This window comes from Solenopsis invicta, chromosome 5, assembly GCF_016802725.1.
Source record: "Solenopsis invicta isolate M01_SB chromosome 5, UNIL_Sinv_3.0, whole genome shotgun sequence".
In the NCBI taxonomy this organism is placed as follows: domain Eukaryota; kingdom Metazoa; phylum Arthropoda; class Insecta; order Hymenoptera; family Formicidae; genus Solenopsis; species Solenopsis invicta.
Genome location: NC_052668.1, coordinates 28,099,238 through 28,171,326, shown reverse-complemented (window position 1 = coordinate 28,171,326; position 72,089 = coordinate 28,099,238). Strand labels below are relative to the sequence as shown.

At 32.8% G+C, this 72,089-nt stretch overlaps 2 protein-coding genes and 1 pseudogene across 4 annotated transcripts; 2 read left to right on the top strand and 1 right to left on the bottom strand.

Annotated features, from left to right (window-relative positions):
* The first annotated feature begins 35,327 nt into the window (after nt 1-35,327).
* Nucleotides 35,328-42,427, top strand: LOC120357894. Of its 2 annotated transcripts, none has more exons than XM_039449759.1 (3): nt 35,328-35,900; nt 38,737-38,934; nt 39,052-42,427. In XM_039449759.1, exons 1-2 carry the CDS (start codon nt 35,371-35,373, stop codon nt 38,882-38,884), a joined length of 678 nt encoding a protein of 225 aa, XP_039305693.1. In that variant the 5' UTR covers nt 35,328-35,370; the 3' UTR covers nt 38,885-38,934; nt 39,052-42,427. The 2 variants fall into 2 exon arrangements, with proteins under 2 accessions (XP_039305693.1, XP_039305692.1); XM_039449758.1 differs by lacking the exon at nt 35,328-35,900 and adding an exon at nt 37,236-38,278 and having other exon boundaries at nt 38,408-38,934.
* Nucleotides 42,428-56,390: 13,963 nt separating this feature from the next.
* Nucleotides 56,391-56,953, top strand: LOC113005697 (annotated as a pseudogene).
* A 5,180-nt stretch (nt 56,954-62,133) lies between these two features.
* On the bottom strand, nt 62,134-65,412 carry LOC113004867. 2 transcript variants are annotated; one of them, XR_005574914.1, is made up of 7 exons: nt 65,003-65,412; nt 64,780-64,926; nt 64,370-64,405; nt 64,150-64,272; nt 63,332-63,532; nt 62,749-62,908; nt 62,134-62,556 (listed from the first exon to the last, which is right to left on the bottom strand). XR_005574914.1 is itself a non-coding variant. In XM_039449807.1 (6 exons), the coding sequence occupies exons 1-6, from the start codon at nt 65,349-65,351 to the stop codon at nt 62,513-62,515; spliced, it is 900 nt and encodes a 299-aa protein (XP_039305741.1). In that variant the 5' UTR covers nt 65,352-65,412; the 3' UTR covers nt 62,136-62,512. The 2 variants fall into 2 exon arrangements, 1 of the variants encoding a protein (XP_039305741.1); XM_039449807.1 differs by lacking the exon at nt 62,749-62,908 and having other exon boundaries at nt 62,136-62,556.
* Nucleotides 65,413-72,089: the final 6,677 nt, after the last annotated feature.

Here is a 72,089-nt window from a genome sequence, read left to right as displayed (position 1 = left end):
TATTTCCTGCAAATAGTACAAAAAGTTTTCTCAATGAGTTTCCAGTGAGTTCTTTAAAAGCTCAGTATAGCACTGTAAAAAGAATTCTTTAAGAAGAACGAGTACCGTATTATATATGATTCTCAATTTAATTTATTATGGATATAAAATGATTTCTTTTGGAAAACATTGCTGAATTTTTTATGTATTGTTATGTGAACTCTTTTTTACTGACATATCCTGTTGTACTTGGAAACACAAAATGAATAATATTTTAGTATGTTGTAAAATTAATTTACTCTTTTGTAACGTAACAGATTTCAAAGTGTTTTTACTTAAAATAATATGTTACGTGCAAGAACACATAAATTGCAAGATGTTTATAAAAACAAATACTTGTAAATAAATTTGCTTTTACCTTCCTGCCTTTCTTAAGTTTAAGATATCACATTTTAGGTAAGAGCAAATTTTGCTTTTGCAAATGTGAGTCTTTACCACTCTTGTCGTGGCTATAACTTATAGTTTTCTGATTGTCTGTGTGTAAGATTTTATAGATAACCAAGTTTATAATCATAAAACAATGAGTCAAGTACCTTTCTTTTGTTGAATACGCTTTTTATTAAAATTTTGACTCACATAGGCTAAAGTGTAAAGCGTTACAAAAATGTGCAGTTTAAATAAAGCTGTTAATGCTATAATTAACCCTTAAACACACCGATCCTGTAAAATACAAAAATACATTTTTGGGTCTGGGAGACTTTTTCAACTTTGAGAAACTATAACTTTGATTACAATCAATATTTTTCTACGATTTTTTTTTTAAACAAAAGTTCAAAATCTCTGGAGTGTGACTGCACAATCGGAATTGCCAAAAAACAATTTATTGTGAAGTTATAAAAGAAAAACCATTAAGCAAAAATGAGAAATCGGTCAAAAATCCACTTTTCCTTCAAAAAATCATATCTTTGCAATAAAAAACGTTTAAGGACTTTCAAATACGTTGTTTTAAAGCTAAAGAGTCACACTTTCAAAATAAAATTTAGCAAAGTCATTTCTTTTAAAAAGTATAATTATGTAACATAGAAAATACGAGGTATTTTTGGGCATCTAAAAATTCACTTAAAAAAAAAAATCATATCTTTGCAACAAAAAACTTTGAGAAATTTTCCAATACGGCATTTTAAAGCTAAAAATTCATACTTTCAAAAAAAAATTATATCATTGTCATTTTTATTAAAAAATGTACTTGTGTAACAAGGCAAGATATTTTTTATTAAATCATATCTAAAATTGAAAATTGATGTGTTTCATGATATATTTCGGAAAAACTCCCTTTTCTACAGCATTTTACAGTATTCCAACTTTAGACAGAGTATATGCGAGTTACATCTGCAAACCGACCTGTTTGAACGTACTTTGTCTAGTTTTTTTATGTAAAATACTCACAAAAAAGGTTTCACTTACACACTATATGGGTCGCATTGACCCTAACAAATCTTTGCTGCGTGTGAATTCGAATCCTAGTTGATTAAGTGATCAACCATATCAATCGAAAGAGGAGATTTCAAACTTTTTTTACGTCTTGGTTTGAACCGCCTATCTCATTCCGTCTTCACATAGCAAGCGTTCGAAAGTTCATATGGGGTCTCTCAGACTTTACGTGTTTAAGGGTTAAGAAAGCTAAATAAATTCAGAAATTTGTAATATGCATAAAGGTTTGTTTAACACTAGAATTACTAAAAAAACTCATGTATATTTGGTATATAGAGGAGAAGAGGGTATTATGGCTACTGTCGACAATGGTTACCCCTATTATCTCCGTTATTAGATGACGTATTCTAGCAATTACTTATGGAGTTATTCATTTAGTAGCCCGCCGTTTTTTAGTGATGTTAATATGACAATACATAATAAATGACAATTGTTATAAAGCATTTTTACTTTTGAGAACTTCTAAACTTTTTCACTTTTAACCTTTAATTACTCATATTTTCTCATTATTCTTAAACTTGAGTGTATCATCACACGAATGTACATACACTTGAGTATTTTTTTTATTATTTACCTTTTTATTCAGCTATACACATTTTGAGTTATACAAAGTTAAAACAATAACACGGAATTTCATTAATATGGCTTTTTAAGCGAAATTTTTATATTGAAATATTTCTTCGATAAATCGATCGTCATTCTAGAGAGCGGTGTTTAGAAACATTAAAAACATTATTTTATGTTTGTTGTTTAACAGTTGTTAAACAGGGATAAAATGATATTTCTAACTAAATTTTTAATGGTATTTTTAAAGTTACTGAATGCAAGAAAATTTTATATTAAGGAAATTCTAAACAATGGAAAATTAAAAATACATAATTTTGTAACAAGATACTGCATGTGTTTCTTCTAAACTAAACTAACTTTTCTAAATTATTCTTATAGATAGCCATATTACAACCACTTTTTTTCTGCCACCGATTATGCAAAGCATTAGATTTTTATAAATCACATCCTAAATAATAAATATCTCATTATTTTGAGCCTAGAATCTGTCAAACAACACTTTGACGAATGTAATCGTTCAAGTTTCAATAGAAAATATTAATTATAAACAAAATAATTTAATAAAATGAAAATGGGTGCCATATTACCCTCTTCTCCTCTACTGTTTAAAATATATACTTATGAAAATACCATAATCTTTATGGCTTTCGATCTCCTCATTAGAGATTCTTAATGAAAATCATCATAAAACTAGTCTCTCTATCTAGAAACAACTCACTTTTGTAGTCATATTTATTATTATGTGCTTTCATGGAGAATTAATGAAGCAATAAATTATAAAAAATTTATATTTTTTTCCTTGTTAAAACATAATTTCTTAGAAATATGTAATGCATATTCTTATCCCAGATAAGATCTTTAGATTAATTTTCTGTAAAAGCAAAGGAATTGTTTGGTTTGCTTTTGCATATAATTAATTCGAAAACTTTTCTGGAATTAAGATGTGCAAGATTAAGATGTGCAAGAAGCAAATTAGGTTAAGTGAGATTGATAAAATAGCATCATTGCAGCAATATAACAACACTAAAGCTTTATATAATAGCTACATTGCATCAATGTAACAAAGTGACGAACTAGGTTATTGGTATATAATTGCAATTTTGCTATTACATAACAACAATGTTTTCCCTTAGTTACATGTTACGTTGATATAATGTAACCATGATGTTCTATGAGTGGGAAATTATAACTAACATGGACATTACATCCCGTAAGCACAAAAATATCGCAGCAACATTGCAGAAATATTTCATCGCAAGATTGTAATATTTCAGAAATGTTGCAAAATATTCTGCAATGTTTCAGCAATATTGCAGCAACGGTAAAATGTCCGCTTTAACAATATTGCTGAAACATTACACGTAATGTTGCAGCAACATTGTAATATAACGTTTATGCAATATTATGCTCTGCGTATAATGGAGGAGTACTTGCAACAATATTGCAGCAAAACATTACAGTATACAGCAATGGAGAAATACTTGCAAGAATATTGCTGTAACGATGGAATGTTAATTGTTGCAAACTTATGTATTGTATGGATTAAATATCAGACATACAAAAAATTAGCAATAAATATTTAACGAAACACACAATAGATACAAATAAGGCATAAAATATTATATTCACTGTGCGTTTTACATTTAAGAAGGGAAGGTCATGTAACTGGCGGAAAAAAGCTGATTTTCATAAATTTTTTTGCGGCACAAGACTTTTAATGAACTGTCCATAACTTTTCTCACATATTTCTTACAATTCTACATCTACGAATTATAAGAAATATGTAAGAAAAGTTATGGACAGTTTATTGAAAGTCTTATGCCGCAAAAGATTTATAAAAATCAACTTTTTTCTACTTTTTCCTGATTTCCCTCGTTAATCTGTATTTCTAATATTTTTGTTTCTACCCAGGTAGCAAGATGTCGTCACGACAATTTACGGTCAGTTTTCGTCATTTGACGTCAATGGACTAAATAATGACGTCAAATAAACGTAACACTTATCACGAAACATTGTCGTCATAAATATATCGTCATTTTCAAATCATTTTTATAACAAATAACAATAAATATTATTAGTTAATATATTTCTTAATTAAATAGTACTTTTAAGTAAACAAGTCTTTTATATTAATATATTAGACTTTTTTATTGTTTTTTCAATATTGCATGACTACATTCAATAAAAAAGCACCTTTCCTACCAATTAATTTTAAGATATGTCGTCAAATAACGTTTCAATGGCGTCTTATTAATAATAGAGACGTCATTAAAATATGTTATTAAGACGTTATTTGACGTCGGCTTGTTTGTTGAGTTTGTATAACTGTTGTTAAATTTTTAATAGAGGAAAAGAAGGCATCCATTTTCATTTTATTGAATAACTTTGTTTATAATTAGTATTTTTTATTGAAACTTGAACGATTACATTCGTCAGAGTGTTGTTTGACAGATTCTAGATTTAAAGTAATGAAATATTTATTATTTAGGACATAATTTATAAAAGTCTAATGCATTACATAATCGGTAGAAGAAAAAAAGTGGTTGTAATATGGCTACCCATAAAAATAATTTTAAAAAATTGGTTTAGTTTAAAAAAAACACAGTACCTTGTTACAAAATTTTATATTTTTAATTTTCTACTGTTTAGAATTTTTCTGATTTTAAATTTTTCTATGTTCAGAAACTTCAGAAGTATCATTAGAAAATTCAATAAAAATAACATTTTATTTCTGTTTAACATTAAATAACAAGTATAAAATAATGTCTCTAACGTTTCTGAACACCGCTCTTTAGAATGACAATCGATTTATCGAAAAAATACTTCAATATAAGAATTTCGCTTAAAACACCATATTAAATTCCATATTATTGTTTTAACTTTGTATAACTCGAAATATATACAGCCAAATAAAATGATAAATAACAAAAAAACACTCGAGTGTATGTACCGTCGTATGATAATACACTCAAGTTTAAGAATAATGAGGAAAAAGTTTAAAAGTGCTCAAAAGTAAAAATGCCTTATAACAATTGTTAGTCATTATGTATTGGCATGTTAGCATCACTGAAAAACGGCGAGCTACTAAACGAATAACACCATAAGCAATTGTTAGAATACGTCACCTAATAACGGAAATAATAGGGATAGCCATATTGTCGACAGTAGCCATAATATCCTCTTCTCCTCTATTATTATTCTTGCTCTTATATAATTTCTACTAAATCCAAACGTATAAATCAATCGAATTAAATAATCTTACAAGAATTGCAAAGCTCTTTTTACTGCAAATCGCAGTCATGAATTTGCATGAGTAACAAAATAATGTTAGATGCCAGGCGCATACGCGGCGCGTGAAAATTCTAGATCCAGATCTAACCTATACCTACCTACCCTACATAACGGCAGTGTACGCGATTCTATGCTCGACCTATGTTGTGGCAACGGTCTGTATTCTGTATAAGTTCTTTGTAAATAGTGTACTGTAACGAAAATATCTATAACAGAATGTATAAAATAATAGAATTTAATGAACAAGAAGGAGGTGGCTTGGCAATTGTGCATACGTGGTTAACACCACGAAGAAAAGAAGTTTTTTGGCCACCTTATAAAGGCAACACAAATTTTATGCGTGCCTTAAAAAAAGGGGAAAGAGTAAACGAAGAAACTTGGCAAATTTATAGAATCGCTCATAATTTCTATGAAACTGGTAAGGACGTAACATAATGATTTATTTTACTGTTTCAAACGTTTGATTTAATGATTCTCTTCGTTAAATAAGATACACACAAGACAGTTCTTTTTAAAACCGGATATTGATTAAATAAAATTGAAGATAAAAGATATTGAATTACATCTTTAAATATAAAATGGATTTAATTAAAAACGTATCTCTCTAACCTAAAAATTGATTCTGCTCTTCCATCATTACAGATGATTTAGATAAAGCCAAACGTAAGCTTTCTTTGACAGAACATAAAAGTGATCTCAACACTGAAGCAGAATCAAATGTTCAATTTACTGTTAGAAAAAAAAGTAGACCTGCAAAACGAATACACGATAGTAGTAATGGTGAAGAAGAACAACTAAATAGCATATTCGAACGGCTTGCAAAAAATTCTCATTGTTATGGTTTATACTTAACATTCTTTTGAAACATTTTTGTGATGTATAAAAGTAACAATACATGTATATACGTACACACGCGCATATACACACAAAAAATATATATACATATCAATTTATATTATTTTTCTATTATTAACATCTATAGATGTTGACAATAATTCTAAAAATATCAGTGATGAGAAGAGAAATGATAGTTTATCACTAGATTAAATCAATATTGCGAGCAAAACAAAAGATACTTGGTCAGTTGCAACTAGCACATCTTTAATTTCTGATCAGTTTGGTAAGTTATTTTATAAAGTATTCTGTTTGTTAAACTTTGTAACAACAACATTTAAAAGTTATTTATAAAATAATTTCTTTTTTAATATCATTTGTAGACGGTAATAATAATAATGGTATTAAGAACATAAGAAGCATGCAAAGAGATAATATTTCAAATGTAACAAATATTGCTGCTGATATATTTTTGACTGATGCTTCTGGCCAATCTGGTACATTTTTTCTAACTTATATTAAATATTATATTTTATTAAAGTATTTTAGATTATTTAAGAAATTAAATAAATTAAAGAAATATAATTTTTCATTGTATATTTATTTAATATTTAAATTGTTAAATGCTTTATAGTTTAGTAAGAAAAACGGTTTGAATTATTAGATTGTTTTCTTATTATTCATTTTTATACTTATATGTCATTTTAAACATTAAATTTTTTGTGTTTGTAGTGATTTTACAAAAAATATTGCAGTTACCATTAAACAACAAAATGATTAAACAACAAAATGATGATTTAATAAAAGCAGTCCATAATAAAAATCATATTCAACCAATTATATTTACACCGAAAAATTTACCAATAAAGATTCCTTTAACATCCAGTAATGATATTTTAACATCATTAGAAGAATATTTACAAAATAATGACAATTTGTCAGCTTTGGTAAGTTATATAAAAAGTAATATACTGTATATTTTTATATTTTTTTATTTTATTCTATAATAACATGTGCCACTATTGATTTTATTACGGTAGTAATTAATAGATATATTTCATTCTTAAATGATTTAAGTATAAAATTTTCAAATTTTAAAATATTTTAAATAAATAAATAGACATATAAATAAATTAAATATAAATAACATTTATTTAGATATAAATTAGATGTAAATAATATGGATATTGAGAATAATATAGATATTACAAATGTAGATTAAATAGAATCTAATGTTATTTTATTTTAAACTATATACTTTGTTTATGCTTTACTGAACTTAATATTTTTAATTTTTTTAGAGTTCCTATTTATCATCTATGGGAGGTACTGATGTCATTTTTCGAACAAATCGAATAGTGAGAACTATCTTTACTGATAACTTTGCATCTCAATATAATTTTATGGGCATTAAACAAAAATCTGCGTTTAGCAAATTACAGTTATGTAAATATATTAAACGTAAGTACTTGTAATATTTGAATACATTTTTTATGTAATATAGGTAAATTAAATGAGTTAATAAACATTATATTTATGCCTGTATGTTTTAAACTTGTTTTATTAAATAAAAATTCTTTTAAAGATTTTGATTGTTTATATTTTTGATATAGTATATTATTGATTACTGATATATACAATATTATTGATTTTCTTCTTATTATAATGTTTTTAGGAGCTATAAAACTGTGTGAATCACAATCTACTGAAAAACACGTTGAAGATGCTATAAAAATATGGTTAAAACATGCTCCACAACAGATGGAAAAAAAATAACAGGAATATCGCTTAAGTCATCTCAACAGAAGTTACTATTTATTTTTAATATACGTAATATTTAAATATTTTTAACATGATAAAAAGGAAGGAGCAGGCAAACGTCAATTCTATCGACGTGTCAGTCATGAAGTTCAAAGTATACTCAACGAAATAAATTTGACTTGTACTAATGCACGATGATTATATAAATAATAATATACTTAATATATCCAAAGAATGTTCTGATTTTCAATGTGCAATAAATAATTTTGATTTAGAAAGCACACATAATTTTGATTTAAAAGTATCTTTAGCAGAATGGTGTATAAAATTTAAAATTCCTCACATTGTTGTCAATAGTCTTTTATCTATCCTGGTTCAATTGCATCCCGAATTGCCTCTAAATGCTAGAACCTTATTAAAAACACCTCAATCAACAGTTATCCAACAGTTAGAAAATGGTGAATGTTGTCATCTTGGTATAAACTCTGGATTAAAAAACATTTTTCCAGTAAGCAATTATTTTTTAAATAACACAATTGAATTGAGTTTCAGTTTTGATGGAGTGCCTTTGTTTTCTAGTAATAATAATATTCAAATATGGCCAATCTCGTGTTTAGTAAAAAATGTAAAGTGTACACCATTCATTGCAGGTATATTTTATGGAATTGCTAAACCTAAACCTCTTGATAAATATTTAAATAATTTTATAAATGAACTATCTGATCTATTACAAAATGAGTATCATTTTAAAAACAGAAAATATTTTATTAAAATTCATAGTATATTATGTGACGCACCTGCAAAAGCATGTATAAAATGTATTAAATCTCATGGAGAATATATAATGCATGTGATAAATGAACAGAAATTGGCGAATTTCATGGTCGTGTTATATATCCTAATACAAATGCGTCGAACTGATGCTTCATTTTTATTTCAAGAAGATGAAGAACATCATGTCGGTAAATCAACATTATTAAAATTAAATATTGGAATGGTTTCTATTTTTCCAATAGATTATATGCATAACATATGTTTAGAAGTAGTAAGAAAACAATTATGCATATGGATGGGTATCACACGAAATACTAATAAAAAAGTAAGATTGCGCAGTCGTTTTATTGATATGATATCGGATCACTTAGTATTGTTAAATCCATTCGTAACAGTTGAATTTAATAAAAACCTCAGAGTTTACACGAATTATTACAATGGAAAGCTACTTGTGAATTAAGAACTTTCTTAATATATTTGGGACCACTTATTTTAAAAGATGTACTTGACTTAGCTGTATACGAACATTTTTTGTTACTTAATTGTGCAATAACGATACTTTTATCTAAAAAACATATTTAACATTTTGGTCTTGATTTTACTCGAAACTTATTAAATCTTTTCATAAGTCGTAGCAAAAAAATTTATGGAGTTGAATTTCTAGTATACAATGTACATGCACTCTGTGACTTGCCTGATGAGGTTGAGAAATATGGTCCTTTAGACATATTTTCAGCATTTCCGTTTGAAAATTATTTTGCTGAAATTAAAGCCTTGGTCAGATCATCACATAAACCATTTCAACAAATTTGTCGCAGGTTACATGAAACTTCACTTTTAGGTGTGGAAATAACTGAAAAAAAGTTATTGATACATTTCATGCAACATACAGGAGGTCCTTTGCTTCATAGAGTAGAAGTTTATAAACATTATAAAAAAATTGATTTTAAAGACTGTATATTTTGTATAAGTAGCTGTTCTTTACCGGATTCCTATTTTATTACAAAAGAAAATAAAATAATTTGAATTGACAACATTATTCTAAATTCAGAAAACAAAACATTTTTATTAGGAAAACAATTCTATTCTTATGAAACTTTTAATAATTATCTAATCAACTCTAAATTGTTAGATATTTATATCCTACATTAATTATCACCAAGTTTAGATATGTGGTCTATTGACAGCATTGTGGCTAAAGTTATGCTATCACCTTTTAAAAACAAATGAGTGTGTTTTCCTATAATTCATAGCAATGTATAATTTTTAATTTTGCTTTTGATATGAGTGTTACATAATAAAGCTTAATAGCACTGTCCATTAATTTTTTTATGAATTCAGACAATTTTTTTTTTTTTTCATATACGTTTCTTATATTCCTATTTACTAATACAAATATATATATAAAATATATATTAAATAGACACATAGTTAATAAATATATAGTATTTAATAAATATATAGCATTACAAACAATGGAAAATCATAAATTATTTTTGTTGGTTATAGTGTGTTAAAATTTATACTCATTAAAAAATACACATGTTATATTTGTTATTATACTATAATAAATAAAGAATTTATCTTTTAAAATAGCTATGGTTATGTATATTATTTCATATGCTAGTAAAATAAGATCTTTGTATTTTTATCCTAAGAATTCTTATCTTATAGAATTTTTATATTATATTAAATTCACCAAACTACGTATATTTTTCGTCATAATTACGCTGTCATTTTGTCGTCATAAATATCACGTCATACCTCTGTGACTTAGGGCCGTCATTATGACGTCATTTTTGAAAAATATCTTTGCAATGTTTCTGCAACATTGTATTGCAACGTGCAACATTGCAACATTGCAGCAATGTTGCTGCAAGTTTTTGTGCTGTACGGGATGTAATAAACACGTTATATTGCGTGTTACCTTTAAGTTTATTGCATTAACATTGCTATTATATAGCTGTGTTTATATAGCTGGGTTCTTTCATGATATTTTATGAAGATTAAAAGGAATTCATTGCTCTTTTAGCTGAGCTCAATGTGAACCTCTTAGGACTTCTTGATGCCATCTGGGAATACTAGCAATGTAAGTTATTATAAATTAAATAACAATATACAAAAATATAATTAATTTATAAAATTGTTAACTTATTTTATTTTAGTATTGATAAAATACAAATATATAATGTTAAAATTTAAAAGAAACGGGATCTAGTGCGTAAATGTGCAATTCTGGAATATAATAAAACGAATATATAATAGACTAATATTATATGTATAATAGACTGATATAATAAACAAATATACGGGTGATTATTAATGACTGTTACAGCGTTTTACCCTAAGAGCATTCATACCAACAGAACTTGTAATATACCTACTACTACTAATAGCTCGTTAGATGTCTACTGCTTTGGCTAGCACGCATCCCGAACAGTGCCGAGTGATACGTATAGGCCCCTGCTGAAAAATTTTTCTCACATTACTTTTACATAATTTTTCAGAACATCTGTATAATTTTACAGTTTTTTCAGATTTTTTTATAAGAATTAGATTACTTTTTATAAATACTTTGAATGTCTACATCTTTTTTCAAAATTTTTTAATGTGCTAACTATGAAGTATCCTAAGATTTCTATTATTTTTTCTTCTATAATTTCAGGTAAAATGTTATAAAATATAAAATAGTTAAAAAGTATTTTATAAAAATTGTAAGAAATTATAGAAAAATAATAGAAATCTTAGGGTACTTCATAATTAACATATTTAAAAATTTAGAAAAAAGATGTAATAGACATTCAAAGTATTTATGAAAAGTAATCCAATTCTTATAAAAAAATCTGAAAAACTATACAAATCTATAAAATTATACAGATATTCTAAAAAATTATATAAAAGTAATCTGAGAAAAATTTTTTATCAGGGGCCTATACGTATCACTCGGCACTGCTCGCGACGCGCACGTGCGTGCCGGCCGAAGCAGCTGTCATCTAACAAGCGCTTAGTATATTACAAGTTCTGTCGGTATAAAATGCTCTCAGGGTACCGCTGTAACATTCATTAATAATTACCCTGTATAGAATGATATACAGGGTATATGATAATGATTGTCCTCACGTTTTACCATAGGAATTGACTTACCGACTTGCACTTGTAGTTTACTAAACGCTTCTTAGATGGCAGATGCTTCGGCACAGAACCGAGTTACACGTACAATACAGGCCCCTGGTAAAACTTTTTCTCAGATTTTTTTTGTATCATTTTTTAGAACATGTGTATAATTTTTTATAAAACGTTCTAAAATCTAAAAAGTTAAAAAAGTATTTTCTTTTTTTAATTGTGAAATGAGAAATCTCAGAATATTTCAGAATTTACATGTATGAAAAGTTCTAAGAAAAGATGTAGACTTTTTAAGTATTTCTAATTGTATTTTCGAAAAATGTTTCAATTTGTCTATAAATTACGAGAAAAACTTTAATCAGGGATGTTTTCGGGAAAAATATGATAAAATATAAAAAATTTTTTATAATTATGGAATTGTTTTGAGAAGTTATAAATTTTTTATTTCTTGTTGAAAAAAAAATGTAAGAAAATATTAGACAATCTAAAGAATTTCACATGATTTCACATGCAATTATTCTGAGGAACTATGAAATTTATTATTTCATATTATTTGGGAAAAGTGTTAAGAAATATTAGATAATCTAAACAATTTTTCAAAATTTATAACAGGATCGTTCTGATCGAGATATTATATTTTAGTTTCAGTGAAAAAAATGTGAAAAAATTTGAATAAAATTTTTCATAAGTTCACATAATTACTTATAAATTGTTAACATAAAAAATTATAAGAATTTTATAAAAAATTATGAGAAAAGTTTTTACTGAGTGAAAGCGTGGAGGGACCGGGATTGCTATAGCACTCTCCAACATCCCTCCACTGGGGATCGGAGCATGAAGCTCCCCGACGCGCCAGTTCGTCGGGTTGGGAGTCGGGCTTTGCTGGCCCAGCCGAGATACGTCAGCCAGTAGGGCCTAGCCCGACCCCGGGGATGCGGAGCGAGGCATCACGCACCCCCGCGCCCATTTAGGGCCATGGGGTCGCTCCCGACATATCGCCGGTGCGAGCCCCACGCCCAGGGACGCACAGTCGCCGCCGCCGCCCACGCGATCACGGCGCTCGCGTGGCGGTAGGGCTCGAAGGACTATCACCACAGCGCAGTTTAACGGCCTGGGCCCCGTCCCGTCGCATCCCCAGCTGGGGGCGCTGAGGGCGGGCACCCAGCCAACTATCGCCGCTGAGGACGGGCGGCCCCGGGGAGAGCGCACTGGGCGCGCATCGGCTCGACTCCTCTTACTCCCCCTCCGCTCCTCTGCGGGGAGTTGAGGGAGGTGAAAGAACCACCGGGCCACGGGGGATTCCCAAACGTGACTCACCACGCTGGCGGCGTCACACGCGTCGGTCTCTTCGACCGCGCGCGCCTTAGGCGGCGGGGGCTCCTCCCCGGACTCCGAAGTGTCCGAGGTGGACCCCGGCAGCCGAGCATCCACCGCAGCCGGGGGCCCATCTACTGGGACCCCGCCCGCGGAGACGCAGCCCCTTTGGCGGCCTCGGCCGCTGCGGACCGTCGCCCCAACGGCCTGAGCCCGTGGGCAGCGTCAGCGTCCGGCGGCGACGGAGGCCGCTCCATTCCCATATCATCCTCTCTCCCCGGATACGGGGAGGAGGGAGGAGGCCCCCCAGCTCTCCGAGGCATGGGGGGTGTGTATATCTCCCCTTAAATTACTTGGTTTTATATTTTAAAATTTATCATTATTTTACAATTTTTTCAAAGTTTTTGTTTATGGTTTGCATAAAACATTTTTATAAGTTGCAAAAAAAATATTTTCTGCGTTGTGGGAACATTTCTGCGTAAAATGCCGTAAAGCTGACCTCGCTATCATTTTTTCTTTAGCTAGAAAAAATTCATAAAAAAGTCAAGTTTTTTTTGGAAAGTTTTCTGCAATTATTTAAAAAATACAGGATAATGGAAAAAAAAACGAACAACATAGTCGTATTCAGCGCATCAAAATCCTATAGAAACGTCATTCAAAGTTTAAAGCACAAGATACCCCCCTCCCCCGCCCCTAATTTTGTAGACCTGTGTAATTCTAATTTTTCAAAAGATTTATGATCAATATTTGACTTAGTATTCCCCATTTTCTCTGTTATAGGTAATTCGTATATATTTATCTACAGTCCTCTTTTTTTTATCAAATTTGTAAATACCGTTTTTGCGCTATAATTAAATACGCACATACAAGTCGCTTAGGTACGTATCTAGCATAGGAAACAGGTGTAGAAAGATATTAACATTAAATACAATTATTTTTTGAATATCGCTCTTCCTACAAATTATACGTACCTATAAAGAATATTATTATTTTTTAACATAGCAAAAGTTTCAAACAAACTTCAAGAAAGTCGTTTTGCAATAAAACTACCTTTTATTTGACGATCCATATTAAAATTGATTATTCAGAACAAGCTAACGTTTAAAATTTTTACACTCTAATTTTATATACACATATAATACTCTTCGAAATTATTTTTTAATTTAACTTAAATTACCCTTAACGCAAATTTTAAATGCTTTTGCGTTCATACTTATTTTTATTTTATTTAATATTAAGACATTTTTAACACTATTAAAATAAATATTTTTTTAATGTAAAAAGAAAGATGGTCTATCCTATTAATTTCAATATTTTTAACCACCTTCGCATTGCGAAAAATATTCTTTTAAATGTTAAGAAGATGTTACTTTGTTCAGTGAATATTTGTGTTCAAAATTAAAAATAGCACTACACTACAAAACAATGGAGATCTTTTTCAAAAAAATAATCGAGTAGACAAAATTGAATCATTTATAAACATAGTTTTATAATTGTGTGTGTGACAGAAAAAAAATCTGACAAGACATTTTGTTCCGCGCTTTATCATCGTCAGATCGTCAAAGAATTTAGTGCTCGCAAAGATCTTATACTAAAATATTCCTTAAACATCGTAGTATCAAAATATAAAATTTCCGAATTTATTATTTATTTTAGATGATTACGCAGATATATTTTCTGTTTGTTTACTGCGATAATGTTCCTTATTCATATTCTTATTTTTAATGTTTAAATTTGACTTTTGCATGACATTTTTTGTTACTTACAAAACTTGTTTCTATTTTTATTTTAATGCTATTGTCAAAAAATTAATGTTAGCATGACAAATGTACGATGTAATTTATTTGTTTTGATATAATTTTACGTTTCCTTTGATTTTTCTTCTTCATGTGTCAATGCGTTGTGTGTATGTCGCGTGTATTTGAACGTGACAATTGCGATGTAGTAGTGACACAGGAAACCGTATTACATACATATATTCGTCTACGAATATAATGGCTAAATGTGCTATACAATGTGTGAAAAGAATTCCTCCCGGCTTTACCTGCCGGCTCTATCCTTTTCGTAGAGTCTACGTTTTAAAACCGGTTTAGGTGTAGATTTAGTGAAAACATAAGCTAACATTTAGCTAGTGAAAACATCGACATTTGAAACTTCGAAACTTCAAAAAGTCAAATTCATACAATTATTAATGTAATGTAATAGTAACAATAAATACAATAGTAATAGTATAAAAATAGTGATGCTAGGTATGCATTTATATAATTATATGCAAAATTAAAAATAAAATATTTTAAATAACTGTGTTATTTAAAATAATTGATTTTGACCTCTTCGATTTTGACGAACCTTTAATACAATATGTTGTAGTACAGATAAAAAAATGGGACACGTATTTAATTTTCCATCGAATGTAAATCTTTGTAGGAAATGGATAATCGCTTCAAGTAAAAGTTTCAAATTAACAATCCACAGCTACGCAACAAATTTGTGAAGTAAATTGAAATTAATCTTTGTTAATACACTTTGTATCGCCAGCGTTGGCTCAGGAGCGTATTTCGCTCTGAGCCCGTATTTTAGATAGAGACGCTGTCTTTTTGCGTATAGGCGAACTTACGTTTTCACGGCTCGCGGAGGCACGGCAGAAAGAGAGAATGCTCTGACACTGTCAACGCCAATTAATATTGAGAACGGAATAACAAGTGGTTGAAAGCCCTTCAGAACCTTTATTCATAAATTTCTGAATTGCCGCGTCTTTGCCCCGCTTGGTCCCGATTTCCGAAACTCTTGCCTTGATTGGGCAATCCGGATCTTCAGATTAGAAATTAGAGACTCTCTAATCAAAGTCGCGACACGAAACAGCCAGTTTTGATTGGTCCGCCAGTTTTGATTTCTTGTCAATTCCTGCTTCTATTCGAATACCTATATTTATACGGAAATTGTAGAAAACAATACCGAGCAAAATATTTGTTTATGTACCTATATTTATGTTATTTTTTAATTCAGGTATTTAAAAAAAGAAAAAATATATTAATATTTTTAAATGTTTTTAAAATTTATTTAAAAAACATATGTAAATATAAAATATATTAAATCTATGACTCAAATGCTATGCATAGCCATGGATTTTGAGTCACAGATTTTACATTTTTTGGCAATATATCTTTTATGACAAATTTTTAACCTAAATACGGCAAATCTTGTAACCATTTTTGCATATAATTTATGACAATCTAATATGTGATTCGCTTCAATTTCACAAAACATTTTAATTAAAAATAATTTATGGTTAGGTTCTTTTTGCTTTTTTTGCTATTAAAATAATTACTATAATGACGAAACATTTGTTCAAGTTTATAAAAAATTGGAACGTTTTAATATTAACAATAAATAAGGTATTGTTTGAATAACATTTTAATTGAACAAATTTAGTAAATGTATATAACAATGCAGTTTTCGATCCTATTGATTGCAAACAATCATCACATGTTCTGCATGTTTTCTTTATTGATTGAATAATATATCCTGCAATATTATACAAACTATTTAATTCCAAACTTGATAAATACTTTACTACTGATTTTTTATTGAATGGTGGTTTTTTGTCATTATAGCTCACATTATTTAAAGTAACATCGACGTCCAATTCACATTTCTTTTTCTGCTTTGTTTCGGACAAATATTCAATAAATCCTGAAAAAAATGTCTTATCACTGTTATCATAACTGGTATTTTTTGTATATCCATATATAATGCAACAGAAATTAATTTCAAATCATTTGAAAACTGGTAGCGGTTCGGGTATTACATCTTTTTGCCTGATTTGAGAAAATAGATTTTCCATACAGTCTTGTGTGAAACGAGAGGTTAAAACAAACTTAAAATTTCTTTTCGTTATAAGAAATTCACTTAAATCAATAACTGACTTTGTGCTAATTATTATACTCCTTTGTACTGGCTTGAATTGGCTTTTACCTATTTCTAATGTAGTGAAAATGGTAATAATTTAATTTAAAAAATCGAAACTTGCATTGTATGCATTTTCATTTTTTGTACCCAGTGTTACACTGCAACATCTTGATGTGACAAGGGTAAACCACTTATGAATAATTTTTACAAACCACGCAGTTGTAATGTATTCCAATTGTTTATTTTCATCCGCTAACAATTGTAAAGAACTGCTTACTTCATTAGAAAACATATTTTTAACCTTATTTTTACCTTCATTTTATTAAAATTATTGCAACGTATATCATCTGCACTTGATCTAGATGATAACAAAAGTTCTGATTCATGGAATATTTATTGAATCATTGAAATGTTTTAATTGTACTTGATTCGAATGTAAATTATATTTAATTACTATATTATTAGGAATTGTAATAATTTCATTATTAATTAAGACCTGTTTGAGGTTTTTGTAAACGTGTGGTGGGTCAGCAATAATAAATAAATATCGACTTTCACCAAATGGATGTACAATATAATTTACAATTTCACTATATCTACCGTTACTTATACCCAATAATTTCCATAATCCTATATTTCCAGGGCCCATGGCTGATGTGATAAAATTCACGTGGTACCCTATTCCCTCACCTTTGTTAATGATCTGAAATATTATTTCTTTTAATACGTTACTGTTAAATTTATTATCTGTAAAATGATGCCCCACCACATGTTTTCATCGATCAGAAATCCCAACAAGCATAAAAACTATTGCATGCGTAGTAATATCATTATCATTAGAAAACGTTATGTTACCTATTTCTGATCCAGTTGAAGAATTGTAAGATTTTTGGGATGATGGACATTTCATCGAATACTAATCCACTTTCTGTCATTCTCATTTTTAAGATAAAATTTCTTTTTTTTTTTAAATTCAAACAGAACTTCTGAAATTCCAGGTTCAAACTGAAAATCTTCTAATTTTCTTTGTAATGTTCGTATACTTGGAAGTGGCAGTCCACGACGAAGAAGCCATATATCCATTTGCGCCACAAATAAATTTTAATTGCAAAGCATATTTAATTGTTTCATGTGACCAAACCTAATTGTTTCGGTTTTTTTTTTAACAAGGCTTTAATTTGACAATCTGTAAATACTGACTTTAAAGTATTTTTATATTTATCATTCTTTTTATCGCTTTTTTTATTTTTATAGGCATGTAGAGAAAATGTCAAAGCTTTCATTTTTCTTCGCATTTGAACAATATTTATTTGTTGCCTTTGGATAAAATCCTTTAATTTCTTATTTCGTTTTTCTTGTTTCTCTTTACATTCAGTTGAACACAAAAGTGAACTTATTGTTGATAATTTACGTGCATTATTAATCACCTAAAAGTTATTATTTCACATTGTAAATATTTTGCAATGTAAATACGTTATCTTCTTATATTGAATTATTCTAATTTTAAGGGGAGTTTCTGTTTTTGCACATCGCCAACATGTTCATCCAATTGAATGTCGTCGACAGGCTAATATGTTTTAGCAGATCCAGATATATTATTAATTGCCTAAAAGTTATATTATAGTTGTACGTACATGATAATGTTATCTTGTTATAAGCTTTATCATTTTAATACTAACCTGGAATTCCTGTTTTTGCACGTCGCCAACATGTTCAACTAGAATGTCGTCGACAGGTATGATACAATTCAGCAAATTCGGTATTTATGTTTATTTTGTTTTCAGTTAATACTTGTGTGACATTATTTTTAACATTTATTTGTTTTTCTTTTTTTAAAAAATAACCAAATATTTTGGGAATTGCGTATGGTTTTAATTTTCGCATATCAGTTCGTTTTTCCTACATCTCTGCAGCAAAATGTACCTGCATATAATAAAAGAGAAATAATTTATTAAATAATTACGATTGTCTTTTTTTAAATATAGATACGATCTTCCAGAAACTAGTGTAATTAAAATAATATTAATATTTTTGGACATTTTCCAGCACAAGATATTGGATGATACAATGTAATACTGTTAATCGTTCATTCTTATTATTTGTCAATGACAAATAAAGGTGAAATAATTTACTATGTTATCCTGTATCTCTTGCTGACAAGTGTTCTTTGCCATTGCTGATTTTATATTTAAAATATGCACCTAGTTTATGAAATGATAATATAAGAGTGAAAGAATGAATGATTATAATTTTAATTAAATTATATATTATCTTTTTATAATTTTTTTGTAATAAAATTAACTTAATATTATTTTACTTTGCAGAATAATGAATTGTTTGTTGGCGTCCAATTTAATATTCGGTAAACCTTTTCAAAAGGGGAGCAGCCTCTGACAACCTTGACCTTGACATATGTTATCAATGGGAAGGTACTGAGTGACATACAAAAAGTTTTGAGTAATGTTCACTTTTTATTAAAATATATTATCAGAGAAAGAAAAAATAGTTTTTCTTAATTATTTCACTAAATATTCATTTTACGAAAAAATGTGTCAAACAAAAAATGAAGCTAGTAGTATGTATAAAAAAGATTATATACATTTTTTTATCTAACTTCAATACTTTAGTCATTATAGTAGAAAAACTGTTTTAAAATAATTTTTTTTATTTGTAGTAGTTTTGTATGAAAAATAGATGCTTGGGCGGGGGAGGGGCTCCGCTCCACCACCGCACCCCACCATATTTTTTTAACCCAACCTAACCCTATTTTAATTGTAATTTGACCAAGGATATCTAATTGACGTTGCGATATTAGATTTGAAATTATGGCCCACCCCCTCCCGCATCCACCCCGTCATTAGTGGACCTGAAACAAAGTGGGTTAGGTTAGAAAAAATACGGGATGGGGACGCAGCGGGAGGGGCTGAGCCCACGCGTTCTATGTGTATTGTAGAAAAACTGTTTTGTGTCAAAAACTCTTTTGACGCAAAACAGTTTTTCTATAATAACGACGAAAGTATTGAAATTAGGTAAAATATGTATATGAGCTTTTTTTATAAAGCTTATTACGAGCACCATGCCGTTTAACGGTACCCGTCAAAGCTTGGCTCTGGCCGGCCGCTTGGTTGCGCCGCCCTTAACGGCCTGTAGTAGGATACTTTCAAAGGCTCACCGTTTAAAAACTATTGACCCCTCAACATTTTGCTATTAACATTTTCGACTCAATTTTTCATGAGGAATACGTACAACCATGGAATTTGATTCTGTCCATGGAAAAATTTTCTAAACTGAGAAGTCACCACTTTCTACATACTTGCAGTTTATGATTAATGTAACGACTAGAGCTTATTGGTCGTTGCGTTAATCATAAACTGTAAGTATGTAGAAAAATAGCGACTTCTTAGTTTAGGAAATTTTCCCATGGACAGAATCAAATTCGTGCAAAATCTCCCGAACGACCTGAATCACCCTCTGTGTGTGCGTGTGCGTGTGCGTGTGCGTGTGCGTGTGCGTGTGCGTGTGCGTGTGCGTGTGCGTGTGCGTGTGCGTGTGCGTGTGCGTGTGCGTGTGCGTGTGCGTGCGTGTGCGTGTGTGTGTGTGTGTGTGTGTGTGTGTGTGTGTGTGTGTGTGTGTGACGTATTTAACGTATACATAACCAGAGAGGAACCTGAGAGGTGCCACGGCGGCCGTTTATCTATAACGCTTTGAATTGAAACTTCCGTACACTAGCGACGCACACCCGTTAGGCCGGAATATGAACTACAAGTCACATCCATTTGCGACTCGCCATTAAGAGGATGCTATAGTGACCGAAGAACTTCCTCGACGTCGGCATTGCAGATTATTTTTCGAGGGAGACCAGGCTATCGCTCTTTGTCCAACGCATAGATCTGTCTTTGTTTTTCGATTATTTCGCCATCTGCGAAAAGACCTATCAACTACAGCCACTGCTCTTCTTGCCATCGTTTACGTGCGCTAAGCGAAATTTGGACACGTACAGCTGTTCACCTATTAAACTTTTTTGTTAGGTTGTTGATTGAAACGATACACAGTCAGTGTTGTGTGTTAGAGTTTTCTGAAGTTCGCCCTGGTCTCATTTTATACATACGAGCTACAGAACGTCAGTAAATAACAAAAATTAACCTTGGTTGACAGATCCACGAAACGAAAATACCTAAATGAATTTTTAACTTTTTGATCGATTTTCTCATAAAATTTACCAGAGCAGACTTTGTTTTGGTGTGTACTTTTATTTTGCAAAAGGATTTTGTGATCTGTAAAGCCAATTCAAAAATTAATGAACACTGTAATGGTCGGTAATTTCCGTCAGTATAGCATCCTCTTAAAAACAGTGTGGATGTTAGCATGGACAACAACCCACATCCATTTCACGAGAAATGGATGTGGGTTGTTGTCCATGCTAACATCCATTTTGCTGTTAACAAAAGCTGATGCGTGTCTACATGCTGCATCAACAACAGGGCTCGAGAATGTGCACAAATGATTAATTACGTGTGCGTTCGCATAATTTTTTATTTATTATAGTCTGAATTATTTTTATTAACATTGATATTAATACACATTAATGTTATACGATTATGCCCATATTTTGCATATTTATATTTTTACTTAAAAAAAGTATTTAATAATAACAGAGAATTTGGTTCTTTAATAAAGAAACATTTTATTTTACGCAATACTTTAAAAATAATTGTGTTACGTCCAGAATTCTCGAAATAAGTCTCTCGGGTCGGTTGGCAGGTAGAGACTTAGGGAAATAATTCGAACGAGGTAGGAAGGACGGAACAGGCCTAATCTCTCGTACACATGTCTCCGGGCGAGTGCGACGAGTAGAATGCGTCAGGTGAGTCAGAATGTAGGTCAGGTGTCGAGAATGACGACCTATGACTCTCATTCAGACTCTTGCATTCGTGTAGTCCTTATTTTGCGTAAACGAATTGAATCGCTTTTACGCGGGATCGGACTAAGTGCAATTTTATCGGAGCGGGAATTAGAGGTGATTGAAATAAAGAAAAATGACTGAAATTAAGAATTACAATTTATTTTAACATAATAAAAGAAATAACCAATTACAATGATAGGTGATGACTAAAATAATAATTATTAATTTACAAATAACATTTTTGTTAGTAGAAAACATGTATAATAAAAAGAAGAAAAATCTTATGATCTTAATAAAAAATGTAATTATAACTTAAATTTTAATTGGTTACATTTGTGCTTAACGAGATATAAATGTGCATGTGTGGGTGTATATTGTGATCAGGTGATTCTTAACTATCCAGGCAGGCTTTGAAGCGAGTCGAAGATTTCTTCCAATTCATTGACTACTCTTCGATTCGTTTCGAAATTTTCGTTTACTATATTCTCTATTTGTTCGGGAGTAAATAATGAGTAGGAATGCGGGTTTTCTTGAGGAAACTCTAACGCGGGGGAGTATGGATCTTCCGGGGGTCTTCGAACAGGTGAATCGAGATTACGATGAAAAAAATCGGGGGAAGGTGTAGGAGGAAGGTCGGTAGGAGAAAAGGTTGAATCCCGAGGAGATGCTAAGGGCTCTGCAAAGGGATCGAAGGTAGAAGAAGGTGACCCTGGTGATTGTTTAGAATCTGTTTCTACAGAAGATCCAGGGTTGAAAGAGGGGGAGGGATAACGACAGGGGGAAAGAGACAATGATTCGGGGGACGGATTTAAGACTGGTGGAGATGAATCGGTCGGTTCGCCGGAAGTTCTTAAATTAATTAAAGCGTTAGGCAAATCAGCAATTTTTCCTCGCTGATTGTGAAATTTTCCGTAGAGCGATAACGATGCGCCAAGCTTACGGAGCTTCTTATTTCGACGATTCCGACAGTTTTTAATGGCTCTTCGAGATTTATGTTCAGGGACTGGCTTACGCACTAAAATGAATTTGAGAATTAAGGCTACGTTCTCTCTTTCTAATAAAGGGAAATAAAATTTATATTGTAACTTCTTGAAAGGAGAAAGGAAAAAGTTTAAATTAATAAAAGGAACGGAATTCTTCGTTTCCACTGGAAGCAAAGAAAGTTGCGAATTCAATCGAACGAGAGTTCGATTTGTTCAGCAGGGAATAAGAAGAGTCGCGGACCCAATCGAAAGAGCTCGATTGTATCCTACGGGAAATAAAGAGAGTCGCGGACTCAATCGAAGGAACTCGATTGTATCCTGCGGGAAATAAAGAGAGTCGCGGACTGAATCGAAAGAGCTCGATTATATCCTGCGGGAAATAAAGAGAGTCGCGAACTCAATCGAAAGAACTCGATTGTATCCTGCTGGAAATAAAGAGAGTCGCGGACCCAATCGAAAGAGAGAGAGAGTTCGATTGTATCCTGCGGGAAATAAAGAGAGTCGCGGACTCAATCGAAAGAACTCGATTGTATCCTGCGGGAAATAAAGAGAGTCGCGGACTCAATCGAAAGAGCTCAATTGTATCCTGCGGGAAATAAAGAGAGTCGCGGACTCAATCGAAAGAACTCAATTGTATCCTGCGGGAAATAAAGAGAGTCGCGGACTCAATCGAAAGAACTCGATTGTATCCTGCGGGAAATAAAAAGAGTCGCGGACTCAATCGAAAGAACTCGATGTCTCTTATTATTGCCCGCGCGCTACCTATTAATTGCGCGACAAGTGTTTCGTGTCGATGGGGTCAATCATCCGCCAAAATCGACACGTGTCAAGGGTGGACCAGCCGTTTTGACTCGACTTTAGCATATCTGCGCGGTTAAGATAGATCATCTTTTCGAAATTTTCGGTTGCTTGGCTGCATCTATTTCGAAAGAAAAGAATTGTTACTCCGCAGGACGTAACACCCCCCGCCTTAGACAAATGTTGGGGATACACAACATTTGCAGAGTAAAGGATAATTCTTTTCTTTCGTGGGTAATTTTCTCAATGGAGGACCCACATGTAAGATTTCTCATAGATGTGCATCCTGTTGTTCTAAGGAAAGAGCAGGAAAGGAAAAATATACAGCCTTTTCTTAATCCCTTCGTGCTCTTTTTACAATATAAATTTCTTTCTCATTTTTTTTTTATTATAATATATATATATATCTATATAAATATACGAGGTGTGTTCAAAAAGTATCGCGAATTTTGTGTTTTTTCAAAAATTATTTATTTATTCATGAATATCTATTTTGTCCCCTTCAAAGTAATCCCCATGAGATATTATACACTTGTGCCAATGGTTTTTCCAATCTTCGAAGCACTTCAAAAAATCATTTTTTTTATCTTGTTCAGCTCCTCCTTCGATGCCGTCTTTATCTCGTCAAGCGTAGCGTAACGTCGTTTCATGGGCCTCTTCAGTTTAGGGAACAAGAAAAAGTCACAAGGGGCCAGATCTGGGGAATACGGTGGCTGCGGCATCATTAGTGTGTTGTTTTTGGCCAAAAAGTCGCGCACAAGCAACGATGTGTGAGCAGGGGCGTTATCGTGGTGCAAAAGCCAATTTTTGTTCTTCCACAAATCCGGGCGTTTCTGGCGGATTGCTTCGTGCAAATTGCGCATAACTTGCAGGTAATATTCCTTATTGACCGTTCTACCCTGTGGCAAGAACTCATGATGCACCACGCCCCTGCAATCGAAGAAAACTGTCAGCAAAACTTTCACATTCGACCGAACTTGGCGCGCTTTTTTCGGTCTTGGTTCGTGCGGCAGCTTCCATTGAGATGATTGAGCTTTGGTTTCCACGTCATAACCATAAACCCACGATTCGTCACCAGTTATGACCCTCTGGAGCAAATTTGGGTCGTCGCGGACAGAGTCCAACATCTCATTAGCAATGTTCATGCGATGCTGTTTTTGGTCGCAATTGAGCAATTTTGGTACGAATTTCGCGGCGACCCGTCTCATGCCCAAATCATTGATAAAAATCGAATGGCACGAGCAAATCGATACGTTTAGGTCCTCAGCAACTTCTCTAACGGTGATTCGACGATTGGCCAATACCATTTTCTCCACTTCATTAATTTTTTCGTCTGTTGTTGAAGTGCTCGGGCGTCCGGAACGCTCTTCGTCGTTCACATCTTCTCGGCCTTCTGAGAACATTTTGTACCACCGATAAACGTTGCTTCGGTCCAAGGTAGCTTCTCCGTATGCCACAGTCAACATTCGGAATGCATCCGCGCACTTAATTTCGTTTTTCACACAAAATTTGATACAGGTTCTTTGATCCATTTTTTTGAATAGGTAAAAATCGAAGACGATCCAAAACACGTGCAAGCAAAGCAGCTGTCAACAATTAAGTGAACATTCAAAATGGCCGAGCTTGTCGGCATAAGTGAGAGACATGAGTACCAACATAACGCCACAAAAAGATCGAAATTCGAATATACGTAACCCGCGAAAATTCAAAATTCGCGATACTTTTTGAACACACCTCGTATTATGATTTGCGTTTTCCGCTCAGGGGCACGATTACGCACTAGAATGAATTTAAAAATTAAGGTTACGTTCTCTCTTTCTAATAAAGGGAAATAAAATTTATATTGTAACTTCTTGAAAGGAGAAAGGAAAAAGTTTAAATTAATAAAAGGGACGGAATTCTTCGTTTCCACTGGAAGCAAAGTAAATTGCGAATTCAATCGAACGAAAGTTCGATTGTATCCAGCAAGGAATAAGGAGAGTCGCGGACCCAATCGCAAGAGCTCGATTGTATCCTGCGGGAAATAAAGAGAGTCGCGGACCCAATCGAAAGAGCTCGATTGTATCCTACGGGAAATAAAGAGAGTCGTGGACCCAATCGAAAGAGCTCGATTGTATCCTACGGGAAATAAAGAGTCGCGGACCCAATCGAAAGAGCTCGACTGTATCCTGCGGGAAATAAAGAGAGTCGTGGACCCAATCGAAAGAGCTCGATTGTATCATACGGGAAATAAAAAAAGTCGCGGAACCAATAGCGAGAGCTCGACTGTATCCTGCGGGAAATAAAAAGAGTCGCGGACCCAATCGAAAGAGCTCGACTGTATCCTGCGGGAAATAAAGAGAGTCGTGGACCCAATCGAAAGAGCTCGATTGTATCCTACGGGAAATAAAAAGAGTCGCGGACCCAATCGAAAGAGCTCGATTGTATCCTGCGGAAAATAAAGAGTCGCGGACCCAATCGAAAGAGAGAGAGAGTTCGATTGTATCCTGCGGGATATAAAGAAAGTCGCGGACCCAATCGAAAGAGCTCGATTGTATCATGCGGGAAATAAAAAGAGTCGCGGACCCAATCGAAAGAGCTCGATTGTATCCTACGGGAAATAAAAAAAGTCGTAGACCCAATCGAAAGAGCTCGACTGTATCCTGCGGGAAATAAAGAGAGTCGTGGACCCAATTGAAAGAGCTCGATTGTATCCTACGGGAAATAAAAAGAGTCGCGGACCCAATCGAAAGAGCTCGACTGTATCCTGCGGGAAATAAAGAGAATCGCGGACCCAATCGAAAGAGCACGATTGTATCCTGCGGAAAATAAAGAGTCGCGGACCCAATCGAAAGAAAGAGAGAGTTCGATTGTATCCTGCGGGAAATAAAGAGAGTCGCGGACCCAATCGAAAGAGAGAGAGAGTTCGATTGTATCCTGCGTGAAAATAAAGAAAGTGAGAGTAATAGAGGGAGGAAAGGAAGGGTGGTGGAATAATACTGAGTATATGAGTGTTTTGAAAAATATAATAAATATCTTATTAGAGAGAGAAGGTAGTCTTATGAAGAGTAAAAATAAAATAATAATAATAATGGACGGCTGAGACTTACTGTTGGGTGAAGTTTTGAAGGTGCGAACGATTTAGTGGTTGGCGGAGCGGATTCAGCTTACAACGGCGGACGGTTGGTCGACGGTTGGCACTCAGAGTGTTCGGATCTCACAATGCCGCGTCAAATTTAAGTACGATAAATACGAATCCGAACGTCACAAACTCGGACATATAATGTCACGGAATGTGCGCCGGATCGAACTAGAGTGAATCGCGAACGAAAAATGAGTGATTGATGAAAAAGGTGCGGTATGTGCTCGTAAGTGACTGTAAATGACTGTAAGACAGTAAGTGCTCGCGAGCTCCGAAGCTCCTTCCTTTTATACCTGATTCTGCCTATGGTTCCTATGGGATTTTAATCCGCAGGTGTACCGTCTCTTATTATTGCCCACTCCCTACCTATTAATTGCGCGACAATTGTTTCGAGTCGGTGGGGTCAATCATCCGCGTTTCAACGCTTGCTTCCGCCCAAAATCGGCACGTGTCAAGGGTAGACCAACCGTATTGACTCGACCGGACAATTTTAGCGTATCCGCGCGATTAAGATAGGCCATCTTTTTGCAATTTTTTGGTTGCTTGGCTGCATCGATTTCGAAAGAAAAGAATTGTTACTCCGCAGGACGTAACATTATGCAGTAATTAAATCTTTATTTCTATTAATTTTCTTGACAACTAAACATTGCAATACTGCAAGAAGGCTAGTATGTAAGTTCCATGGCAACGACTATCGTACGCTGCGGCGCGTCAGGGCCATGGCCGCCCGGTCGGCGCGGCACGCGTAGCGCAACGTTACGTGAATGATTGTTATTTTTAACCATGTTGCCCAACTACAATCAATTTGAAAAAAAAATATGTTAAAGTAGAGAGTCTAGAAAAGATATTGTGTAAATATAAAAGTGGTATCTAAAAAATATCACAAAAAGAAAATTGTAAAAATTTTTTTTACCGTTTTTATTCGTCACAAAAATTGCACAAAATTCCTTACATTTACCTAAAAGATGTTTACAATATATATTTTTTTCAATAAAATCGATTCATCCGTTTTCGAGAAAAACCACTTTTGTTAATTTTACCTTCCCCCCTCCATAACTCCCTAAAAAATATATTTTTAAGGATATTATTTAAGGAAATTTTATATCTTAAAAATGCCAACTAACAGTATCAATTTGAGCTCGATTGGTGTGGGGACAGATTTGACATACTTATTCCGCTATGCTATTTATTAATTTTTTTATTTTTAATAAATATTTATGGTCATAAATTTAACACAATAATTGTCATATTATGACATACTAAAAAAATTAAAATTTGCACACTCGTGAAAACATTAAACAAAAGGATTAGAATGTTAAATATGTGATATTATTTTAAGTAATATTTAATTATCTCACCTGTACTGACTTATACATAATTATATAGTATTAAACGTTCATAAGATTTATCACTTTCTCACAATAATTTGAGAAATATCACCAATACCGTAACATTCCATTTTGCTTAGAAACTATATATCTTAAACAAAAATTAAATTAAAACTTTAGAATAATATTTTACAAATAAGAAACTATTATTAATAATATATATTACTATAGTAATTCTTATAGCATTGTTTTGTATTTTACAATAATTAGTTTTTTAAAGTATTAATAGCACTGATAAATTAAACCTTAAAAACAAAAATTTTAATCGTCAAAAGCCATTTTTTGTTTATTAAACTACAATTATTTCGGAACTGTGACAGGTCAGTGAAAATTGGCTTGCTATATCGTTTTTAGCATTGAAAAATTTTTAAGAACCATTTTGTCTCTTTCAAAATGATTAAAAAGATACTTTTTTGCAAACTAGTGTTGTCGGGAGGGTCCCAGTTGCACACAAACCCAATTGGACATCACCAATGATAACAGCCGATACCTAGAGTATTTCCATTGGTTGGGTTAGATTAGATTACGTGATTGGTGATATCTGTTCGGGCCTGTGCGCATCTAGGATCCTCCCGTGTTGTTTAAGCAAATCATGATTTATAAATAAAGAAGAAGAGGATAGTATGGCACCTATTTCTGCTTTATTAAATAACTTTGTTAATAATTAATATTTTATATTGAAACTCAAATGATTATATTTGTTAAAGTGTTGTGTAACAGAATATATATTCAAAGTAATGAAATATTTATTACTTAGGATGTGATAAAAACGTGCCTCATCGGCGTAATTGATGGAAAAGGAAAAGTAATGGTAATATGGTTATCTCAAAAGTGAATTTTGGTTTAGTTTAAAATTTACTTTTCATTGTTTAGAATTTTTCTTATTTTGAATTTTATGTTTAAATAAATTTTCTGTTTAAAAACATTCAAAGAAACTTTAGAATTATCATTTTATCTTTGTTTAACATTAAACACCACGGATAAAATGATATCTTTAATGTTTCTGAACAGAGTCCTTTAATGCAATAACCAAATCATCGAAGAAATAATTTGATATGAAAATTTCACTTGAAAAACCGCACTAGCAAAATCACACATTTTTGTTTAACTTTGCATAACTTAAAAGGGGTACAGTGATGGACAGAATAGTTGCAATACCTAACGAAGTTAACAATTAAGCGTAGCCGTAAGGACGGAGTAGCCATAATTCCTCTTTTCTTCTATTAATAAAGTTTAATTTCCGAGAAAAAAATTAAATCTCGGTAGAGATTTCTCTAAAGAGATCTATATTGCTATTGAAATTTTTTGTTTACATAATTACTCGTGTGTCAGCATAGAAAAATCTAATGTTCAAGAAGTAAAAAAGCAAATTATAATTTTATAGATGGTTAGCCGTAAAACATTTTCGCTCAATCTGCGCGCGGTAAGCATTTCCGTCTTGGGATAAACCTGCCATAAAAGCGACCTTCAAGCTTTTTATCAAGCACTATCCCAATTATACAGTATTATTGAATATGGTATCCACACGATCAGAAATCGACGAAGCCGACGGAAAATTATGGACATACTTTGAAACAACTTCTATTATGTCTACCTATTTTTAGGATTTGTGATCGCTGATTATGGTTATGTCTCAAATTTGGACGGTAATGTGAAAATATGGAGTCCAAAACACCTTCTTGCTCATACCACATATTTTCTCGATATTATCGAAAAGGCAAAGCAAGAACTCGAAAAGTTCACCAATAGCACTGTTCTTGTACTGAAAATGGATCATGTTGCTATTCCACATTACGGCAGTAGGATCAATGAAAACAGGGGCATGATGCTTTACACGTGAGTGTAAATCTTTCAATGAAGATAATTCTTAAGAAATTATTCTAGTCTAGAGCACTGAAAAAAATACATTTTTCTAACTTTTCTTAAAACTTTATTTTTTAACAGAAAGGCTAGAACAGGTAGGTTTTTGGTACTAAGCATATGTACTAAAAAAAGGGGGGGGAGGTGATAAGAAGACAATGTTAAAATATGTCGATTGTTCCTTATTTTTACGATAATGTAAAAACAATAATTTATCTTTTTTTAGATTTACTAAATGTTTATCATTTGTAAAAATTATAAGCTGTTGAGAGATCACTCCGAAGTGATCTCATAAATCGGACTATTTTTGGCTAATCTATGATATCCGTCGCCGGTTTTTAGGAGATCGTTACTTAATAATTCTTTCACAACAGAGGGGGTCGCAGTCGTCGACTGTCCGCGTTTTTTGTTCGTCAACGTTTGCTTCCGGCACGTGTTAAGCGTAAGGCAACCGCATCAATTTGAAAGACAAATTATAACTTGCGCGGCTAAAATGAACCACCTGTTCGTGATCTGCGGCTGTTTGGCCGCATCAATTTCGAAAAAAAAAAATCGTTACTTCACAGTAACAATATATTTACTAGTGTTTTAAGAAAGGACATATCTATTAACACTATCAAAAAAACTGTTATGTTATAATATGTAGACACGTGTATGTAATTATTACTGCTTGTCCTAAGTAAATTATTCAAATATTCAAAATAAAAATGTAACAATAGTTAAGACAAAGTTTTAGAAATAAAAATCAATATAAATCTTATTTTACTTTATAGTATCTATTTGTACCTATGTTTTTATAAAAGTATTTTATATTTTATTTATTACTTTTTAGCTGTTTTTCTCTTCCGAATGTTATCGCATTTCTTGACGGAAGATGTGTTTCGAAACTTAATATTATATTAATAAAATACCTTCAAGCACAGTCAGTACCATAAATTTTTAAGACATTCATTATTTTATTAAAATTTTTACGTGCTAAAGAAATGCACCATAAATTAAAGTTGAATGAGTACTAATAATTTCACGTATCATTGAATTTATATAACATATGCTAGACTGTGGCATTGGTAAGTCAGTTATCTACTAGGCTCTTCGAATTATTGCACCGCACTGTACTCGTATATCACAGTCCAACACGATATTACCACGGAACCAAGTTATTGAGTTAATTTAAATTAATAAACTCAATGAGAAAGAAAGGATACAATAATTAATGTATAACAATACATTTCACAAATTGTTATACATTAAGCATCTAGCGTTGAAAATAATTATTAAACAGTTATTAGGAAATTAATAAGTTATTTCACAACTTACCTTTGATTTGCTAGTGTTAGCATGATTATTATAAAATATTTTTTTTTAGCCATTTTTATCGCATTTGATGCGTAAACTATTTGAACGTATCGACAAAGAAGGACATCGTTGTGATCTTTTCATTGAAAGTCTTAGAATGCACGTGTACAAATATGAATGTGTATATGGTCTTTCGGATTGTCAAGCAAAAATTACTTCTACATTACTTGCATATGTGGAAGACCCAACCTCAAATAAGTAAGTTTTATTAAAAGATATATTTAAAAAGATTCCAATTTCAAATTTCTAGAAATGTACAATGGCAGTAACAATTTTTTTACAACTAATTTTAATATAAAAATTTATTCGCAAAGTGTAACAGCTAAATTCTAAGTCAATAATTTTAGATACATTATTCATCGAACTTTTATTTAATGTTAAATGGCATATAACGCTAATCTTATCGATTTAATATGTGTAATATTTTACATAATACATTGTTAAGAGTTAACACTGTTTAATTTTAATTAAAAGGAAGTGGTATAAAGTATAATAATTATTTCTGTTTACCAAATGAAAATGAAATATTAATAATCTTTTTTGTATTATCATTATATTTTACTAACGTAACGAAGGGTATCAGAATAGTGAAGTAAAATAAAAGTATACTTAAAACATGTACTCTTAAGCAAATTTTATTTAATTACTATTATTTTTTTCCTAGTGAACCATTATTTCAGCAAGAAAAGCTGTATTGCTTTGGTCTCATGAAGGCGAATGAATCTCTTTGGGAACAGTTCATGCAAGCACAACAGAGAACATTCAAATCTCAAGGGCAGTTTCTTGGTTGTTCAGAGAATTTACACATTCTTGAAAAACATTTAAATTTTTGTTCCAAATATGTGGGAGCATATTCCCATGATCTCTTCAATAATATGTTCACAATTTTCCAACTACTCATGTAGCGATTAAATTTTTTATTACTAATCACGAGAAGTAAGTAAAATTACTTTGTATAAATTGTAATAAAGATTATATAAGCTATTTACTTTGAAAAATATAATTCAGTAATTTAATTATATAAAATGTTATAAAAAATGCGTTAAATGATTTTTTTAAAGCAGAATGTATTTGTCAATACAAAAAAAAAAGATTTAATGAACACAGATTCTGAAATAAATATTTATTAAGTATTAAGTTATAGACCAGTCTTCATAGTAAGAGGTGTTCTAAGTATTTCAATATGAAAACATTATGACTGCATTTTTCCCCTAATTGCAAAAGAATAATCTCTTAATAATTGATTAATGTTAAATAACTGTTTACTATAGAGCAACAAAAATGTTCTGTACCTGCAAGACCTATTAATACATTTTAAATTACGTTCGTTCTAAGTACTCGATAAACTTCTACTTATAAAGAGATTGATAAAACTCTATTGGTATCAAACTGCTGTTGATAAAAACTATGTCGCATTAATATTTACTGAATTTTGATTTTATAAAACTGAAATGGTATTCCCATCACTCTCTTCCTTTCTCTATTAATGTTACCTCAGACATTGCATAAGTCATGTCAATATTTTTAACGATATTTTGTAGACATTCATTGTTATTTAGGATTGTATTTAATAAAAATTAATACAAGTTTTAATATGTCAATTTTAATATGTCATTTGATATTACAATATCCATGAACCATTCATTCTTCAGAAAATCATTAACAATAGTTTCAGGGAAGAGGAACTTGACAACGTTACACAGCATTATTAAACATTTTATTGTTCTATTATTTTTATCTGGAATTATGAAATATTTTGTTACAGATAAAAACATTTGCTGAACAATATGGAATAAATATACAAACGAATTTAAACAACAAGAAAGCAATCTTAGACAAAATAAACAATACTTTGTCGAAATTTTTTGTTGTTTTAAAAAATACACATTCAATCAATACGTTCAGCAATGATACATCATAATCAGATTTAATCCAGGTTTAAAATAAAAGAATAAAAAAGGGTGTACAAATTATATATATTATTTATAAGAAAAAATAATATTCTAATATAGCATTATATTCTATATTGCATATTAATATAATTAAATGATGCTTTTTAATTCACATTTAATCTAATACTAATTTTAAATAAAAATGTTTAATGCTTGAATTTCTAAAATGCGTTTTTATTTTTATTTTATGATTCTCATTATCCGTATATCCCCCAAAAGTTTTGGATGTATACGAGATATAATTCTTTATTCCACCACGCTCAAAAAAATGATCTTGCAAGTACAACCATAATTTTTGTCTGCAAAAAGTTAACTAAGATAAACATTATCAAACATTGTGAAATTGCAAGATGTTTGATACTTAACTAATCTAAATAATAGAGACAGAGTTTATATTTGAACTAATTGTAAAATTTCAAAAGAAAATTTGTCTGTGACGTCTATTCAATCATATTTATTATAAAATTTAACTATAATTGGCAATAAGATTTATATTTTCTAGAAGATATTATTAAATGTTACTTCTATGAATTTTATATGTGACAAACAATTCTTTTCGGCAGATACAAAAAATAGTGAGTAATCTACATCAGCAAAATATTTTTTTGAATGGAAAAACAACTGTTTGAACAAAATTGCTCCAACAAGTAGTTACAGAATATTAAAGTAAAGTGAAAAGTACTTTGCCGTTCAAAGGCCAGCGCGCACTTCGCTCGTTTGTACTTTTAGTTCTTGATCTTTTTTTGTATTGTATTGCTCAAAATGTAAAAAGTTATGCAAAGAAGGATACCATTTTTGATCGAGACAATTCTTAATCCTAATGATATAATAATAATATAATATATTGTCTAAATAAAAGACATTCAAATCGGCGAATATGATAACCTATGGAACTATAGCAACACAGTCAAGCGATAATATTTTTCTTAAACCGTTTTTCTATTACTAAACATATACATGGCACATAAACAGAATTTTTCAAACATTGTATGCGACGAGCAGGTCATTTCGTCAATCTTATAAATTCTTGCAATCGCTGAATAAATAACTACGTAATGGCAATTGTTAAAAGTTTATTGGCAGCAGTCTGTTAAATACATAATTTTAATAATGTTACTTTATTTTTACTAAAGATGACCGCATTTACGGTCAAAACTACTAAAAATTCATAGTATATTGTTATTATCTAAAGATTGTTTATATCAACACGACGACCTAGCTCTGCTTCTATAGCCCTTAACAATTGTTTGTTTAATTTGAAATCTAAAGAACATTGATTCAACGTACTATTGTAACTTTAAATAATTAATATTTTACTTAATATGCTATTTCATACAAAGAAAGAAAAATTTTCGCTGTTATATCTAACCATGGTTTGCTAAGGCTATATTTATTGTCGTAACTATGAATTTATGATTACAGCAAAACGATTTGCTGTTGTTCCTAATACCTTAGTAAAGTAGCAAAACATGCATGTCTATCAGAATCACATCGTATAGCAACATAAAAATAGTTATCGGATCTAACCAATATGTTAGTGTATAGGTAATACGTATAGGTAATACACTTGGTAGCTAATTATGAAGTTATCTAGAATAACTTTTAGCTACTAATTGTAAGTTTTTTTTTCTTTTAAAGTACATTTTGGATATAACAAATGAAATATTTATAAATAATTGCAGATAAAAGATTAGCTGCCCATTACGACGTAATTTAGTTACCATATGCATTCTTTTATCTACGACAGCTATTTTTCTCCGTGTAATAAAAAACATTCAAAGCAGCGAATATGATAACCTATGGAACGATAGCAACACAGTCAAGCCATAATATTTTTGTTAAACCGTTTTTCTATGACTAAGCATGTACATGGTATATAAATAGAATTTTTCAAACATTAAATGCGACGAGCATGTCATTTCGTTAGTTTTATAGAGTCAGTCTTATAAGTTGTTGTAACCGCTAAATGAATAATTACGTAATGACAATCGTCAAAAATTTATTGGCAGCAGTCTTATTACTTCTCACCAGCCAAGGCGTTTTTCTTCAAGATAATGAAACAGTAAATGATCAAATAGTGCATGATGTCAACGAGAATCGATTTCGTCTACGACAGAATGTTGTGCCCATCCATTACGATATAAAACTAATACAACATATTGTGGATAATAATTTTACTACTAATGGCGAAACGAACATCGATGTTGATGTGCGCGAATCGACGAATGACATCGAATTGCACGTTTTAGACCTCACAATAGACGAATCGTTGACAAAGCTAATTCGCAAAGGCGTAGATGTAAATTCTAAATCGGAGTATGTTCCAAAGCAGCATTTATATAACGTTGAAACACAAATTTTGACATTAAGATTTGAGGAACTATTGGATCCTGTAACGTATACGTTGCATTTTACTTTTACGGGTGTGATACGCCCGGATGATTGTAATCGCGGATTGTTCAGAAGACTTTATATTAACGACAAAGGAAACAAGGCGTAAGTATTCATTTTAAAAATTAATTTAAAACCAAAACAATTGAAACACTGTTAGCCTTAATACTTTTTATTCGGTGATAACACAATAACTACAGAATCGAAGTAATCGGAGCTGAGAATGTATTAATTGAGCGTCCGCTTGCTACGCGCACCTGTCTCGGTCTCTCGGCGCGAAAAACGGTAATTCGGCAAAAGCCCGGCTTTGAGTTGGCAGAGAAAAGGCCTATTAGGGTGGTTAGATTCCTTTTGTTCAGGGAAAGTAAGCCCATGTTCTTTACGGCTAGTATGTTATGAATTTTTTGGCCAGTCCAGTCGTGCCTCCAGTATGAGAATTTTAGTCCGTCCTTTCAGTTTATTATATGCCTTTTGATGTAGTTGGCAGAGACCCCGCACCAGGGCTCCGGCAATGTGGAGTGACCGTGCTGCTATCTTTGCGAGCTCATTTGCCTCCACATTACCTTTAATGCCTTTAACTTTAGTTAATAATATTATATATCCTTTTCATAATCAAATAAAGTTTTTAAAACAGTTTCTTTACATTCTTTAATTTTAAAACACAAATATCCAAATAATTCCGGGCTTGTTTCGAATTTCCCTGGGCTCGGGGCTATTCAAAACATTTCGCAATGTTTGACATTTTTATATGTAATTCAAAACAAAAACAATATCGTGTTTTATCCATAGGATGTCATAAAGGGTGAAGTTCTACTTTTTAAAGTCGCACCTACTTTTTCTTTATATAAACATATGTCTCAGCTAGGAGACACAAAAGAAAAAAAAGAATTTAAAGCACCGGTCTTACATATATTATATCTATATTATTCTCCTACTGTGCTCTTATTATTTAACACAAATTGAATTTTTTTCGGGATATTTCTGGTTTTTTAATGTAAGACAAACATTTATATTTTAAAAAATGTCATATTTAAATACATTAATTTTAACACTTTTCATGTAAACAATATTTAAATACTAGCTTAAAAAAAAATCCCAATTTGTATTTTTTTTATTCTTATTAAATTTATTTTATATTAATCTGTCTGACGTACATGTATTGTTGCTCAATAACAAGCACGAAAAAATAGTAACTTCTTTAGAACAGAAATTAAAAAAAATTTATTTTATGTACAATGTATTAGTAAGTATACAGTGTAAAATAATGTAAACATTATACTTAAATTATAGCAATATAAAAATTCTAATATTTTAATAACATTTTAATATCGTAATGCAATACATCTCTCCGCTTACGGAGAGATAATTTAACTTTCTAATTTTTTAAATTTGATCACTATCTTCTATTGTTTATATTTACACGGTCTATGCTCGAATAACTACTTACTACTTTATTAATTAAGTATTAAAATGTATTAAATTAAAATCGATTAAGTATTAAAACACATTTTACTTTAGTAAATTAAATGAATTTAATTTGCTAATATCGTGCTAAACTTATAAATGCCATGTAATTTAATGTTGCACAAGTAGAACGTTCTTTGTTGTGCATGAAGTATCAGGAAAAATTCACGAAGTGAGCGCTTTTCAGAGTGTTTTGCTTCCAGACAATATCTACTATTTTTTCTATAAAATAATTTGTATATCAAGGATTTATAATATATAATCAGCAAGAATACTCTCGTGTGAAAAATAATAAGAGTTGACTAGAAAGCTAATAAAAAGCAAAAATGGAGAAGAAAGTCCATGGGCAAGTGAAAGACAACTCAATAGAGCGCATTTTACGTCCAATAACGTACACCTCCTGGCTCCTAGGTGTCGGTGCAGCACATCCGCGAAAGTGTCCCAAAGCTATAACGATAATCATACGATAATTTACATGGCTATGTGTTCCTATCTCTTGATAAACGACATAAAATCTTTTTTTCCCTTAGAATCTTCTTTAAGCTATTATCAGGTCATCATAAACCCAAATTTTCTAATCATAATAATGTTTTACATATCAATCTATTATTGTATTTATCACGGAATCAGGAAATACAACAAGTGGTCAGAAATGATGGATAGATTGAAAGAACTCGATCAGAACATCAGAAAAGAAATATCCATGAATGACCAATCTATTAAAATTGTTGAAACGCTAGCAATTTTCATGACGTTTACTTGCCCTTTTTTGGGAATAATTATTAACTTTCTTTATAATAGATTATTATATCGAATTATTGAGAAGCTCATAACAGAAATAATAATTAATTACATCATATTAGCTCAGTTTTTGATCAAGAACTTTGTCTTTGACGTTGTCGTCTATGTGTTATATTGCCGATTTCAAACAGTAAATAAATTGATTGGCCAATTGGATAAGTTATCCGATATGCAATGTATCGCGTTTAAGATTAGAAGCGTCAGAGAATTTCATGCCGGTGAGTTTTTGCAAATAATATACACTCCGATAATGTAGATTTATACGGCTCGATATATAATATAATTTAATACGATCTACAAACTATTTGCGATGATATTACAGTCGAAATATAAATTCTGTTGTGCAGGTATTTGTGATGTTGCTAACATGGTAAACGATATTTATGGTCTTTATCTGCTCTTCTGCTCAGCAGATTGCTTCTTCATAGCTATGACTGGACTAATAAATTTTTACTTGGCCAGAAACGATAACGACTTATTACTGCTGATATATGCAGTCATCCCAATTGTATTATCCATGCAATTCTGTCTGATTTGTTGGATTTGCACACTCGCGTGTGAAGAATCCAATAGGACCGGGAGAATCATACACAAAATTATATTGAATTGCAAACCTGTAAATCTTCATAAGCACGATGTGAGCAATCAATCGAGTCTAGAAGTGCGATTTTCACAGGAAGATTCAAACGGCGAGCAATATTCTCATTGTGGCAGCAGTCACAATACGTATGTCGTGGAAAATTTTTTGCGCAGAAGTCTGGACCAAGAATGTGTCACAAAAGAGGTCAATGAGTTTTCGATTCAACTGCAGCAGATGCGAGTAGCATTTACGGCGTGCAATTTCTTCGAAATAAACAATTCTTCGTACGGTTGCGTAAGTATATAATTTAATTACTTTATTACAATTTCCATAGAAGAAAAGCTCATTTCAAATTGCAATGTAAATAATACGAGTAATTAGAACATTTAAATAAAATAAACTTGTTTTCAGTTTGTTGGGGTGATTGTCACATATATAATTACCATATTAAAATTATATCCAATACCAATTTCTGAAGAATACTACAAAGATATTTGAAGCGTTTAAAAATGTGTTGAAATCCACTATGTGGACTGCATTATTGTAAATGCGAGATGGAGATATATGACGCGCAACTAACAAATTGCGGCTGAATTAAGTTCGCATAGCGGCTCGTTCCCGATACAATATAACTCACTGATTTACATTGATTTAATTAGCAATCAAAACTTCAAGAAAACATCAATAATACTAGAAAATATTGTACATATAGCTGTACGCGTCTCGTGCTTTCAATCTCATAGCTGGTACACAGCGCAGTCGATTATCCCACTCGCTAGCTTGATGTAAATCCTCACAGAAATAATTTTTAATAACTCGAGTAAAAATATTCTTGACGCACTTAACGTAGTTGCAACTTTATGCAGTATTGAAATTTTAACCAGGGTTGGGAACGTTACCTTAAAAAAGTAATGCGCTACCGTTATCGTTACTGTTTGTAAAAAGTAACTCGTTACCGTTACCGTTACTAACTTAAAAAGGTAACGCGTTGCCGTTACTGTTGCTTGGAAAGTAACGATTCGTTACTTTTTCGTTACTTTTTGGTGATGTTAAAATAGGGATTTTTTAACGTCAAAAAAATCTTTCAATATGTGATAAAAAAAAACATTTCATATTTTTTTGTTTTACAAAATCCGCACAGAAGGACATAAATACCTTCCTATGTCTTTTCATGTTTTTATCTCATTTTTTCTTATGTTGTCTTCAATACACGTGCAACTTCAGATGTTAAAACATTTATGGCCGATATTCATAGTAGATTCTTATTTTGAGATCATCTTAAGTAATGTCTTAAGATGCTGATACGTCTCTCTGATTGGTTAATGGCATCATAAAATGATACTTAAGACGATCTTAAATATAAGAGTGGACTATGAATATCATATGTACCATATGTCTCCGTGTGTACATTCAAGGATATGATTCTATCACTGAATATAAATCCGATCGCAATTGCAATTCATAATCATATACCATATCAAATGATTATGAGTAATAATTAAACATAATTGATCAATATAAAAAGTCTACGTTAATTAATGGGGCGAGTGCTGCCAACCATTTCTCCCACGCTGCGCGCGGGCTGCAAATAGTGCCCGTACTAATACCGCTGGCGCGTTGTATGAACGAACGTACTTGTTTAATTTGGTAACTATTAATTATAGGCCGAATTCTGTAAAGCGCATGTTGGTTACCGAACGTAAAACGAACATAAAATGACGCATCATACGTTTTACGAAACATAGATACTGCCAACTAAAGTAACGAAAAATAACGGCTGAATTCCGTTACCGTTATTGTAAAAATGTAATGACGTTACGTTACCGTTACAGACATAAAAAAGTAACGCTCGTTACCATAAAAAAGTGACGAAAACGGTAACGGCGTAACGCGTTACTTCCCAACCCTGATTTTAACTATGGCTGCCTTAGTAAGGATGTTCCAGGGCTATGTTCATATTACACACTTATATCTGAGATTGTAGTATGAACATAGACGTGAAATACTGAGACGGCCACAGTTAAAATTCCAATAAAAATAACGCATTGTCTACAAGTCTTTTTCTCCTGTATCCAATTAAATTAAATTGATTTAACGTCTTGAAACTAGAGTAATTAATATAAATTTTATTCTATATATTCTTGCACACAATTAGAATAAAAATTTGTTTGTAATTATAACGTACGATGATTAATCGCAATTAGAGACATCACCAATAAGGGACCATGCGGACAAACCTTCATAAGAAAGATTCTCACCGCGTTATTTGTTATTTATAGGATTTTAATCTGGTTTGATCTGGTTTACATGTTCCATTGTATGTCTGTATTATTAAAATTTTTTTTTTGTAAGCAACGAGAAAGAGTTCCTTCATTGTGAGTGCGCGAGAGCCGCGAATGAATTCTAATCCCGCGAGCGCAGCAATATATTATCGAAAAAATGAAACAAATGTCAGTCCGTGACATTTTGTAAGTCCGAGTCTGTGACTCTCAGATCCACGGTCTCTAACTTTAATCCGTAACTCGCGGTCGTAAAAATCGACTTTGGGTCTCGCGAAATAGGGGGTGCAACGCACCCCCCACCCTACTCGACCGGACCAGCCGTCTTCCGCTGGGGCACGCACCAAGTTCTAGATCTGCGGGCCTGAGGGTCACACATTGTCTGCGCCAACATCATTGTACCACCAACACCAACACTACCACCACCAAGTAGTAAGTTCCGAATTACCATTTATTATTTTATTTTTTTTTGTTTTCTGATCACCTTTTCTCTCTCTTGCAAACGACTTTATTATAAACATACTATATATATACTTTATAAATTCATTTTTCTTCCCTTCTCAATTCTCTTTCTCTCCCTCCCTCTCTCACTCTCTCTCTCTCTCCCCTTCTTTTTTTCTGGATTCACTCAAACTCTGTTCGAGTTAATCCTAATGAATCTTTAATTTTGATCCTTTCTCTGGATTTACTCGAATTCTGTTTGAGTTAATTCGAAAGAACCTTTAATTTCAATCCTTACTGTGGATTCACTTTGTTCGTGTTAATCCAAAAGAATCTTTAATTTCACCCTTTTTTCTGGATTCACTCAAATTCTGTTCGTGTTAATCCGAAAGAACCTTTAATTTTAATACTTTCTGTGGATTCACTCAAACTCTATTCGTGTTAATCCGAAAGAATCTTTTTCACCCCTCTCTTCTGTTAACTAAAAATCGAATACTAACAAATAATCACGGAATTTAATATCTTGTCTCTTCCCGATATATCGAATTAATTATAATCTGGACAATCGCCCTTGAACATGCCTCATAATTATACATACACATACTTATATACATTTTGTAACAATTGTTTAATATATAAATTATAATTATTTGAGTAATATTGTAATAATCGAATAATATTATTTAGTAATAGAGAGAGATATTTTGACCGTTGCTGTATTAATACTAATTGAACAAGAATGTCTTCTACGGTCGCAGTTAGGTCTTCGTGCTGGTATTGTCTGTGTAATTTTATATATTTTATACTTAAATGGCAATAAGTTATCAAACAAAACGGTGCATATTTGACCTAAATTGGATCATTCTAACTATGCTAAATAAAGCCTTTAATTTAATGCAAAAATAATGGATTTCTTTTTACTACATCTAATATTTAGTACTGTTACCTTAGTATAGTTGTATTTTATAGTCTCTTCTATTGTGTCCTGTTTATATAGCAAAATTTGAATTTTCTTCAGCCAAAAATACTTTTAATTTTGTAAATATGTATAAGGTAAACTTTTATATTCAAAACACGTTATAATCTAATATATTAATTTTAACACTTTTCATAGAGTAATATTGAAATATTAACTAATTGTAAAAAAATTACAATTTTTACTCTTTTTCATTATCATTTACTTTTTGTTAATGTATCACATATGTATTGATACTCAAGAAAAAGTACAAAAAAATAATGATTTTATCAAGAGGAGAAACTTTATTTTATTAATGTACAATATACTAATAAGTGTAAAGTGTATAATAATGTAAATATTTAAATTATAGCAATATAAAATTATAATATTTTAATAATATTGTAATGCAATACATCTATTCATTTACAAAAAATAATTGTATTTTATAATTTTTAAATTCAATCACTATCCTTTATTGTTTATGTCTGCACATCCTATACCCGATGAGAACAGGTAAGTGGATTCCACGATCTATTCACATGTATTATGTAAAATTCGTGGATAAGACTTCATCGACTTGATATCCACATGAATACTACGTATACACTTCCACGTAAATTTTAATACATTTCATCGACATACATAGAATTACTGATGAAATTTGACGGAGATTAAGATAGGTGACAGCAATGTGGATTTCATGAGAATAAATTCACATTGACTTATCGCGTACAATTCACGTAGAATTATTGGTTAAATTTATAAAAGATAAAAATAGGAGATAGCAACATAGAATTCACATAAGTAATTTTTTCATTTTGATTTTGAAGTCCAAGGTTTTTTTCTTCAACACAGTACTGTTGAGAAACATAATGTTATAGCTACATTAGCTACTCCTATTATCTTGCATATCCGCTCAGCAATGATCACGCCACGAGCTCTCGTTGCACCGGAAATGCAAGATTGCGGATTTGCAACCGTGTGAGCAGACTAAGCAGCACACGGTTGCCATCGCTATGACCATATATAGTCACTGTGAGAGCTCGATGCCCCACCATAACGTCATTAGTAATACTATAAATTAGGCTGCCTAATGATGAGCAGCGGGAGATTCTTACATTAAAGTCCGAGCGACACGTACGCGCTCCGCGATATATTGGTCATCTGACAACGCGCAACACATCCAGCGGCCGGGAGCGCGACAAGATACAAGATCCGATCACCACGATTGGACATTACAAATAAGGAAAATCATTTATAATAATTGGGGAATGAAGATATTAATTATAAAGGAAGAATTCGTCACTCCACGCATCCTCCTCCAAGTGCCCTCCTCGTGGGTTCCAACCCTTAAGACGGAATGAATTCCGAATATTTTATCTCGTTGTACTTGGAGGTACAACAATAAATATTATAGACATAGACAAACTAGATCTATGAATAAACAAACTTTGATCTACATCCCAATGAGAGGAAACAATATTTTTTAAGTTTTTTAACTGTTTTCTTAATAAAATTTTTTTCATATTTAATTTTATTATTGTACTATATTGACATATATTTTCTAGTTGCATTTTTATTTAAACAAATAATAGAAAAGTTATTCCAGATACTATTCCGCATTTATGAAAATCAGTAAAAAAACTATAATTTTTTATAATTTCAACTATAATTTCTGAGAGAAAATTCCCGATTCTTTTTTTGTAAAAAATATTTTTTAAAGTGTTACAAAAATATTGTTTTGCTCATTGGAATTATGTAATAATATAATATTTATACAGATATTTTAAAGAAATCCATAGAAGAATTCAAAACATCGATTAGATTTCGACGTAGATTCTAGTACCATTTTTGAGGAGACCACCCACTCGATTGGTTACGTAGATTTCATTTGAATGAGCTACGTGAAAAGATCGTGGATTCCACGTACTTCGAGATATATGCTTAATTAATTACTTTATTAAATAACTATTAAAATGCGATTAAAATCAGTTAAGTATTAAAATAGATTTTACTTTAATAAATTAAAAGCATTTAATTTGCTAAATCGTGCTAAACAGATAAATGCCACGCAATATAATAATGCACAACAAGTAGAACGTTCTCCGTTGTTCATGAAGCATCGGGTAAAATTCACGACATTGCGGGCTTCCCAGAAAGCTCCGCTTCTAGACAAGATGTACTATTCTTTCTATAAAATATTTTGTATCATAAGAATTTTTAATATGTAATCGTCAGCCATACTCTCGTTTGCAAAGTAGTAAAAGTCGACTAGCAAGATAATAATAGACGAAAATAGAGGAGAAGGTCCATGTGCAAGTGAAAGACAACTCGTCGTCATTTCTCATCAAGTGAAAAACAACTTGTCGTCATTTCTCCTCATCAAGAGCGCATTTTACGGACATCTCTTGGCTCGTAAGTGTGACTGTAGCACATCCACGCAAATGTTTTAAATTTGTAACAATAATCATACGTATAATTCACATGGTTGTGTAGTCCTATGTCACGATACGCGACCCACAATATTCTTTAAAAGTAATCACTTCATTGATCAGAGCAAATTCATGTATTTTCTATACTTACATTTTAAAATTCTAAACAAGATGATGTGTTATACATCAACCTTTTATTATATTTATTACGGAATCAGGCAATACAACAAGTGACCGGAACTGATGTATAGAACTTGATCAGAAAATCAGGAAAGACATATCCATGAATGACCGGTCTATAAAAATTGTCGAAGCGTTATCAGTTATTACGACGTTTACTTTCTGTCCTTTGATGCCGATTATTCGAGTTCTGTATTAGTACCCTAACTTATATCCAGTAAAGGAAAATTTTATAATAGACATGATGTTTAACTACATATTAGCGCAGTCGTTATTCAACAGCTTCGTCTTCGACGTTGTCGTCTTCTATCGCAGATTTCGAACATTAAGTAATTGATTGGCCAGTAAGTTATCTGATCTGCAATGGATCGCGTTCAAGATTAGACACATCAGAAAATTGTATGCTGGTGAGTTTTTGCGAATATTATATAACCTAATAATGTAGATTTATATAGCACAAAATGTAATTTAATACGTTATTTATCTATGAAGAATTTACTATGATGTTGTAGTTGAATTGTAAATTTCCTTGTGCAGATATTTGTGATCTCATCAGTATAGTAAGCGACTCATGGTCTTTATCTCCCCTTCCGCTCCGGGAATTGCTTCACCATAGCTGTAGTTTCACTATACAGTCTTTTATTTGTCATGAACAATTACGACCTGTTATTGCTGGCACCTCTTTTCTTACACATTGCATATTCTATGAAATTTAACCTGATTTGTTGGATTTGCACACTCGCGTATGAAGAATGCAATAGTACCGGCGGTAGAATCATACAAAATATATATTGAATTGCAAACCTGTGAATCTTGATAAACACATGGCGAGTAATCAATCGAATCTAGAAGTGCGATCTTCTCTGGAAGATTCGAACAGCAAGCAAAATTCTAATTGTAGCAGCAATCACAATTCGTATATCGTGGAAAATTTTCTGCGCAGAAACCTGAACATAAAGTGTGTCACAAAAGAGGTCAATAATTTTTCGACTCCACTGCAACAGAATTGAGTAGCATTTACGGCGTGCGATTTCTTCGAAATAAATGATTTTTCGTACGGTTGGGTGAGTATAGAATTTAATTACTTCATTACAATTTTCGTAAAAAAGAAGCTCCTTTTAAATTGCAATGTAAATAATACGAATTATCAGAACAGTTAAATAAAGTAAACTTGTTTTTCAGTTTGACAAAGTGATTCACTTATCTACCCTAGTAGCACAGTACATTGGCTTTACATTGGTTAACATTGGCGAAACATTGGTTATGTTGGGAGTACATTGGCCAATATTTCCCAATAAAGAGCCAATATTGGTCATAGAATCAATTGCACATGTACTTGTAATATTGCTCGCCAATTAATAAACAATATTGCATTTACATTGGAGATGCATTGGCCAAGATTTGCCAATGTAAAGCGAATATTGTTTATTAAAGAAATGACAATGTTTTGCCAATATTACAAGTCAACAATTTTACAATATTGCTCTTACATTGGAGGTGCATTGGCCAAGATTTGCCAATGTAAAGCGAATATTGTTTATTAAAGAAATAGTAATGTACTGCTAATATTACAAGTCAACAATTTTATAATATTGCTCTTACATTGGAGGTGCATTGGCCAAGATTTGCCAATGTAAAGCGAATATTGTTTATTGAAGAAACGGTAATGTACTGCCAATATTACGAGTCAACAATTGTACAATATTGCACTTGTATTGGAAGCGCATTATTGGTCAAGATTTCCAAATCTAAAGCGAATATTGGTTATAAAAGAAATATTAATGTGCTGCCAATGTTACGAGTCAATAATTGTATTGTAAATATTATCAATAAACGAAATAGGTCCATAAATGAAGAAACCTCAATCTACATTCCAATAAGCAAACAATATTTTTCAATTGTTTAAAAAATTTTTTTTTATAAAAATTTTTTATAAAAATTTTTTATATTTAATTTGTATTATATTGACATATATTTTCTAATTGCATTCTTACTCAAACAAATAACAGAAAAGTTATTCCAGATACTATTCCGCATTTGTGAAATTAGTAAAGAAACTATAATTTTATATTTGTATATAATGTGCTTTAATTATACATATTCCATTTTTTTTTATAACGTATATTGACCTGATCTACCAGTTATATACAAGTATCAGCACAAAGCTTTCACAGGTCATCACGAAGGATCAGTTCGCAGCGATCACACAGGTCAAACAACGTTCACCGGAGTCGCGACTTGAATGGGTGACCACCGCTTGGGTTAAAAAAAAAATTTGACTAATATTGGTTAAAGTGTCAACCTTCTAATATTGGACCAATGTTGAAAACCCAATGCACAACCAATATATAATATCGTATTTATTTTTTTTTTTAATATTGGTTAAATAAGGGTCGATATCATACTTTACAATATTGGACCAATATTGAAAATCAATTCACATCCAATAGATAATATTGGGTTGACATGATTTTTCAATATTGGACCAATATTGCAACTTCAAGATTGGTTAAATAAGAGTCGATATCATACTCTGCAATATTGGACCAATACTGAAAATCAATTGACACCCAATATAGAATATTGGGTTTACATTATTTCCCAATATTGAACCAATATTTTGTGCTACTAGGGTAATTATCACAATTATATCCACTACAAGTTTTCAAAAAACACTAAAAATACATTTAAAGCGTTTAAAAATGTGTGAAATCCAAAGTAATGTCTTTTTTTATATTATAGTACCAATTGCGAATGTTTCTTCTTTTTCGAAAAATTTCTATACTTTTATACTGTATAGCAATATTGTAAAAACAATTAGTAATTGGCAATTTGGCTAATAAGAACTAGCCCGGATAAAAATGCGCAATCACAAGTATTAATACTATACAAAGTATTTATTCATTTTAATTACTCAAACGTATGTTTCAACTCATTTTGGAGTCATCCTTGGCGTTTTACGTAAAGAAATTTCTACGAGCTTAAAACAGATAATAGAATCGTTTCTCTAAACATTTGCTTTAATAACAACTTACTTCAATTTACATTCTATACATTCTACCATGTAGCATTATAAATATAATATACGTGTGGTTCGACGGCTGTCTCGAGAGAAACTGACGAATTCTCTAACGTGTCAAATTCGTCGTATTGTTACTGAAATGATATCTCGCTCGATCGTGCTTTGTTTTGATCAACGGTTTCACGATACATTTGAACTAGTCACCGACAAAATTATCTAGCCGACGTTAGTACACTCAAGGACTTTGATTCTGTCCATGGGGAAATTTTCCAAACTAAAAAGTCACCACTTTCTACATACTTGCAGTTCATGATTAATGAAACGACTGGAGCTTATTGGTCGTTATGTTAATCATAAACTGTAAGTATGTAGAAAGATAGCGACTTCTCAGTTTGGAAAATTTCCCAATGGACAGAATCAAAGTCCTTGGGTGTACATAACGCACTATTCAAGTCACTAACAGTTTGCCAAATCCATAGTGGTCAAGCATCCATAGCCAAATCTTTATCACAGTGTCGACGGAATTGACACTTTTCCATTAGAACTGATGAAGACCTAGTAAAGCGCTTTGGATAGCGCATTTGTAACGGGAACAATCTTTTGTCAAATACTGAACTATTCACTTTACGAGACATGCTCCTCGTTTCAAGTAAATTTATTTCCTGGAAGTAGTCAGTAGAAATTTGCAATCAATAATGGTGTTTCTAGCCAAATAAAATCATTCTTTTCACAAGAAATCTGATAATTACATATGCAATCATAAAAAGTTATTGTATAATTAGATAAAATTATTCAAAAACAGATAAAATCATGTAAAATCAAATGAAGTTATGTAATCAGTTAGATAATTTAGGTAATTACCCCCTTTGTGTAACCTTATATGTTAGTATGTCATTAAAAATATCATATGTTAATAAAATTATATAAGTGTAATAATTGGATCACTTTATTATCCATTCTTCTAACATCGTTTGTGAAAAAGAAGAAAACATAATTAGTCCATGTTGAATAAGTATGTACTCAGTACATCTTAAATGAAACTTTTCGTAAAAATCTTCACGTAAATATTTGAAATTGTTCCACATTTTAAAATAATGTCTAAAAATGTTCCCTATTTTGAATTTGGCCACAAGTTTTTAATTTTAGAATCAGTAAAGAAATTAGAATAATTCGCAAAGCTTAGATAAACCATATATAGTATGTACTGTTACCTTAGTATATCTGTATTATAGTCTCTCCTTTTGAGTCTTTTTATTTAACAAAATTTAAAATTTTTTCAGCCGGGAATATTTTTGACTCCGTAAATATGTATAAGACAAAATTTTATGTTTAGACAACGTTATATTCAAATAAATAAAATAATTTTAACACCATTCAGAGAGTAATATTTAAATATTAACTGTAAAAAGATTACAATTTGTATTCCTTTTTTTTATTAAATTTATTTTCTGTTAATGTACTACGTAGATATTGCTGTTCAACGAAAAGCACGAAAAGATAGTCATTTCTTCAAGAGTACAACATTTATTTAATTGATATACAATATATTAATAGGTATAAGGTGTAAAATAATTTACATAAATATTTAAATTATAGCAATATAAAATTCTAATATTTTAATAATATCGTATTCCAATACATTTATCCACTTACGAAAAATAATTTTACTTTTGTAATATTTTAAATTTGATCATTATCTCGCATTGTTTATTTCGCGTTCTAATCTTGACTAACTGTTTTATTAATTCAGTATTAAAATGTGATAAAATCGATCAAATATCATAAAACATTTTGCTTTAATGATTTAAATGCATTTAATTTGCTAATATAGTGATACCTTATACTATTATAGTATGTAACGACCCGTCTTTTTCCGCGCACGGGGCGGTGCGTGACTGCGGACGGACCAGGACGCGGAGGGAGGTCGCCAAGAGAACTAGACTTGTATTGCTTTAGGTGGTAAATACAATAGTGCGTTTATTTCGCGTTGACTATATACAGGTGGAGTGGCTTGGCCACGACGCGCGGACGGACGGATGACGGTGACGCTCGGACGGACCCAACAAAAACTTAAAGGCTACGCGCGGACGGACGGACGAGAAAACGGAGCGCGCGGACGGAACGAACGGTATTTACAAATGTCTGAATCGCGCTATTGTCGCGGCTGGGTTCGCGGAATTCCGGCCTCGAGTTTTCCGGGAACTCGGAGCCGGTGTTGACGCGCGCAGACCGTGGCCTTGCTGAAGGCCGTGGCCACGGCCGTAAGTGACGCGCGCTCGGTGCGAGTGTACGCGGAGCGGGGATTCCCGTCGCGAGCGGTTAATACCGCGATGTTCGGCGGTGGTGATCGACTCACGCCAAGAGCCCTTGGTAGAGGCGCGGAACTCCACACCCCAGGCCGTGAGTCGATACCGTAGTGAGGACGGCGGATCGGGAATCGCCGACCAGGATCTCCTGGTGGAGCCCAAGATGTACTTGAGCCCGTTTTTATCGGCGGTATCGGGATTTGCGGAAGGCTCTTGCCAAGACTGCTTGGCGGAAGCTAAGGCTCTTAACTCCCAAGTGAGCGCTAGGATGGGCTTCTTCTGGATCGGAGAGTGGACGGAGAAGAAGACCGCTCGACTCTCGGAGCGGCGGCGCTTATATACCCGAATCTCGAGAGCAGGGACGGTGCGGGGGTACGGAACGGTACGGAATCGGTGGGGGTCTCCCTGCCGCTCGAGATCGGTCCGGCGGTCGCCACTCCGGTCGAGCGCGTGCGCGCGGAGATCTGCCACGCAGATCTCACGTGCGGATGCGTCAACGCGCGCTACGCCGGTGTCGGAGTATATTTTTCGGCGCTATGCGCCGTGTTTCTGCTGTCCGGCGGTTGTTCGGCCGGACAGCCCGGAACGATGGACGGTCCGAGGGGGGAGCGGAAAGGCGGTTTGTTACAAGTATACTAACCTTATACTATAAATGGCATGTAAGATAACGTTACACAGATAGAACGTTCTACGTTGTCCACGAAGCATCAGGGAAAATTCACGACGCGTACGCTTCTCAGAGTGTTTTATTTCTAGATAAGATTTCATATTCTTTCTATAAAACACTTTGTATTACAAGGTATTTAATACGTAATCACCAATGATACTGTTGTTTACAAAATTATAAGAGTCGACTAGCAAGATAATAAGAGGCGAAAATGGAGGAGGAGCAAGTACATGTGCAAGTGAAAGACAACTCGTCGTCAATAGAGCGTATTTTAAATCCAATAATGTATACCTCTTGGCTCCTAGGTGTCAGTGCAGCACATCCGCAAAAGTGTCCCAAAGCTTTAACAATAATTATACATATAATTCACATGGCTGTGTGTTCCTATATCACGATATGCGAAGTACAACATTTCTTTATGAGTTATTCTTTTATTCCTCCAACCAGGACAATCATATATTTTCTATACTTATATCATCTAAACAGGATGATATGTAACATATCAACCTTTTATTATATTTATCACGGAATCAGACATTACAACAAGTGGCTGGAACTGATGGATAGAAAGAACTCGATCAGAAGATCAGGGAAGAAATATCCATGAATGATCGGTCTATAAAAATTGTCGAAGCGCTAGCAGTTTTCATGACATTCACTTTCTGTCCTTTGATGCCGATTATTCGAGTTCTATATTTGTACCTTAATTTATATCCAGTAAACAAAGATTTTATATTTGACATGATGATTAACTTAATATTAGCGCGGTCGTTGATCAACAGCTTCGTCTTCAACGTTGTAGTCTATGTGTTATATAGCAGACTTCAAACATTAAATAAATTGGTTAACCAGTTGGATAAGTTATCCAATGTGCAATGGATCGCATTCAAGATTAGACGCATCAGAGAATTGCATGCCAGTAAGTTTTTGCGAATATTATATAACCCAGTAATGTAGATTTATATAACTCAAAATATAATTTAATACGATCTATGAAAAAATTGCGTTGATATTATAGTCGAATTGTAAATTCTGTTTTGCAGATATTTATGACCTCGTCAGCATGGTACGATATTCACGGTCTTCATCTCCTCATCTGCTTCGGGAATTGCTTCGCCGTGGCTATATCAACACTATTCTTTTCCATGCCATAAGCTTTATCCACTGGCTAAATCAGCTACATCATGTCTTATATTGTATATTCCATGCATTTCTGCCTGATTTGTTGGATTTGCACACTTGCGTGTGAAGAATTCAATAGTACCGGAAGAATCATACACAAAATTATATTGAATTACAAACCTGTGAATCTTGATGAGCACGAGGCGAGTAATCAATCGAATCTAGAAGTGCAATTTTCACAGGAAGATTTGAACGGAGGGCAAAATTCTTATTGTGGCAGCAGTCACAATACGTATGTCTTGGAAAATTTTTTGCGCAGAAATCTGGACCGAGAGTGTGTCACAAAAGAGGTCAATGATTTTTCGATTCAACTGCAACAGATGCGACTAACATTTACGGCGTGCAATTTTTTCGAAATAAACAATTCTTCGTACGGTTGGGTGAGTATATAATTTAATTACTTCATTACAATTTTCGTAGAAGAGAAACTCCTTTCAAATTGCAATGTACATAATACAAGTTTTCAGAACAATTAAATGAAATAAATTTGTTTTTCAGTTTGTCGGGGTAGTCATCACTTACCTAATTATCACGCTTCAATTATTGCCAGTGGTAACTAATACTACAAATGTAACAAAAAACTAAAAATGTATTCGTAGCGTTTAAAAATGTGTTGAAATCCAATTATCATATAGACAGCATTATTATAAAAACGAGGTGGCGATACATGACGCGCAACTAATTGCGGCTGAATTATAGTCAGTCAAGTAAAAGCGTGACAGGTCTTATTCTCAATCGGTAAAAGATATCGCTCTAAATCTTTCAAAAGTTGATAAAACTTTGTCCTTCATGCATTATCAACAAAGACTGAGTTGCCATTGATCTTTTATAAGAGAAACACGGTAAGTGCCTTGAGTGCCAAATACGCGTCACGCTACGAGGCTATGTTCCTTTGCATCTACCCGAAAGGTCCGAAAATGAAGCAACGTAATTTTTATCGACAAATGTATATGGGCACGTTGTATTCTCACGAAAGCTTGTTCAACTTCCACCAATAAACTTATTCAATGGACCGTTAAACATAGTGTAAAGGTGCATCTTTGGGGCTGCTTCTCAGTGCACCTTGCACCTGTTTACCTACAACCTAAATGCCGAGAAAGTGCTGAAAATCTACAAAAGAGCCTTACTGCCGTTTGCCAAACGTTAGTTTACCGACAAAAATGAGGACTGGATTCTGTAGGAAGACACCGATGCCAGTCTTATGCCGTCAATTTGATCAAAAGCATGCCTTGAAGATGCCAGGCAATTATCGACGTCAGTGATGACTGGACGCATTATTAGCGTAATTGCATCTTTGTTCTCATTGACATACAATGCATATATAGGGCATTCCGTGTAAGGCCAGCTGGCCAATCGTGATAAAGGGACGGAGTTGGCGCATCAAGAGAGGCGCGCGTACGCAGACAGAAAAGTAGATCCTTGAAGGAGAGTTAAAGCTTAACGTTTTTTTACAAAATACAGAAGATCAGAGAGAGCTTTTGGATATTAGGCTTAAAAAAAACCGTTCCAGTACTTTGCAGTGGTTGATCCGGCTGCAACCCTGATAAGCTGACGTTTCAATAAAGAGGGCGTATTCAATAACCTAATACATGAGTAAGTCAGCCACCCATTTTGAAAAATATTTCAGATTTTAGTCAAACATACCCAGATTGAAGGTTTTAAGAGTATAATTCTCTGTGTAAAATCTTGGAATTTTAAAGTCGCGTTATAAAAGAAAACATTGTAGAGCGATACGTGTCTGTAAGTCGCGGTGATGCGAAATTGTTGATATACCAAGCTTAGAATTCTTGAAACTCGCCGGCGCGGTGCCGCGAATTACACACACGTATCGCTCAACATTGTTTTCTTTTTTAAGTTATATCTCGAACACGGCTAGGCCTCTCATAACGCGACTTTGCACAGTTAAAGTAGACACGTTGTACTTCATTCTGAGTTATTAAGGATAAAAATTGGTAATGACCCTTGGTTACGCCGCGGTTTTGAACATTTCGAAAGCTGAACGAGAATGATAATGAAGAGTTATATAAAATTTGACATTACCACGTAAAAGAGCAAATTTTTTTCTATAGGAAACAGGACTAATTAGACTTCGTTAACCCCCTGCTTTCCATCCCCAAAAAAGATAAAAATATATGAACAATGACAAATCCTAAAAATTCTTCTTTTTGTAACTGCTTAACCAGGCAGATTAAAAATCTAAGATTTTACACAGAGAATTATACTTAAAACCTTCAATCGCTTTAGAAAACTACTGTCCTCAAGTTGCAATATTACAAAAGACATATTTTTATCAGAAAAGACATTTGTATGATTGGAAGATTCCAGTCTATGCAAAAGAAGCATTATTTCTGTTAGCCAAGAAATCTTTGGACAAGAACGTCAAGAACGATAAGTATGAATTATATACGATTGTACAATTTAAAGTACATTTTTCCATGCTTTGAAAATTGAAATTATGTCTAACATTGATCCGTGTTATTATGTTTTAGTTTAGCAGACGAAAACATAGAAATTGACGAAACAATCTTATAACCTAAGTAGTATGTACTTAAAAAAATATATAATAATATTCAACTTAGTGAGTTTGATTTTTTTTAAATAAATGTATCTTTAAACTGCATCAATTATATACTGAATACATAGATTTTTGAAATAACTGATATACTACATTTAATAAATAATATTCAAGTGTAGTATCTATGAATTTCTATTCAAGAGTCTTCCCTTTCTATTCCAATCTTTGATTTTTTTTTAAACAAAACAGATGATACAATCTTAACCCAAATGGCTAAGATTGTATATCATTGCCATTATCGGCAGCAGTAAAGCGCCTCTTCAGTTGCTGACAGCAGGTAGTTGTACCTCGAAGAAATCGATTATCGGACAAATTATTTTAAAAACTATTATTTCTAAGAAATAATGATTTATAATTTCCTTTTCATTTATTAATTATTTTAATCAATAAATGTTCAATGTTCAACCAATAAATAAAAGTTTTATAAAAATTTTTCTGTATCCTGTGTCCTTCCTTAACAGTTAAATTATCTTAAAATTATCTAGATAAAATAATGTATAAATTTATTTTTTATCTAGATAAATTAAATTTAAATCATTTTTACTTATCTAAGATAACTTTAAATGTAATTTATCTTATCTTTATCTAGTTAATTTGAAGTTATCTAAGCGCAACACTGACTGTAAAGCTAAATGCACAATGAAAAGCACAAACAAGAGGAATAGAGAATAAAAAATTATTCCCGTCAATTCACAATGACGGCGATAGCGACAAGAACTGTCCAATCAAAAGTCAGCGCGTTAAATTCTCTAACCTATATGTTATATGTATATATACAATAGTCAAGAACGTACTGTTTGTTTGATAAAAATTGTGAATTTATCTATTTTATTTACTTTTTTATTTAAACATATACAATACAGGAATTCAAAAAGTAAGTATTTATTTGGTACTTATTAAGTATATATTTTTTATTCCTTACATTCTTTGTAATAATATTGGAGTAACTAGTTAAAAAGTTAAAAGTTAAATAATAAAGTTAAAAAATTAACTTTTAACTTAACTAAGTTAATTTTAAATAATTTAATTTTTATCTTGAACTGGATATTTTTGAAACACAAACTTTAATCATTAACTTTTTTCTAAGTTAAAAATTTATCTATGTAAAAAAAAATTATAAAAGAAAAAATATGCTTCCACATAAAAACCAATATTTTTTGTTATTTTATATAACTTTAGTTATATATAAATATAAATTTATATAACTTAATGAAATTTGTTTGATGTTCCATATTATAATTGAATAATCTAACTTTAAAAATTCACAAATTTTTAATTTAATATAAAAAATGCTTTTAAAAATTAATTTTTTTAATTAAATTATCAGGTTAATTAAAATCTTAACGCAACTTTTAATTACATTAGTTTTTTATTCATGTAACTTTTAACGTAACTCAATATTTAAGCCATTAATTTTAATTTAATTTAATTAAAGGTATGATAATAATTAATATTGCTTTTTTTTAGATTTTCTTGCAATGGATGATCATTTTACGAATGATTTATTGGTATTTCTTACTGTTACACATGTAGCTATATTAGGATTGTACACTATGGCTGTGTTCCGATATTAACTGCCAGTACTGAAAATGTATAGTATATGTGACGTGAACTATAAATTTTCAGTACTGCCAGTAAAAACGGAACACAGCCTATGTGGAGGAAGAAAAAAACTAAGACTTGGATTAATAGGAGATAGTGGGTGCGACCCATAAATACAAGAATATGGTAATTTCACAACTCTTTTTATGGAGTTGAAGGAAGACGCCGATCTTTTCTTTCGATATACAAGAATGGATGTAAACACATTTTACGAGCTTCTACAAATGGTTGAATCTTATTTGCAAAAAAGGAGTATGAGAAAATCGATATGCCCAGAACAGCGACTTGCGATAACATTAAGGTAAAGCACAGTTGTGTTAGAAACTATTTTATTATTTTATAAATATGTTTGTAAATACTATTTTAACATGTTAAAATATAGATATTTTTGCAAAATTGTATATAAAATGTAGATTCTACTTTAACATTTTATAGATTTATTATATTTGTATAATTAATTAAAGTATAATAATAAATTTATTAATTTTGTTCTTTTAATTTCAACATTTTTTATTATAGATATTTGGCAACTGGTGATCAATTATTGTCAGTAGCTCTTGCTTACAGAGTATGAGATCTACTGCTCATAACATTATAAAGGAAACATGTGCAGTGTTAGCCCAGGTTTTATTGCCAATATATATGAAAGCTCCTTCAGAAGATGAATAGAAACAAATCAGTAAAGATTTTTTAACTGAATGGAATTTACCAAACTGTATCGGTGCAATAGATGGTAAACACATAACTATATAAGCACCATCAAATTCTGGATCTATGTACTTTAATTACAAAAAAACATTTAGTATTGTTCTAATGGCTGCTTGCGATAGCAAATATAAATTCACTCTGTTCGATGTTGGCGCATACGGTAGTGAAAGTGATGGAGGAATCCTGCCTAGATCAGCTTTTGGTAAGGCTCTATATGAAGGTAGTTTGAATTTTCCAAAAGGAAAAGTATGTTTACCTGGTTCTGAAAAGGAAACATCTTTATATTTCATTGGCGACGAAGCTTTCAAAATGACGATAAACATGATGCGACCTTACTCAGGAAGGCATTTGAGTGAACAGAAAAAGATATTTAATTATCGTTTATCGCGTGCTAGAAGAACAATTGAAAATACTTTTGGAATCCTCGTGTCTAGATGGAAGATATTTCATAAGCCGATATGTGCAGGCCCAGATGTTATTGATAAATTCGTTATAGCAGCAATGTGTTTACATAATTTTTTAAAAAGCAAAAATGACGAGAAAATGATCTTATCAAAGATATTGCTCAAGCCAATACGTGGATCAAGAAACTACCGAAGGAAACGTAATTGAAGGCGAAAGGAGAAACGAATTAGAAATAATCAATAATTTAAGAGACATGACAAATGGTGCACATCGAGCTGCTAGAGAAGCTGCATATGAAATGCGAGATGCTCTTTCGTTGTACTTTTTAACTCCGGCTGGTGAGGTTTCGTGGCAATACGAATACATACGACGTGGACAATATCATGATGTGCCATAAAAACTGTGACAATGACTACGTTTACACGATGTTATTAATCGGGTTTAATATAGTATAGTTGTAAAATTGGCCACTCATAATAGTTATTCCATTCTTGAAAGAAATACTTATAATTGGCCAGATAACTATGGATGTTATTAAATCTGTAACGATGTAATGACGTGTAAACGTAGTCAATAAATATTGTTTGACGTGAATAAGTAAACTGCGAGTCAATCATTATCCTTAAGTATATGTATATAATTTTTGTAAGTAATAATAACACTTTAAAAAGTATAAGTTTTTATTTATCAGTATAAGTATCATAAGTATAAGTTTTTATATAAATACATTTTTATTTATCTATAAAATTACTCATTTATCTATATATTTTTAATATGCTTTGGTAATAAAGTTTACTGTATATTTAAAATAAAATCAAATATAAAGTCAAATATGTATTCTTTGTATTAAAAAATATGAATCTAACAATTAGTCGTGTCCCTAACAGCACAAAGTCGACTTTAAGTCGACTATAAGTCGGCCATAACTGCTAGACGTCTGGAAAATGGACGTCCGTAAGTCGACTTTAGACGACTTAAAGACGTCTATAAGTCATACAATGTCCCACTTTAATCGACAACTATAAGTCGACTTTTAAAGACGTTTTTAAGTCATACATTTGGAGACAACTATAAGTCGACTATAGTTAGCCATCATACAGACATTCTATGCAGTTGTAAAGGAAGGAATATTGAAATCGGGAAAATACGTTATAATACATTTTTCACTTGTTTGATTCGTTTTATTTAAAAAAAAAAGAAAATTGTTATAATAAAGCGAATGCAAATGTTTATATCTGTGTATGTGCATTGTGCGCATTTGTTTAACTTTGTGTGTATATGTATTGTCACGCACTTTTCGGACGCCGGAGAGCAACGGCAAAGTGCGCGATCAAACAAGGTAGCGGAAACGCTACACGAAGCGCGCGCGAGAGCGACGAGAATACCGACAGCTAGATTCCAATCGAATCGCGAAATTGGGCGCCAGACGCGATTACTCCGGTCGCGTCGCCGGGTTCACTCTTCCACGCTAAACGCCAATTCGTATCACGCGATAACTCATCACACGAAAGCGGAATCGTCGCTCGCACGCGGCCAGCTAGCTCCTCTAACCGGTAGAGGGGCGGGGTAGCGGAGACAGGGACGAAGCGGCTCTCTTACTGGAGGAGACGGGTAGGCGAGAAATTAAGCAAAGTCAGGCCGATATAACAGAGAGAAATAACATGTATTGTGGCATAGTACGGAGACAGAGTAGAATCAAACGCAACGAAATCATCAGTCGACGCAAGCAAAGAACGGAAAAGATAAAGAGAGTTAACGAAAACGAATAAGCGGAATGCGAAAATTTACTTACGTACTACAATGCTTACGCTAGCGGCGCGAACAACGACGGTTGGTCCCGCGCGGAACGAGACAGCCAATCACGCGCGCTCGGAACAGCGCGGCGAGAACATACTCGGCGAACTTTCGCTAACGGACCGCAATTAATACAAACGCAATGCGATCCAAGATACCCGGTGACGGCAATGCCGCCGTCGCGGTCACAATGCACAATTCTCGCGAAGACGCGCGACACGACAACGCACCGATAACGCGGACGGTCGTGTGATCACGGCCGTAACACGACTCGCGCACGTGCGCGAGGGCTTTGCGGCTTCCCGTAAAGCCGATCGCTCGCGAACCTCTACGGCGGGACAGCCGAAACACACGCGGCAGCCGACAGCTGGATGCCTCGACGAGGTCTCGCGCTTGAGGTGGAGAGCCAGCCAAACACCAAGAAGCAAGGTGCGTTCAATCGCCACGCGGCGGACGCACTCGCACACGAAACTAATGGCTCCACCTCAGAACGCGAGCCGGTCGACACCGACAGCTCGTGGCTTTACACGAAGGTTAGAGGGTCACCTCGACTTCCGCACGGTCCTCCTTCGGGTCCTCGGGTGTCCTCAACTCGCTCGCCAAGGCCGGGCACTCCTTCCGATAGCGGACAGGCCGATAGCTGACCGATATCTCGCACTCGCTCGCTCGTTTCCACACACGCTCAGTTCGCCGGGTCGCACGCAAAAGCCAAGAGGATCGCGCTCGATGCGCGATCGATGAGCGCTACCCCTCCTACAGGGTGCGCGATATCCTTGCGCCTAGCGGCGCGGCCTATCAGCGGCCGCCCTTATCTAGCCGTGACGTCACGGCAGCGCAGTGTCGGGTCTCCGCAGGTGTCGTGCGGTCCCCGTCGGCATCCGACATCCTCGTCGTTCTCGTCGTCCCTGCGGACGACAGCCGCAGAATTTTCCCAGCGACGACTCTTCGCCGCTATACTCCTTGATGGACAGCCGGCATTCGACGGCCCTTGTCCTGGCCGTTCGTCCGCCTTGGCCTGTCCCTCGGCTGCGCCAATTGCGAGCCTCTTTTGCGTGGCGCATATCTGGCACCACGTCGAGTCTCGTCCTTTTCTCCGCCGTCGGTTTTCCGTGCGCCGGCCCTGGACGATCGCCCTCTCCTTGTCCTGCTGCTGCCCATCCTCCTCGCTGCTGCTGGTCCTTAGGCGACGTTTGTCGAGGTGCCCGCGGATACATGAAATAAGCCGCGAATAAATAAATGAAATCAATACGCGCCGCAGTCCCGCCGGAGATTTCGCTCTCTCGCTGAGTGCCCGACCCGGTCTTACGCGCCTCCTTGCGCTATGCTCAGGCGGAGGACGAAGTGGCGAGGCAGATAAAACTGCCACGTCACAGTATATCGCAATAACTCAATGTATACAATATTATCTTGCTTAATATTATATACAAATGCATTTGTTAAGAATAATAATAATAACAATTTTAATAATAAAAACTTTTAACTATTCTATATTCATGGATGTCACATAAAACAAAAACTGTATCCACATTCATAACTTCCTTAATGCTAAATAATGAAATAAATATTCCTCTTATTTAAATAAAACAATCTTAATATGAAAATAACTTTTTTTCTATCTTTGTACTCGTAATAAAATTATTATCTTGCGTTTAAACTTCTCTCTCTTATTTTTTACCAAACATATAGCATTACATATATCACATATTCCAGCATAATCATGCATATGAATGCCAAGTTTCCTTTTTAATTAGATCAAGTTAACCATTACATCTTTTTATTAGCAATGAGTTTTACGAATCAATCGTTATCACATCACACATTTCTTTTATTCATATAAAAAATGCAATGACTACTTCATACATGTATTTTGAAAGCCAATACATAAAACAAAATTATTATAAACTAAAAGTATGAAAATTTAAAAGCATACAAATACGCGCATGTGTATATGTGAGAGTATCATCGTACGGACATTACGATTATCTAAAACAAAATTTGGCGTCGTGACATTTACGTTGATCCTTTTGAATAATGCTCATATACTTCTTTCTATTTTGTCAATGGCTATTTCTGCAAGATGATCGCATAACATAAAATGGCTTAATACGCCAATGATATTTAAATAGTTTGTATGATGGACTAGCTTCAGTTATACGACTTAAATAAGAATGACATCTTTGACAAGTCTTCGTATATTTAGGCATATACTGCAGGAAGATCATAATACGGATATTAACTTTTCCAAGTTTTCTTTCATTGTAACTTTGTTAGTAAAATTTGTTATTTTTCTACTGCCTTACATAAAGTTCGATTTGAAACATATAAATCACTCTAAATTAAAAAAAATATATATCAAAAAATCTATATCATAACGTTGAGCATATGACAAAGATATAAGATAAATTTTTCAAAGTATTGCTTGTATAATATAAAACCTTTTATTTGCGTATATAAACTAACGATCGGATATATTGATTTTTTGACTAATTGTTAGGCATTATTATCGATATTTATGCGCGTACAAACAAGATAATTACGAATCAATCATCGTTTAGAAATTGTTATACAGGGTGTCCCAGACCAATGTATAAAAATTATCATGATGAGGTAGAAAGGATCGAGATAAATGAAAAAGTATAATATTTTGCGATATTTACAATAATTTTTGAGTAATAAAATATTAAGGTCAGCCGAATAAGAGCGCGCGGAGAGACAAGCGGTCGCTCGTCTGAGCTGTAGGACCGCCCACTACGGCCCGATTGTAGGCGTCGGTAAGTGGCGCGCGGCAAGGGAAAAGATAGCTTGGCACCGTACCGCGTCGAGACGGGCGGTCTTACGGCTCAGGCGACCAACCGTTTGCCTCTCCGCGCGCTCTTATTCGGCTGACTTTAATATTTTATTACACAAAAATTATTGCAAATATCGCAAACTGTTATTAGACTTTTTGATTTATCTCGATCCCTTCTACTTCATCGTAATAATTTTTATACATTGGTCTGGGACATTCTGTATATCCGTAAGATCAACCTACAGCATAGATGTTACAAATTAAGACTATCACTGGATTTCCTTGACATTCTAAAAACCAGTGCCGCGTCACGTAATCATAAGTAATGTCAACGGTTCCATTCCTTTTTGAAACGACAAGACACGATGTTGATACAAAACATGTTTCGCAAAGTTTCTCATGGAAGACTTCCAGTAAAAGTGTATTAATCAGTAAAATAACTTTGTTTTACTGATTAATAAACATTTTATTATTATTAATCGTACTTCTGATCCTGTCACCTGAGCGACGGAGCCGTTCTTGCATGGCAGCTTCTAGTTCTGCACGGGTGACGCTGGTGACCATTTCATCACAGAATCTGAAATACATATAAATAAAATTATAAAGCTATGTTCCGAAATTAACTGTAATCAATACTGAAAACGTTGTTTGATCTCTATCGGAATTCTAATGTTAAAAAGAGATGAAATAATGTTGTCAGTACTGGAAAATTAATTTTGAAATAGGAAATCTTGTTATAGGAAAGTAGAAATAATGGAATAAATGTTACCGATTATTAGTTTGGACAAGGATGTGGATTTAAAACGTACACCACTCTTTTGGTCTGTCCATGATATTTGGGTCCCTATTTCATTACACATTATATGTGATAAAATGTTTCTAATAAATTGTTTACCTGTCGAACCTCCGATTCGACATATCATGTGTTCCTGTAATATAATTACAAAAATGTACACGAATAGAATGTTATGATTGAAAAAAAACATGTTAGTGCGAAAATAAAATACACGTGTTTTTAAACATATTCAGACAACTAATAGTATTAATTTAGTATTCACCAACCATACATTTTTGAAATCAATTTTATTCAATTTTGCGACTTAGAAATATTTATTTGTATTTTATTATATTTTTATATGAAATGTTTTTCAAATATTGAATATAAAATTATCAAATTTAATACATACAAGTAATAAAAAGTTTTTGATAATATATAATAAATGTGACAAAATTTATAAAATTATAAAAAAGCGAGTTAATTTCTGGGAAATTAGAACAGCAACTTAACAAGCAGTACAATTATCAATATTAAAAACAATATTTTATAAATATTATAATATGAATAGACTTACGAATTGTTTTCTCATGTTCGCATCCACTTTCAATTGATTGTCGCATTCGAAGAATTGCTGAAGCGTTATTAACGGGAACGACGGTAATAATTCTTGTCCTACAACCTCGTCCTGCATTTGGCTCTTTTAGCAGCGCTTCGATTTTATACAATTGTCGTGACAATTTTTTGAATTCCTTTTGGACATAATCTCTGCATTCGCCTGTAACAATATTACAAAATTGTAAGAATTAAAATTGTTAATATTTTAATAAAGTGACTGTTAATAAAATGACTGTATAAAATAATCATAAAATATTAATACAATATAAAGATATAAGTAATATAAAAAACAAAAACTATTAACAAATTAATAATGTATCTCTGTAGGAAGTTATATATTTACCACAACAGTTGTTATGATTCCTCGTTTGATTTTCTTTATCTAACTGCAGTGAACAGGTAATTCTGAAAATCAAATATATATATATATATATATATATATATATAAAATAAAAATATATATAATAAAAAATATATATTATGCTGAACTATGTTTGCGAATCTTTGTTTCATAACAGTGTTTTACTTATTAAAATCATTTTTTATTATTATTAAATCATGACTTTTACTTGCATTAAAAAATAAATAAGATTTCGTGATAATAGCTTTTATACAGCACTTATGAAGCATTACTGTATACTAGATTAATAAAACTTAGAAATAAATTTATTATTTTTTTAAGAAACTATGATTTTAAGAAATTGTAATAACGTTTTACATTTTAATATTAACATTATACACATTTATATTTAAATTGTTGATATTGTGTATGTATACCTTGTATGTCAGATAGGTAACATTCATCGTGCCATTCTTGATGACGCTCCATCATTGCAGGCTTGGTTTTCCCAAAATTAGCTGACGAGATGCCGGACAATTTTTTAGACTTGTGTTGCTTTTCTACAAAAATTTAAATAAAGTTACAAATAGGATTTCCAAGTGAATATATATACACATATGCTGTATTATTTGACTCAAGTCAAATAATTTTTCATACCGTTCAAATCATTGATCCGTTTCGGAGTAGAGTCTACTGCAAAACAAACAAAATTATACACAATTGATAGCAATAATGATTGTTATAATTAGAAAAAAAATGACCAATCGCAGTCAAATTTAAAGAGAATATTTGACTGTAATTTATCAATTCTTATTGCTTGTGACTTATAATACTGACTAATAACTTACTGTAGAAAGCAGTGTTGCTAAGTCTACCGTTTTTTCATCGTATTATTTATAATTATAATAACTTTTTCTAAATATAAGTTTTATGTATTACATAAAACTTCTGAAATTTATAATCTACCGCTTCAAATTTCAAATCAACCGCTTTTTAAACGTAATACCTACTGGTCAATTTCTCAATCACCTGGCAACACAGGTAAAAAAGCCTTTACATAAACTTACAAGTCTTTTCGTAGTTGGATGAGAATGTAGCACGCTTATTCATTTGCGATTGTGATGTCTGGGTTAAACTACCTTCGCATTGTTGCTTTGATTTAATGTAAGAACATTTTGGTAGGGATATCGTGGAAATTGTTTTTGGTGTATTTTCTGCAAAAATTAAAATAAAATTAAGAATAGTATCATCAATAAAAATATATGATTAATTCGTGCAAAACAACCCTACCTATTGTATTATTGTAAGTGTTTATAGTAACATTTTCAAATAATGTTTTGGTAATTATGTAGAATACCCCCATTACCTCCGATTTTGGTAAAATTAGACTCATTCGACGCGTTTTTGCCTGAAATGAACAAATCTTAATAATTTCCTTTGAGTTTTCATTTATAGTTTGGGATAGAACTTCATGTAGTTGTTGAGAGCCCTCTGCGTTGTTATTAAATTCAAAACCGTATTTTGTTATATCTATCTTCGATTTTACTCTCGATGCGTATAGTTCCGTTTTGCCATTCTTCGTTACCTCTTTTAATTCTACATCCACCTTTACAATTGCGTCATTTGCAAATAAAAACATAATTTCAATGAAAGAAGAATAAGTGATAAATTTTTTATTATATATTGAAGTAAATATTACTAAACTTAAGTCTTATTTTAATGTAAGAATAATTATCTTATGTACCAAAAGTAGCTTGAATTGGTCTTTTATGACTAAGTGGCACCAGTAATTGTACATTAAAATTATACATAACATCCACAATAATATGTTTAAGTATAAAATCCAACTCAAAGCGAAGCTTATTAAAAGATACGTTGTAAGAAGTTATATAGAAATTACAAAAACTTTTTATTTTTACATCTGCGATGTTCAATTTAAGATTGTTGGTGTCATATATAACTACTTTATCAATGATTACTGGCTCACTAGGAGGAACGTTCAATTCTGGTAGCCCTTGACTGCAAATCGTACTTTTTACATTATGTTCTTTTTGATGCGTTGTCCGTAGACATCGATGGGACTATTACGTCCATACACGCAAATGTAGGAGGCTGTAAAAGATTTAAAACTATGTTAAATTAAAAATTTAAATACAAAAAATTAAACAAATTTTAATTTGTTTTAGTTTGTTATTAAATATTTAACATAGTAATAAGATAAAATAAGCAAAAATCATACTTATTTAACTTACGCCTTCTACTGCTATATAGCAACTGTTTAATAGCAACCGAAATACTTCAAATAGATAACACTATTACATATATTTAATTTATTTCAAGCATTTTATTAATAATTACATTTTAAAAAGACGACTAAATAAAATTATCACAGTTCTTCATAATTTTCTTCTAATTCTTTATTCACTTATTTCAAAGTAAGCTACTCCTAAGTGTGAGAATAACCTGTATACAGTAATTGTTATATATACAAACATTTAAGCTAAAAGATTTTTTATCGTATCTTTTTGTAAAAAATAATTTTATATTAATAAAATAATATTTAAGAAAATATAATAATTAATATAATAAAGAATAACAATATTATTGTTATACAAACGCAATACAAATGCAATCAAAATATAGATTATATAAAATATCGTACTGTTTAGGAAGAATAAATTCGTAGGTCTGAAGTATATTTTAGAAAAGAAGAATACCAAATAATCAATCCCTTGAAAGCAGATCTTGCAAAATGTTGCTACAAATCTGATTAGCGAGAAGAATACAAATTTAATTGCAGAATTTAATGCATTAAAAGATGTCAACAAAATACTAGCATTATACAGGGTGTAACAAAACAAAGGGACCTGGAGTATACCATGAGTTAGAGGACACGAATCCAAGTCGAAAAGTCCTGAGTCATTTTTTGATCTGAGCCTTCTGTTCCATGCTATGATGTTGAAGTTAGCGAATGAGCGCCCGTCTATAGAAAGAAAGCAGTGACGGACAATAAACGGGCGGAGCGGAGCTGACAAACTATGCGGCTGGAGAACAGACGAGCAGCAAAACCGCTGTAATAAAAAACACACACACACTCTCTCTCTCTCTCTCTCTCTCTCTCTCTCTCTCTCTCTCCCTCTCTCCACCTTGTTTAAAAAAAAACCTTAAAAATCCTAAGGTGCATAACTAAAATAAACGTTTCGGTGCTATTGTAATTTATTAATTCAACGTAAATTAATTATTTATTTCCTTATAATTATAATAAATGTTCGAAGTGTGCTTCTTCTACTTCGATACACGTTCTTGCTCTTTTCTGTACATTTTGCGTAGCTCTTCGAACTTGAACATTACTAATTCCCTTAATAGTGTGGAATACTAATTCCATCATCTCGTCAGCTGTCTCGATGTTGGTATGCATAAATATTTTTTCTTTTATTGCTTTCCAAAGAAAAAAATCACACGGATTGTAATCCGGAGATCGAGCAGGCCACGGAGTTATCGAACCTCTTCCGAACCACTGGGGGAAAGTTTCATCGAGATAACGGCGAAATATACCTTTAAATAAGATTTATTGAAGTTGATATTAAAAGTAATTTGGATAATTACACTTGAATATAAAGTTTGTCTCAAACAAACGATATGTTTTTAATACTAATTCTAATTAATCTAATTAACGAGAAATCATTGTATAAAAGCAAGTTATTCTATTATTACGTCCTGCGGAGTAACGATTCTTTCCTTCGCAACCAGCGGATATTCTAATTAACGGGCGAGCGACGGTGATCTCACCCCGATCCCAAGAATACGGTGACTCTCACGGCAATAATCAGATGTGATGAATTAAGTAGATATAAATTCATCAATCATAAAGATTTGAGGTGACACCGTTGCTCGACGCCCAAAACATCAAAGATAGTAAAATTAGGGAGCTGGAAGACGCACGTGTGCACCCCTTTGAGTTCTGAATGTCCGGCACCCGCATAACAATAAATCGAAAAATTTTGACATTTAATGCTTTCCGGGAGTTTAATTGTCAAACCTGCCGCTTTCTCGGATAACAATTACCGAGGAACATAAAAAAGTCGTAAAAATAAATATTGCAAGTGGGTGTATTGATGAATAAAGTAGTGCACACGGCCCTCGAAGGGACAAAGGGAATCATAGATGAAAAATAGTATAAATAGGTGCGTCTTCTAGCGGAGCGCACAGTACACAGTTCACTTCAGACAGTTCAGTTCAGAGCAGTCTACTCTAACAGTTTAACCAACAAGTAGTAAGTTTCAATCATAAGTTTATCTTTCCTGACGGGCTTTTCTCTCTTACGGATGATTTATACATATTCACATTACAATTTCCCCTCCGAATCGAATCAAGCTCTGTTTGATTCGATTCAACCTTGATTTCCATTCTGGATTAAATCGAGTGACGGCTCGATTTGATTCAAAGAAATTTAAACTTTCTGGATTTGAATCGCCCTCCTCCGATTCGATTCAGACTTACACTATTTTCTAAATCAACTACCTTCCCATCCACTTTCCCCAGCTAAAAATCTTTTTTTTATCTTTATCTTTTATTCTTTTTTTTTCTTCTTTCTCTTTCATATATTAGAGAGAAAAGGGGGTCAAACATTTGTGTTATTTTCGTTCTAGTGAATAACCATATTTCACCCAAAATACACAAAAATAAGTCTCGTGCCGGAGCCCGCCACCGTCGGAATCGCAGAAACCGGAGAGCAAGAAAGCTTGCTGCGTCGCTCAATCTCCCTTCTGAAGCAATACCGTTTATCGCTAACTTATTTAAATTAGGAACCTTACATAACAAATAATTCAATATCTCGATAACTTCCGGTAACACACCCACCAGTTCTTTCGCTGAACCCTCTTACTCTCCAGTCGCTTTCGACGAAGAGGAACCGTCAACCCCCTCCGAACACGTAAATTCACCCGCCTCTATTTCGAGTCAACTCACGTATAGGATCTTCCCCTATCTCCCTGTCTCCACCTCCAAACCCCGAGGTTCCGGACTTCGGGGAGGACGGATTTCTGCGGAGATCTCCGAGTCCCGAGTTCCTCGATCTCGAGGAGGAAGAACCTCCCTTAGAGCCTCCGATCTTCGGATCCCACGATCTCGAAGATGCACCTCCTCCCCCTTCTTCTGTCCCCAGCGTGGAATATGTAGACAAGCTTCCACCACTTCCACCTCGTTCGTTTTTCGCTCCTGGCCCCCTCCAGTCTTTAAACGCCATCCTGTCTGTCCTCCCTTTGTGTTCCAATCCCCTCCCTCCTGGCGCATTTTCAGTTGGGCCTGACCAGTTCGATCTAGAAACCGTTCGCGCCTACCTTCCCCACCTCTCTCCTGACGGTACTATTCCCGTCTTCTTCCCCCACACGTACCCAAATTATTATTTAGTCCCGAAATTAATGTTCCTCAACCAATTTCGCTACTGTAAGAGAAATTAGAGAATAATATTTCTAGATAATATGGACACAATTACACATACACACGTGCGCATACCCTGTTCAGAGCCGGACTAAGGGGGGGGGGCTAAGAGGGCGACGGCCCCGGGCGCAACGCTGTAGGGGGCGCCGTCAAGCGCCGGCGCCTCTACCGATGCTCTATGGGCCTGTCGCACATGAAATGCATAACAGAGCATACTACGTTTATGCTCTGTTATGCATTTCATGTGCGACAGGCCCATAGGGCAAACTAATGGCCGCTAAATCAATGAGAATCTTATGTAAATCAATATGGCGACTTTATGCCAGATGCTCATTGATCCAGCGATCTTATGCTGTGCTTATGCTTTGTTATGCATTTCATGTGCGACAGGCCTAATACGTCCGTTTGGGGCCGCTTACAAGTTCGGACATGTTCGCCCGTTATTCATATTTTTTTTACCCGTCGATTGCATCACAATCGGCCGCCGGGACAGCCTTGCTGTCCTCGAGCTTTGTATAGTGTTTGAATAAAATCTGAATTAGAGAACCTGTGCTATATCGTCACAACGGTAGACGGAAGGCACTAGCTTCCCCACCCGGGAGGAAATTAAAAAAAAAATAAAAGGTATGTCTTTTATAGTAGTAAATCATGTTTTTTCTTTTTAGTATAATTATAAAAATATCTAAATGTATACCGCAACTATTTAATATTTCTTCAATGTTATTTTTATGTCAGTTTATAGTAGATTGACGATTAAAATGTCAAAAAAATCAGGAGCAGAGCTAAGAAAGATACGCAAAAGGAAAGAAGAAGAAAAAATAGAGTTAGCAAAAAATTGGAAGCAATGCTTAGCCCGAATTGCAAAAGTAACAGAATCAAATACAAGTGGAATATCAGAAGACGAAAAAAAAGATAATGTTCCTGTAATTACGTCTAGTTCAAGCGATGTTCATGAATCTAGTTCGAGAGAAATATCAGAAGATGAAAAAAATAAAGTATCCAATATTATTGCCAGTACTTCTACAGAAGAACAATGTAATCCAGAGGAAGAACAAAAATTTAAAAATATAAATTATAGTGATCCCGCTACTTGGCAAAGAATGAACATTTATAATGAACATTTTATTTGTGCCTTGGTAGCTCATGGTCCAGTTCATGATACGGAAGCAGATTTTTCCCACTCAGCAAGTAACAACGGGCGTCATTTTTCTGCAGCATGGTTTTTCAAATGTATGCCAAATGGTGAAAAAGTAAAGAGGGACTGGCTCTTGTATAGTAGATCGAAAGGAGCAGTATTTTGTTTCCCTTGTTTACTATTTAGCAAAAACAGCATGAATTCTCCAAAAATTGCAAATATTGATAGCGGTTTTTCCAACTGGAGAAAAATGAATCCTCAAATTCCTGATCACGAAAACAGCGTAGAACATAAAAATGTATTTATTAAATGGAAGGAATTAGAACAATGCCTAAAACTTGGACACACTATTAATTCTGATATAGAAAAAAATATTCTAATGGAAAAAAATAAGTGGAAGCGGATTTTAACTGCGATAATTGATTCCATATTGCACTGTGCAGAGAATAATCTAGCCTTAAGAGGTACATCAGACAATATCGATGATCGTCAATCAGGAATGTTTCTTAAACATATCAGACTTATTGCAAAATATGATAAAGAAATTGCGCGACATGTAGATTCAATTAGGAATAATCCAAATCGAACCGTATCATATTTTTCTAAAACAATTCAAAATGAAATTATACATCTTATGGGCAAACAGATAAAAAATAAAATTTTTGATGATATTAGAGAAGCAACCTACTTTGCGATTTCATTCGACTGCACTCCTGATATTTCTCACAAGGAACAAATGGTACAGATTATTAGGTATGTTAAGCTCACAGATGATGGGCAATATAAAGTTGAGGAAAGATTTATTGATTTTATTGAATCAAAAAGCAAAACTGGTGAGGCATTAGCTAATCAAATTATTAACAAGATTCAAACAGATGGACTAAATATAGAAAACTGCAGAGCTCAATGCTACGATAACGGGTCAAACATGGCCGGTAAATACAAAGGAGTACAAGCTAGAATATTAGCAAGAAATGAATTTGCTTATTTTGTTCCATGTACAGCTCATTCCCTCAATTTAGTGGGAGTACACGCGGCCAGTGTAACTTCAAAAATGATGTCATTCTTCGGCACTGTTCAAAATCTTTTTGTGTTCTTTTCATCATCAACAGAAAGATGGGACATTTTAACAGCAAATTTAAAAAATTTTTCCTTAAAAAAGCAATCAGATACTCGATGGTCATCAAAAAAAAGAGCGATCGCTGCTTTATGTCAGGAACTTGAAAATGTTATTAAAGCATTAGAGAAAATTATTGAATTAAAAAGAAATGTAGAAACTGTATCAGCTGCCAATAGTTTTTTAAAACAAATTGATTATGATTTTATATGTAGCCTTACAGTTTGGTACAATATTCTAAACAAAATTGACAAAGTGAATATAGCATTGCAGAAAAAAGAACTATCTATTTCTCAGGCAAGTACGTTAATTGATGGGTTAAAAAATGATATAATGGACACTCGAAATCAAATCGTAGATTTTTATAAAGAAAGTTCTACTTTAGCTGCTTCATTAAACATCGAGGTATGTTTTAAAGAAACGCGTAAAAGAAAGGTTCCAAAACAATTTTTTTACGAAGCGGAAGATGAAAGCCAATCACTGACTGAAGAAGACAGATTTAAAGTTACCTATTTGGAAGTCATTGACACAATAATTAGTCATTTAAATTGGAGATTCCAAGAATTAACTAAAGTTGCTTCTGATTTTGAATTTCTTAGTGGTAAAAGTCTTTCATCTTTAGATGCAGATGAATTAAAAAAACATAGTACTGATCTAGCTTTAAAATATAATAAGGATTTAAACTC

What these genes read in the sequence shown, in the direction of transcription:
- LOC120357894 (XM_039449758.1), top strand. Translation starts at nt 37,735, where the DNA reads ATGGCTATGTGTTCCTATCTCTTGATAAACGACATAAAATCTTTTTTT. An exon ending in CGTCAGAGAATTTCATGCCG is followed by an intron (nt 38,279 to 38,407) that starts GTGAGTTTTTGC and finishes TCTGTTGTGCAG; the next exon opens with GTATTTGTGATGTTGCTAAC. An exon ending in ACAATTCTTCGTACGGTTGC is followed by an intron (nt 38,935 to 39,051) that starts GTAAGTATATAA and finishes ACTTGTTTTCAG; the next exon opens with TTTGTTGGGGTGATTGTCAC.
- LOC113004867 (XM_039449807.1), bottom strand. Translation starts at nt 65,351, where the DNA reads ATGTTTTTATTTGCAAATGACGCAATTGTAAAGGTGGATGTAGAATTA. An exon ending in CACTTACAATAATACAATAG is followed by an intron (nt 64,927 to 65,002) that starts GTAGGGTTGTTT and finishes TAATTTTTGCAG; the next exon opens with AAAATACACCAAAAACAATT. An exon ending in CGAACATGAGAAAACAATTC is followed by an intron (nt 62,557 to 63,331) that starts GTAAGTCTATTC and finishes TATGTATTTCAG; the next exon opens with ATTCTGTGATGAAATGGTCA.